Source organism: Cimex lectularius, unplaced genomic scaffold (genome assembly GCF_000648675.2).
Source record: "Cimex lectularius strain Harlan isolate CLEC.00 unplaced genomic scaffold, Clec_2.1 scaffold262, whole genome shotgun sequence".
NCBI lineage: Eukaryota > Metazoa > Arthropoda > Insecta > Hemiptera > Cimicidae > Cimex > Cimex lectularius.
In genome coordinates, this window is record NW_019392825.1 from 22,090 (window position 1) to 94,178 (window position 72,089).

General features: G+C 33.7%; 1 protein-coding gene across 1 annotated transcript; it reads left to right on the forward strand.

Annotated features, from left to right (window-relative positions):
• Positions 1 to 5,476: 5,476 nt before the first annotated feature.
• LOC106672076 (neprilysin-1-like) lies at positions 5,477 to 51,884 on the forward strand. The gene is made up of 14 exons (XM_014403210.2): positions 5,477 to 5,582; positions 23,311 to 23,580; positions 23,645 to 23,692; positions 26,205 to 26,366; positions 26,428 to 26,511; positions 26,703 to 26,911; positions 34,649 to 34,831; positions 34,888 to 35,099; positions 37,531 to 37,747; positions 43,345 to 43,527; positions 43,587 to 43,749; positions 43,820 to 43,939; positions 48,644 to 48,840; positions 48,910 to 51,884. Exons 2-14 carry the CDS (start codon positions 23,316 to 23,318, stop codon positions 49,183 to 49,185), a joined length of 2,319 nt encoding a protein of 772 aa, XP_014258696.1. The 5' UTR covers positions 5,477 to 5,582; positions 23,311 to 23,315; the 3' UTR covers positions 49,186 to 51,884.
• Positions 51,885 to 72,089: the final 20,205 nt, after the last annotated feature.

Consider the following 72,089-nt stretch of genomic DNA (forward strand, 5'->3'; position numbering starts at 1 on the left):
ATACGCACTTCCAAAATTATAACCCTGTTTAACCTGCCTTAAACCGTCTCTAAAACCTACGCGCACTTACAAACATATAATAATTATATATAAATGAATACTAGCTTTCTTTTCAATATTGTAACCCTAGCTCACCTAACCTAAACTTTCCCTAACATAACTCAACCCAGCCCATGTGCTCTTCAAACCTATAACCCTTGCTAACCTAAGCCTAACTTAATCCGTCTCCATCATTAACTAGCCGAAAAACATATCCATGTTAATGAATTGTAGTTGTATCTCTATTTTCTTCCTTAAGTTGTTGTCCATTCAATCGTTGGTTAGACTACTTAAACACGTAGAAACAATAAAAAAAGTTTATTGTTTCCACGTGTTTAACTAGTCTCACTATCCATGTTAAAATAAACAAAAAATAAATAATTAGAAACCATGATAATAAATTAAAATACAAGATTATTTATTAAATTTAAATTATTTTCTTTTTTTAATAAAATTTAACAAATACGAATAATTTCCAATTAATATATTTAAAGCGGTACAACTAACGCTTGTATCACTTTTCTAGTAATTCAAAGAAATTGTATAATGTACGAAATATATGTAATTATCTAGGTAAATGTAAGATGGTAGAAGGATATTTATTTCGGTGAACCAATATTACCACTATTATCCCTAAGTAAATGAAGTCTGGTGTGTCAATGTAATTTATTAGCGTGAATAATGGGAGGCATTATCCCCTATACCCAGAGGAATACTGTGTACTCTGGGGCAGTATGAATGCTAAACAAACTACTATATATATAAATGAGTATATTTTTTATTATATTTATCAAATATTTTGTGGTTGTAACAGCAAACCTGTGTTACTTATATACAATTATATATTATATGTATATTGACAAAGTTCTGAGGTAGAGATAGGCTGCCTGTCAATAGAATGGAAACAAGAGATTCGACTCGTTCGTTAATAGATGTTATCAGAAATATAAATCTATAGACATTCAAATATTAAAACCATGAGAATGAATGTAATAAAAAAATGTTCGAACACTTTAGAAGAATATAAACATTGAGAACCACGCGCATTTGTGACGTTAGCTGTTTTGGGGTTTGAATCCCGGCACAGCCTCTAAAATTTTAATCGATATTCATGTGAAAAAATATTATAACATAGTTCTGACCTCTGTCCACTGAACGGGTAATTGGAGGTTAGCCCTCCTGTTTGACAGGAATTACTAAAATGTGAACTTATTGTTAACAAACTAAACTATTTATATACTACTTTTCTAAACAAAATTGTACAAAATTTATTATTTAAAGTATTGGTTGTGATGAAAAAGCGCATGACACTTGCTTTTTCATCTCGACCAAGGCTTTTGATAAAAAGTACAATTAATTTAAATAATTAATACGGTCAATCATACCTAATAATATGTGGATTGAACAAAACTTAAAACTTGTTTAAAGCTGTCAGAAATGTAAGATTCAAATCAATGTAAATAATTTTTATTTGTAATTTTAACCATAATATAAAAATCCTATGGTCCGCAATATCTCGCTGCTTTGCAGTATGCGCTCTTTTTAAAAATGCACAGCCATAAGAAAAAGCCACATTTCTTATTCAACGTCCTGTTTTACGATTTAAACCTTTTATTTTTATTAATATTAAAAAATATGTATTTTTGAAATAAATATTGCAATAAAATACAATTTACGAGTTTATGATTGGCCCGATAAATTTTTGTATTCTATAGAAAGCAATCTTGTAGTGTCAGATCTGGAGATAGAAAGGCTGACCAAAGGGACTTCAAGTTCTAATCTATATTCCAGGATACACGCGATTCAATCGACCTTTCACTATCGCCCGTAATATGGGCTATGGTTCGGCCAGCCATGTAATTGGATATACACGAGCTGATAAACTTACAGAACTCTTTTCAGCATTGGACGGCTGAAAGTTGAGACAGCGTCATTAATTATTTATTATTTTTCCAAAGATATGAAACATTTCTAATAAATAACAAGCTATTATAAAAGTGTTTAAAAAAAAGTATATTTTTTTATATTTTAGCAATTTCATTTACTGACTATATTTATATGTCGCACAGAATCACAGGGTTTTTCTCGGGGTTAGAGAAAACTAGGTTTATCGAAGGGCTTAGGGGCTGTGTTCGTCGGAGCGAAACCGGATTGTCCAAACTGGCGAAAAACCCCGCTAGTGGGAAAAGTACGCGATCTGGAAACTGTCGAGATTTTCCTATTCCATATCTTTTACATGCTTTTTTTAACGTGTCGAAGTAAATATATATATGTAGTGTCGACTTTACAGCGGATCGCGCACCTTCTCCCCAGACAATAAGTGCAAAATTTATCAATATAAACTCTACCATAAATCAGAACACGTCACGTCCAGTAAGTTGCACCGTGAAATACCAAAGTGACTTAATATAATAAATTAACACAATATATATGTAGGGAATTAAAGGTCTCCCACAAATAAAAAGATAAAGATTTAAAGTTTATTGGTAAAGAACACATAAACAAAAGTAAAAGGATAACTAGTTAACATTAAAATACATTAGCGTAAAAAGAAACGTGTTCGTAGGACCGCGTGGTGGTAACAACTAAAACTGTCAGCTGGGGTCCAGNTATTTTGATTAAAGAACATTGCTTTAAAGTAACTAGTTTCTTTTTTTTTGTTTAATACCAAAATCCTGCATTATTTTCCGGACAACCCAATAAATGGGAAGTTTATGGGACGACAAACAGCTGAGGTCATCGCCGGCCCTCTCCGTGTTTTCCATCTTTTTTTTTTCTTTGGCGCATATTTTGTTTTAAACTGCAGCCATTTGAGGTCTCGATCTAGTTACTGACTCTCTGATTGTAGTGTAATAATAATTTGATTACTATTAACTAACTAATAGTAAACTTTAGGACAGCGGAGGCCAAGTGGTTACGCATATTATTACGTTATCCATTCTGGGTTCGAATCCGGCCAAAACTTTGGAATTTTGTTTTGTTTTCTTTGAGATTAATTAGAAAATGGTATTGTAAAACGATAATAATTGCGTTAAGCAACGTGTGGATGCAAGTTAAACCTTACTGTTTATAAATCTGTATAACAAGATTTACAAAAATATAAACTTTTTTAAAAGGTTACAGGTGTATAATATTTATCAAACAAAGACAGCTCGCCGGCATTATCTGCTTTTGTAATTTACAATAAATTACCAGCAGGCCGCGAGAATAATCAACCTCTGGGTTGCAGTCCCGTGTCAGACTGTTGTCATTATCAGTCCTCGGCGTTATGGAGTACTCAATATTCGATCATCGGCCCTATCACACTTCACACTCTCAAACCCAAATAAATTCACTTACACAAAAGGGAATACAAAACATTGACATCTATTAGTACTATATATATACAATAAAACAGCCTTGTTTCCTCTAAGAAGCAGGAGACTCAAATACTCGCTACGTGCTCAAGCAAAATGGTCATAAAGGATGATATTCCTACGCGCTTCCTAAATGGAGCCATGGAATGACAACCTTCAATTAATTGAGACACATCAGAAACTCTAAGTACACGTAGTAGAAGTAAGTGTCCGTGTGTCAACCTGGCATGGCCCATTCTTAATCTGGTAAGGATGATCCTACTTTTACGATTCAGATTCAGATCCTCTGGGTACCACTCGTCGACTGTGCTCATGATACCTACGAACTTCTCTGCCGATCCGACCCACTGTCGCTCCCATTTCATCTTGATACAATTTTTATTGCAATTTTACCGTCAGAAGGGTTTTTAATGAAAATTTTTAATAATTTAAATTGATTAATTGATTAAAATATGAAATAAATAATTAAGTTTTATAAAATAAATAATTAAATGGCCAACTTTGGAAATGCGTATTTTCTCTGGCTTTAACTCACAGACCTGCGCTATGTCTCATCTTTTAGAAAATTTTACGTTGAAGAAGAAAGGGTTTGTAAATGCTTTCCTAGCTTGTCATTCCTCAGTAAAATCAAAAATTTGGGAAACTGTTAATTTTAACTTTATAATATTTAGTGGTCTATTGATCAAATTACTTCTTTCAATTAATTAATCTTTTTATGTAAGGCTTTGGTTGAAATTGCAAAGTTAGTGTCACGAGCGGGATTCGAACCCATGACCTTCGGCTAAGTACGACGCTGCTCTACCACTTGAGCTATCAAGACTTCAATCCACTCGGAAACCAACTCTCCATCTCAACGTACAACCTTTCCAATTTTCCCTCCTTTTTGCCATTTTTCAAATGTCGTGCAATCAGGATTCGATTCTCAGCGACATGTGCAGTTGCCACGGGGAGGTGTAAATGAAGTTATACTTCGTTTTACTTATTAAATTAAATTATGTAAGGTTTTGGTTGAAATGAAAAATGACAAAAAGAAGGGAAAATTCGAAAGGTTGTACGTTGAGATGAGGAGTTGATGTCCGAGTGGGTCGATGTCACGATAGCTCAAGTGGTAAAGCAGCGGCGTATTTAGCCGAAGGTCGTGGGTTCGAATCCCGAGCGTGACAGTAACTTTGTCATTTCAACCAAAACCTTACATAAAAAGATTAGTTAATTTTAACACTTTTTACGAAAATACGTGTGGTGGTAGTTTGGCTTCGAATAACAATATGTTTTGTATGGTAAAATCGGGAGAGAGAGTGATCGGTTGGTGCCATGAGCGTGTAAAAAAACCACGTTCTTGCCCAAAAATCTTGAATAACTAGAAAACGGTTGAGAAATCCGGCAAAGTGGAAGGTGACAAATTGAAAGCTTATTTAAATTTCCTATCGATTGCTATAGAGCGCCTTTCCAAGACAAATTTTTGAATTTACTGATGATTACTGAATAGAGGAAAACATTTACAAAAACCCTCTTGTTCAGGAAAAATTTTCTAATAAATGAGACCTAGCGCAGGTCTGTGACTTAAAGACTCAGAAAATATGCATTTACAAAGTTGGCCATTTTATCGTGCAAAACCAAGGTGGTAGGTTTTTTTTATAATCAGTGTATATAAATATATATTAATATTTAAAAAAATAGACAGTATGTAATTAAAGAGAAAGTGTTCAGGGAGATAAAACATATTCATCGGTAACTTTTTATAGAAGTGTTCATCGACTTTCCGGTCCGCCTATTCTCGCTCTTTGTGTCCAAATCAACTCCTGAAGTTGGCCATATTGCTTAAAACACTCACACAACAGGCGGAAAAGCGAGGAGAACCGATTACAGTTGATAATTTACACAATTTTATTTTCTCTTCGCCGTTTACAAGACGTTCAAAGGTAACATTTCTAATTTCGTTGACATTTGTAAATAGACATCTGACGTATCGAACGTTTACTATTTCGTTTAAACTTAGATTCTAATTATAGACGTACGATTTCGATTCCCTTCCCTAACGTGATCCTTCTTGACAGTTCTTGCCGAACGGTGGTAGCGGCAGGATCAGCATTGGCTCGATCCTAATCTACATGTGCTCAGCAGAATCCGAAATCGGGCGGAAAGAGGGAAATTATTGTAGTACCATTCTCTACCTAACAAGGCCTGAAGGTACGATTACACAAACTCACTTTGTTGCTCCATCGACTTCGCTTAACATTGGACTTCTGTGTGATATGAATATCAATATTTCTGTGTTATTACTCCCTCTTGCTGCTGGTAGCAATAATTTTATTGTCGAAAGTCTCAAATTTTTATAATCTGGATGACTTTGCAACCGTAATTAAGTAAAAAAACACATAGAGAGAACAAGTTTAAAAAAAATATTAATTAAATCTTTTCATTCCCTCCTTCTTCATTTCATTTTTTTATAGTTATATTAATATATTAATTTATAAAGACTTTGGCTTTTAAAAGTTGTACCTTTTTTTAACAATAGTAATTACTATATGTTTACCTCCTAAAAACTTAAGAAATGCATAATCTTGAAAATTATCAAGAGAACTGTAAATTTTTCTAATGCTTTTTAAGTTTTATTTTTATTTTAATAACTTTAGGTAATTTTAAATGCAGCTTTATTAGGGATTGATGAAAATATAAACCAGAACTGTAAGTTGAGAATTTTAAATTTCCCATTCATGCGATAAAATGGTAAGTAAAAATTCACTGTGTTATTATGCCGGGAGTTTTCAAGGGTAGGAAACATAACACAGTTTATTTATTTTTTCAGAAGAGCCACCCTCTTAAGATTATCGTTACGTACATACCACCCGACCCAGCACCTCGCCTGTCCCGCGCTCCAATTTAGTCAATGCGATCTCAGAGATTGCGATCCTCAGAGAAATAAGGGTGATTTTTACCCCCTCGTCGTAATTCCGTCGGGAGACTCGGTTTATTTTCCTTCATTATTTCCAATTTGTACGTCGACGTGTCAATCTAGAAAGGTTTTTCGGGTAAACGGAAATTTATTTGTTTATATTTTTATAAACTTTGATATGTTATTTATTTATCGTTTTTTACATTAGGAATGTATACTTATCATGCCTGATTATTGGTTGTACAAAAATATTTCGGACTTAATGTTATTGTTACACTGAAGTATAAGTTTTTTACTTGGCTGATACATTACCATATAAACGTCAAAACCACACAGAAATAAAAAACAATCAGAAAATTTTGTGCTAGTCTTTTTTTTTGAAAATTTGTCTGCCTGAGAAGAGAGTAAATATGGAAACGTGTGCAGAGCGTGGAACTGAGGGAATCAAGCTCAAGGTGTAGGCTAGGTCCGGGGGGCCATTGGAATGATTTAATGATCTGGAATAATTCCAAAGTACTTAATCAAAAAGTACTTAGGAGTGGTGGTTGTACTTCGAATGTCTCTTAGCTGTTGACATATTTGATGGATATACAGATAGACATTTGGATGGAATTTCCATCACGAACTCTCTATAATGTGACACATGTTATATGTGTGTGAACTAAACTCAGTTAAAAAATTCGTTTTCTCTGTAGATGATATATTAAATTGTATAATATCGACATGTATTAAACGATGCTTAGTGACTTAAGCTTGTACGTTTGATGTGCTATATAAACACAAATTAACAAATATGAAAGTTGATTTTCGAGAAAAAATTATTACATTCAAATAGAATTTAATGTGTAGAGATTAGTGACCGTTAATCGATAGTTATTCAGATATCGTGAGATGCGGTCGGGTGTGATGTAGGTTTCAGAAAAACATTTTCTTTATCGTGTCAACGTTTCGATCTTTTATTGAGATCATCTTCAGGGCCTGGGATTTACAAACAATGTTTACATTTAACAAATACATTTAGGATGTGCAAAAGTGAATTTATACAATGCAAAATATATTCAAACAAAGTATTTCTACTCACTCAAAGTGTTTGACTTCTGTGTAATTGTGCCATTCTTGCGTGTCGTGTTGAGAGTGCCAGTGAGATTTTGCTGTTTTATGTTTATATATATAAGTTATAGTTTATATAACTATAGAATTTAATATTTAAAAAAGAAAAAAACAACAACAATAAATTTCAATGTAATCTCTTTATGAAGTTTTATTTATTATTTATTTATCATATATTATTTATTATACATATTTTTTCTTATCGCGTTGAAAAAACTAACTATGCTGTATGACATATAACTTGTAAGGTAGTAACGTGAAAATATTTTATATAAATGCTTCCCCACTAAAATTTGTAGCATTAGTGGGACATTTTAGGACTCTTTGACATGCCTCTGCCTCTTTGTTTGAGGTGTAATGTTAATTTGAGTTTCAGTTATCGTAAAAAGACACGAACAATATCTCTCTTTCTCCCTCTCCCCCTCTCATTCTCTTTCTTTCTCTCTCTCTCTCTCTCTCTCTCTCTCTCTCTCTTTTGTCTAACACAAGCCGACACACTACAAATTTAAATTCTTTTACAGAGGTTTTTTTAAATCTTAATCTCTTAATCTCTTTCTCTTTCTCTCTCTCTTTTCTCTAACAAAGGCCCACACACCAGACATTTAAATTCTTATACAAAGGGTTTCTTTAATCTTAATTTAATAATCTCTCTCTCTCTCTCTCTCTCTCTCTCTCTCTATCTATCTATCTATCTATCTATCTACCTACCTACCTATCTATCTATATCCATCCATCTATATCCATCCATCTATATCTCTTTATCTATACCTATCTATCTACATCTTTGTACCTATCTGCCTTTCTGTATTTATTAACGAAGTTTTATGTATTATGAATAGTATCAGAGCAAACAAATTCTATATTGTAAATAGAAAACTACTTCTTAGACCAGAGAAGAAAGTTAGAAAGAAAACCCTCATTTTGAATATTTGGTAACTTGGTAAGTATTTGGTAAAGCAAATCCTAGGAAAGAGGCACGAACTTAAAACAAGGTTTTCAAAAATAGTTTTGTTCTAGTCATTAGAGAGTGATTAAAAGTGAAACTTGGAAAGGCATAAATGAATAAATGCCGAAAAATTTGATTCCTGTTTTTTCTTTTACAATATTATAAATGCCAATAATATTCATTGTAATTTAATTTTTCCCTCAATATTTACGATTTACAAAAAAGTAAAATACATTATTTTATTTGGAATTATGGTGTATATTATTTTAGATACTTATTCTCACCCCTAAATTTTGAACTTCTGGGCTGGCCCTTATAAACAAAGGAAGAGTTGGTGTTTAAGAGGTTTTGCACACCAAAAATTTAAAGAGGTTTTTTAAATAGGTTCACAATTTTAAAACTTTTAAAAGCAATAAAGGCGTAGACAAAAATTAATATAAATTTATCAGATTTAATTATCACAATTGCCCGAGTTTTTGGGAGACATTAAAAATAACAATTGCAGGACTGAAAAATTGTTAAATTGGCACTTATCTTTAAGAATTGTCACGATTCAATTATTCCTAAAAAATATAAAGAAAAATAGCACATCAAATTGTGATGTGAACTACAAAAATGCCAAATCAAGCACTTGGAAAAAGAACCCCGGTTATGGATTGTAAAGAAAAAAATAAGTTCATCGAGTGGAGAAGATCGTGAAAAAATGTTTAAATAAATGCAAAAATCCCCAACCACAGCTTTCGACAGTTTATTAAAGCTTTAAGTTCAAACATTCCATAAAAATTAACAACAATTAATTAATTAATGAGATCTCACAATAATTAATTACTTCACATTTTTAAGGATGACATTTTTGTGGAACCGTTTTTATTGATCATATATGATTATTATTTTTTTTCTATGAAGTAATATGCAAATGGAAAACTTAAATTTACTTGGTTAGCATACTGAAAGTATATACCGTACTTCGGATAAAGATATAATCAGGGTATAAATATGGCGAGGAAAGCCGATGAATTTTGAAAAGCAAGACGTCCGTCTTGTTATTATTACCTCTTATTATAGGAATATGGTAAGTTCTGCTTTTTAAGAAGACAGTAGTTGTATGGTTTTGTCAGAAATTAGCATATTTAATTAGGTAATTTCGTATTATTGAAAAAAAAATCGGTATTTATTGGATAATAAAATAGCGAGACGTCTCGATTATAAGCAGGGTAGTCAAGCTGACATTCTAACATTCTATTTTTAAATTTCTGCGACAATATTTTTGATTGGATATGTGACAAATCCTGAGTAATATCTGCAAAAAATTACAAGGTTTGAGGTTTTTTAATTACAAGTACAATTACATTTGAAGTTGAGAGAGCCGAGTCAAAATTTATTTTCAAATTTGACGTTTCCAGTCTAGAAACATTCCAAAACCCGCCATTTTCTCCAAAGATTGATTCTTAAAATTAATCTTATTATTGTAATTATATAGAGCATAGTAAAATGGCCTAAATTGTTTATACAAAACGGACAAGTAATAAATAATCTTTGGTTAGACTTTATTATTTTCATTTACAAATACTTTTACGTTAATTAGTAGCTCAGTAGCTCAACTTTGAATAGTTGATAATGTTGCTCCGCGAGTCGGTGAACGTGATTAAGTTGAAAACCGTCACTGGGTGACTTACAACAAGTTCGGCGTGTTAGATTTTTGTAAATACCTTTTAACACGGAGTAACATGAAACTTGCGGGTCTAGGCTGACACAGGGACAATTCAACCTTAGCTAAAATAGCATTATTATAAAAATGCAAGTATTATCAGATTAATTAAGGTTTTTAGTTGAGATAAAAAGGTCGTTGTCACGAGCGGGATTCGAACCCACGATCTTCGGCTAGATACCCCGCTACTCTACCACTTGAGCTATTGCGACCTCGATCCACTGGGAAACCAACTTCCCATCTCAACCCCACCTTTTGAATTTTTCCTCCTTTTGCCATTTTTCAAATGTCGTGTAATCTATTTGATTCTCGGCGACAAATGAAATGGCCACGGAGAGCTTTAGTGAAGGTATACTTCATTTTCACTCATTAAATTCACTAGTTTTTTTGGTCCGATTAACCAATTAATATCTTTCAATTAATTGAGATTTTTAGTTGAGATAAAAAATTCAGTTTTACGAGCTGGATTCGAACCCACTATCTTCGGCTAGATACGTCCGAGAGGATCGCCGAGAATCAAATAAATTACACGACATTTGAAAAATGGCAAAAAGGAAGGATAATTCAAAAGGTGGGGTTGAGATGGGAAGTTGGTATCCGAGTGAATCGAGGTCACGATAGCTCAAGTAGTGCCCAGCGGCGTATCTAGCCGAAGATCGTGGGTTCGAATCCGGCTCGTGACACCGACTTTTTTATCTCAACTAAAAATCTAATTAATTGAAAGATTTTAATTGGTCAAGCGGACCACGAAAACTGGTGAATATTATTAAAAGTATGGTAAAAAATTATATTAACATATTAGAAGCAGTATGTAGTAGTATTAAATTTAATTTAAACATAAAAGTAGCACAATATAAAACCTAAAGTTAACACACTACTACAATTATAGTATGTTTTTGCAAGATTTTTTTTTAAGAAAATCAGTTAAACCTTCCTCTAACATTAATATTGATGGCTTGAGCAAACCCCTAGTGGATACCAAACTAAAGAGATTTATAACGGACAAAGGTCGAGGAAGAACCCCCTAATAAAGAAGGCTGCCACCTCTCAAACCATTAATCTCACGTGATTAATTGTTACATGTTTACCCCGTTTGGAATTGTATGTTGACACAAGAATGTTATTACTTGTTAAATTGTGGTAGGGGAAAAAAAATTGTAATAGCGGTTTTCCAATTATTAAAAAAATATATGAGTATTTCAATGTTATGTGGAATGATATTTACTTATTACTCTAGTATACATGGAAACTTTATTCACGCGGTTAACCGGAAAGAAAAGTTAGAAATCAATTTCAGGTATGTAAAGTAATTAAGCTTTATTTCTTTTCGAGAATTCGAAAGCTCTACTTCTGAATTCTGTTCAAGTATCTCGAGGACGAGGAGCCAAGCCTGAATGCTATTGGTTGTCAGCAGTTTCTTTAAACCTATCTTTTCAGCTAATTTTGCAAAACGAAGCACGTATCCAAAATTGTCTTATCTAAAATATGAGATGCTTGAACTGTCGGCAACGATTCTTCTTACATACAATTTCGAATTTATATTTTTACATCGTTAAAGGTCTCAAATCTCAATAGGACATGTTGGTATAAATACATATTTATTTTGATACTTTATTGTTTTCTACGGTTTAATAAATAAAAAATGGGTCCATAGATATCTGATTGAGTACATTTGTCATCAACTTTCGAAATATTTCAGGTTATTTTTAGGGTCTATTTATTTGAAAATCTTAAATTATTATTATTATCTATTTATATATATTTTTTAAGAGGGTTCGCAACAGCAGAGGTCATATAAACCCTCAGGGTGTCGGTGTTTTTAAAAAAAGCCCATTTGTAAGTATCTTCACCTTACAGTGATGAGTGCGTGTCAACGACTAAACCGTTGCGGCCACTGGTGACCCATCTTAAACTTTTAATTAATTTATAATTAGTAACGTCATAGTATATCATAAATTATAAACAAATCATATTTATAAATAAACAGACTCTGAGGATTACATTATATGTGTATGGAAAGCTTAGTGACAATTCTAATTTCTCGTGTTTTAACCCCAATATGATCCTTTATCATCATCATCATCATCATCTTTGTGCTGCGTGTCGATCATTCTTCATAAATACACACATTACTATTTTAGAACGTACCTAAAGTCTTTTTCTTTACCTCGGTCTCATACTATTTTCTCTCTTTCTCTTCCTCTCTTACATTCAGTTTTATTTTTTCTTGTTCTCTCTTCTCTCTACATGTTTGTGTTTTATCTTTTTTTTTTACTTTCTCTCCTTCTCTCTCTTTCTCACTTTATTTTCTCACTAACACTTGATCTTTTCTTTTTCTCTTTCAATTTATTATCTTTTTCTCCTTCTAATTGTTAATTTCACATTATTAGTCTCTCTCCACTGTTTTGCCTCTAATCTTTGTTTAACTTCATTTGCTCTCTCTCTCCTGTTTAACTCTCGCCTACTCTTTCACTCTCTCTCTTTCTCTTCTCTCACTTGATTTTTTTCACTCTCGCTTTCTTTTTTTTCTCTCTCAACCTTTTCCTGTTGTCTCTCCACTTTTTTGTCTCCTACCTTCCTTCTTGCTTACTTTCCCTCACGCCAACCACTGGCTCTAATAATAATAATAATAATAATGTTTTTTTGCATTATTTTATATACATTATAGACAAACATCTGCCAGATAATACTGGTGTATCTATAAGTATAAAAAGTTTATACATGACACAAAAAAATCACTTGCTCTGTTTTCTCCTCTCTCTCTCTCTCTCTCTCTCTCTCTCTCCCTCTCTCTCTCTCTCTCTCTCTCGTTTATCAATATAATGTAATTATAAAATTTATGTCAAATTTATTTAGAAGTATCATTATTACCTTATAGTTATTGTAAGTAGTATACCTGCAAAAACTTTTTTTCTATCTGTAAAGTATACCTCTTCGCCTTTTTCTCCTCTCTCTCTCTCTCTCTCTCTCTCTCTCTCTCTCTCTCTCTCTCTCTCTCACACACACACACACACACACACACACACACAAAATCACTTGCTCCTATATTTTTTCCCTCTCATTCTCATTCTGACTGTTTTTGGTTATCTTATTTTTATGGTACATAGGTCCTCAAAAAGCTACGTTCCTCTTCTTTCAAATGGTATGTTTAAAGTTAAAATCATTTTAGAAATTTTTGAATTAAAGCTAATTCAATCACATATACCGATAACGATTTCTTGAAAATCGGAAAACTTTTAGGTGTCAAAAAATCGATACACTTAAATTCAAATATAAATTCATATTTAGAATAATACAAATTCATATCTATAGGCGCTAAAACGAAGTTTCATATTAGTTTCAAGGAAAACAAATTATAACCCAGTTTACTTGAAAAAATGGGTTTTTGAAATTTTTTGGTTATTGATAAACTTTGATAGCTTTAACTATCACTACACAAAAAATTCTGTAAAATGATATATTCACATAGTTGATTTCAGCAAAATACCAAAAAACTTTGGTCCAAATCCTTGACGCACCAACCAGGTCGTCCCTCCTTGTTATTTTGAAATCTTGCTATCAACACACACTTCGAAATCTCATTCATTGTTGAAAACGGAAAAAATCTGTATACATTAGTTCACGAAACCCTGGACTCAATACTCATACCAACTGTACTCGCTTCGGCGGTACATGTACTATATATTTTTTTTGCTTTTTACATTTTTTACCAACCCTCATCTCCAATCATCCTGAACCCTTCCAATCCTCCAAGACGCTTGAACCACCAATGGCTTCGAAATTTCTTCCCTAATGAAGAAAGACTAGTTTTGTAACAGCAGTATAACCAATAGATTTACTTTTCAACCCCTGTATAATAAATTTTAGTAAAAAGCCAAAAGAATTGTTTGCATGATATAAAATAATAGAAATAAAATATTATTTATATTATAATATTGATAGCCTGTTCCGGGTAATTGTATTTCTGAAATGCGTATCATGAAATGCAGTTATCAATTGCGTAACATTATTTTGCGTAACTTTGACTCTGTTGAGTTGCGCGTCGGATGCGGAAAACCATATTTCCAACCTATATTGCCAGATAGGACTGATTAACACCTTGTAGGTAATGACTTGTCGTAAGGTGCAAACACTGAACCTGAGTATTGGTTTTAATTAGCGGGTTCGGTTGCGTTTCAGTGAGACGGTTTTAGTAATTATAGTTCCGCCACGTCAATCTTAAAGGACTAACCCTAAATATAAGACGGAGTCTTCGCACGGAATTCGTGTACCTGCTTGAGATCTCGTAGTTCCGTCATTAAGCGAAATATAGACACTTTGCTGGAATAAATTTTAATTCGCCATTTTCTGATTATTGGTCGACAGTGTCTATAGTCGCTTAGGCTTTGGCTTATCCTTATTCCCTTGAAGCTCCACTGGCAATATCTACTGTGTCATCTACGAGTTGAGCCGTCTTATTATCTGCAGTGTTAGTAATGTCAATCAACAAACCAGCCCAGTGATCAAAACCGCAGCCCCGACTTGTTGGATTTTTTCGTGACATCTAGTACAGGTTCTTTCTTTCCCTCCATCCAATCTTTACACGACCTGTCCTCAGACCACTCTCCTATGGTCCTCTCTCTTGACACAACTTCCATTCATACACCTTCCAGACCTTCTTTAACCAACAACCCAGTAAACTGGAAACACTTCAACATATCCTTAATAATACTTTAAACCTAAACATTCCACTTAAACTGGTAACCAAATCGAACAAGCTGTCAGTATTCTCACAAGTAAAATCCAACACGCCGCTCATCTATCAACCTACCCTCCACGCCATCACAAGTCTTCTCCGAATTCCTTCTTTCCCGAATATATCCGTACATTTATAACCTCTAAACGAAGAGCAAGGTTGCGATGGCAACGCCATCGTTACCCCTCTGATAAAGTAACATTTAACCGTCTCACTTATATTTTGAAACTCGAATTATCCAAATACCGTTCATCCCAGTTCCAGTCATACCTTGAATCCTTATCCACACAAGACAACACTCTTTGACTAACAACTAGGAAGGTTATCAAACACTACCAAGTCCCAACGGTACCTGGGCCAGGTCAAACGGGAAAAGTGTCAGCTACTTTCCGATCACTTTTCCACAGTTTTTACTACCCATCCCGATATGAATGTCACTTCACGCTCAGATCATATCAACTCTCCTCACCCTCTCGCTCTACCCCCAAGCCCATCCATCCCGCAGTCATGTATCAGATTCTCCGCCTTTCCTAAAGAAAATCCCCGGACCATGATTTTATTACGCCTAAAATCCCCCGAAATCTACCCAAAAAAAGCAATAGTGTACATTACATGTATTTACAATGCAATATTTCGCACAACCGTGATTCTGCTCTTGACACTGACTTTTTTATCTCAACTAAAAACCTTAATTAATTGTAATATATTAATTGGTCAAGCGGACTACGATATTATTGAATTTAATGATTTAAAATGAAGTACACTTCACTAAAGCTCTCCGTGGCCATTTCATTTGTCGTCGAGAATCCAATCCGATTACACGACATTTGAAAAATGGCAAAAAGGAGGGAAAATTCAAAAGTTGGGGTTGAGATGAGAAGTTAGTGTCCGAGTGGATCGAGGTCACAATAGCTCAAGTGGTAGACCAGCGGCGTATCTAGCCGAAGAACGTGGGTTCGAATCCCGCTCGTGACACTGACTTTTTATCTCAACTAAAAACCTTAATTATTTGAAAGATTTCAAAATAATGATAGTTTAATAATAGAAATGATAATTGCGAAAACTTGAAATATTTTTTGATGAAACAGCCAAATGTGTACACATTTTTTAATGAAAACTTACTACACATTTTTGCAGCGTCCTGAAAATTTATATCACAATGCATTGTATCCTAAAAACCTTGTAACAACCTTAATTAATCGGTCAAGCGGACCACGAAAACTAGTGAATTTCATTCCTAACCATCAATTTGGGTTTCGACCCCTCCATTCCACTGTTCAGCAGAGCTTCAGAGAATGCCTCGGCTTTAGAAGAGAAAAAATACTGCTCATTCGTATTTCTGGACGTTACGAAGCATTTGACCGAGTATGGCACCCCGGCCTCCTCTGTAAGTTAAAACGTATCTTCCCTCGTTCCTACTATCTTATCGTGAAATCGTTTTTCTCGGATCGATGGTTTAAAGTAAGAATCGGCATCGATTTTTCACCTATCACGCCAATCAATGCTAGCGTTCCACAAGGAGCCTCCTAGTCTGACAAGTCTGTCAGATTTGTTTATAACTAAACTATTTGCTAAATGTATATTTTGTACAGATAGCAATAAATAAAATAAAATACTTAAATAAGAATTTTTTAAAATCAATATTGACCTGGTCCAGAATATTTCCCCCACCTCTACAGCTCTTTTTCATTTAAACGGTTCATTCGTATGATAAACGCTCTTAGAGGAAAGGGGTGATGAAACTTGTGTGGAGGATATCTCAAGAAGCGTAGAAAGATTCGCAGATAGTTGGCGTAGTTTGTGATAACGAGGAAGATAGCCGGGTGAATTTTATTTGACTCGTCTTCCCATTATTCGCCGATATCAAAGATGGAAGAGGACTTCACACCCCTTAGAAGATAAGGGCAACCATAAATATTTGTGAACCCTCTACCGCCACCATCGTTTCCAAAATGGAGACATTTAATTAACCACATTTTAACGTTGTAATTCCAGTTGTTTCGTTTATGCTTAAAGGACAACTTGAAAGAAAAAGTTATTAAAGGCCGGACCGTTTGAAAACTTCTGCAATTCGAAACTCCCCTACATCCGGCCACAGCCGCCTCATAAAGTCTTTTTAAGGGTTGTCAGGTAGGCGAACACTTTGAAAACTTCACCTTTTAACCATTTCATTTTGTTTTTCTAATAAATTAAAATTTAATTAATAATTAAATATTGTACCAAGCTTTCAAATAAATTTACAAAAACATTTTTTTAAACGAGGGTTCGCAACAGCAGAGGCCATATGCCTCAAGGTGCCGGTGTTTGTGAAAAAAACACATCTGTAAGTATGTCGGGTTCGAATCCAGCGGCCCTGTATTCGAACCCACGATCTTCACCCTACAGTGATGAGTGCCGTGTCAACGCCTAAACCGTTGCGGCCACCGACGCCCCCGGAAAAACAAATTTTGTGATGCAATGGTTCCTATGTCCTGCTAATCAAAAATTAACGCAGTATTCAAATAATTATGATCTAATAATCAGAAATATTATAGAATAAATTGCTTAATTGCAATAAGCTTCATATCAACAATGATTATAATGAGCTGAGATCATCGCCGGGTCAATGTGTGTTTGTAATTCTTTTGTTGCTTTTACACGAAGACTAAGTGGATATCCTAAAATCCTGCCCTCTCGTTTGTATCAAAGGATTTCAACTACAGAATTGATATAAAACAAACATTACTTACACTGTCCATAAAAAAACCGACCACATGATTTTTGCACGAAAAAAGTCCAACTTTGGAAATTCATATTTTCTCAGCCTTCTAAGTAATACACTTGATCTCATTTTTTGTAACATTTTACACTGAACAAGACGGTTTTTTAAATGTTTTCCTAGATTCAGTCATTCATAAGTAAATTCAAAAATTCTGGAACATTTAATTTTTGCACATTTTACGAAAACTGAAAATTGAGCTGTGGAGCCAGGAAATCGTCCTGAAACGGCGGTCTGTAGCAATCAACAAGAACTTTTAATATGCTTTCAATTGGCCACCTTTCCACGTGGTGAAACGTGGTTATTTACACTCATCAATCACTCTCTCTTCCGTTTTTCAAGAATGCATAACTTTAGAAAGTTATGTTTTCGAAAATATTACTCTCTACAACTTTTGTTCTGAGGACTTTTTCAAAAAGTGAACAGGGAAGCGACAATTCTTACTTTCCCCTTTTGGGATGTTGAATGTTTCTGCTGCCGATAACCACTTGTTTACCTCATCGTGGAAATTCAACTTTTTTCCCATTTCACAGGTATTGTGGCTTTTAATAACTAAACAATAGGTTTATATAGGTAAAATGGGGAGAGAGAATGAATAAATTATAAAAGATGATCGGTTTTTTTTTCAAATGAATACATAAAAAATCAAGTTTTTGACTAAAAATTGCGAATAATTCGAAAACGGTTGAGAAATCGGGCAAAGTGGAAGGTGACAAATTGCAAGCTTATTAAAATTCTTTATCGATTGCTTCAGTGCGCCGCTCCAGGGCTATTTCCTGGCTCCAAATCTCTATTTGAACTTTCGTAAAAAGTTCAAAAATTCACATATTTCGAAGTTTTGAATTTACTGAGACCTAGCGCAGATCTGTGACTTAAAAGACTGAGAAAATATGCATTTTCAAAGTTGGCCATTTTTTGTGTTTTTTGGTCAGTTTTTGATGGGCAGTGTATATACATCACAAGTTTTGTCGCATGCACTCCTCAGTGTACTCGATCTTCGGGGTATAGTTGAACCATTCTCGCTAATAACTTACTTTCGCTCTCCAGTAATTATACACTCACCCCAGAGTACTCGATATTCCGTGGGGCTTGGTTAAAAAACCCTTTCCTTTCACGCTAATAAATTACATTCATTCCAGTAAATTAATACAAACAAAACCCAGACACGACACAAACACACATAAGCGGTCAAAAATTCCTAAACCCTAAGATAACTGAAGATCAATATGTGCCAGTGGCCGTGTCCCAAGATATCAAAATAATGCTTATAAACGTCAAGCCTTCTACAATAGTGCCTAATGACCGTGATATATGTAAATTAATTCATTGAAATTTTGCAATATATTTGGAAAATTTAATACTCTTATTATATATACGATACAACGTACTACTACTACTGCTACTGCTACTGCTACTGCTACTACTACTACTACTACTACTGCTACTGCTACTGCTACTGCTACTGCTACTGCTACTGCTACTGCTACTGCTACTGCTACTGCTACTGCTACTGCTGCTGCTACTGCTGCTGCTGCTGCTGCTGCTGCTGCTGCTGCTGCTACTGCTACTGCTGCTGCTGCTGCTGCTGCTGCTGCTACTCCTACTGCTACTGCTACTCCTACTGCTACTGCTACTGCTACTGCTACTGCTGCTGCTGCTGCTGCTGCTGCTGCTGCTGCTACTGCTACTGCTGCTGCTGCTGCTGCTGCTGCTGCTACTGCTACTGCTACTGCTACTGCTACTGCTACTGCTACTGCTACTGCTACTGCTACTGCTACTGCTACTGCTACTGCTACTACTACTAACTAGTACTATATATACTATACTAGAACTACTAATACTATAAATAAATATATTATTTCACAATAAATTTTATAAAAGAGTAATAAATTTGTAAATATACTTCACTGCTGTGTGTATCATTTCTAGGTGAAAGAATAACCTACCTGTGGGGCCTGACCGTCCCATGAGTGAAATCCTAAAGTTCAGATTTGAGAATAGTATTTATTCCGGGTATTGAGAAAAGACTATTAAAACCGATTTTACTTTGACTAAAACCGTCTATGGGCTAACCCTACATAGAAGATAATTACAAATATTTTATCAGATGTATTCAATGAGTTTGCTCATTTCATGTTACTGAATCAAACCTGCCTTGCATTTTTATACAAAAAAGTATTATCTACAGTTGATAGTATTTAATCTATTGAAAACATTCAAAATTCTGGCACAGCTTTAAAAAATGTACTTGCAAAAACATTTAGCAAAAAATGCAGTTCATTTCAACAATTGGAACGCTGTGCCAATAGAGTTTTTAAACTTTTTCAAAACGGCGGAACGGTACTCTCGTGGCTCGTATTATGGATACACTCCTGGTTTGCAAAATTAATGGCCTTTAATGTGACTTTTTCACGTTTAATACCCTTGACAATAGACGACGGGTTTGCCGTAGAGTAATAAACTTAAGACCGTAAATACTAACTTTCCTTCATAACTCGCCCTTATGAGTTTTTGGTTTAAACGACGCCGCATCAGGACAGTGAAAATTTGTTTAAATTATACTACGGCGATGGCGGACTTTTTTGACAAAAATATGAAAATCGTGCTTGTATTATTTAAAACTAGGCAAGAACAGAATGTGCGAAATTAATTAATTTCAATAAATGTAACAAAATATATTGGAAATTACAGATATGTCATTTAATAGACAATTTTTTATGTAAGGATAAGACCTAATTACAACGTATTGTATTAAAAACATACAAGAAAGTTACCCTATGTTATATAGGTATAGCACTCAAGTTCAACAGGTTTACTTAAAATAAAACTCCAATGGTACAGGAAAAAAACCAAAGTTGTACTTTAATAACAGGTTCCAATGTAATTTTACTACTTAAATCACCAAATGCCACTTCTTTACAAAAAATTATAGGATAGGTGTTGACAGTCACTATGGAAGCCTAAGTATTGTATAAGTTGTTGATTTGTTCAACTAAAACAGCAATTTTTTAAAACTATATTTTATCTTAGACAAAATTATACATAGCCACTAGAACTATCAAGAAATTAAGTTATTTAGTATTCGGGCGCAACTTTGGATTGTTTCGTTTTTACAATAATTACACTATAAAACGATAAAAAAGACTGAATTTAAACCCAACATACTTGGAAATATTTTTTTTAACGCAAGCGCCGTCGGGGTTAAAAATCGACGCGAATCCCCATAAACTAGTAATGAAAACGACTGGAGAAAGTATCTGTTGGCAGTACATCTTTCTAATCATCATAGATCGAGAAGTGGGTGTGAAGGTTTTGGTTGACAAGAGGAATGTTGAATATTTTTAAAAAGATAGTTCCTACTTGCAGTTTGTTGTTTTCAACGATCTGGATTTCGAGCTTATAGCTCATCATCAGTTTGAAGGAGTTCTACAATCACGTCTCTCGATATGAATTGTATCACTGTTTATTTAAGAGTCTTGCAATCCATGTCGAGAGACTCCTAGAACTCCTTCAACCTGATGATGAGCTATAAGCCCGAAATACGGATCGTTGAAAACAGCTAACTGTGAGCAGGAACTATCTTTTTTAAAAGATTGAACAGCACACTCACTCCATCATTTATCATTTCTACTAGAGGAATGTTGAGTTCGTTGTGAATTGTAAGGTTGGCGACATAGTAAGGAGTTGTAACGATTGTCTGGAGACTTTTGATTGGAAGGATTGGATGCGCTGGACGTTAGATGGCATGTTGTCTCAGTTCCACGCCAAAGTAGTCGCAGTAAAGTCTTGAACAAGGTTAATTTAGTTTTAACGGTCAAGTCAAATTGTGGCTTGTACTTTTTTGGTTTTTGCCTATAAAAATGTATCTGAGTGAATGGAAGTCGGTATCGCTTTGGTTTTGAGGTACAGTGGAAAATAAATAAAAATTAAGAGAATAATATGTACAGACATAAGAATATTTTTCATTTTAGAGATATTTTCGTTAAAATTTTTGAGCGTTTGTTTTCGTTTAAAATCAGGCAAACAATTCTAACACATTGTGCTGGGTATTGGTCTGGGAGTCGGTGAACCGTTGAACGGGCATGAGTCACTTATTGGGTCCGTTTTAACTCGCGGGTAAACTCGGTAATACGGAACCAATAAATGACAAGATGTCGGTTTAACATGACTAAGACAGTTGTAGTAACTGTAAATTACACATATTGTTTTTCTTGTTTTTAATAATCCATTTGTTGTTTGTTTTAGCTTGTAAAATTGGGTTTTAAGCTAACCAGTTTGACGAGATTTTTACCACTTAGACTGAATATTTCGCCTTTTTTAAATATTATTTTGCAATTGCAACATCTCTAAACAATACTTATTTTTTGGAATTGAATCTGTTAATAATTTGAAAATATATTATTACATACTATTTTTTTGTGATTTTCGTTATTTGTTTCATTGATTTTTTCTTGTAAAATGGTTAATTAGTTGTTCCTAAAAATATTTTAACTTACTTTAGAAAAATATAGAAAGAATTATTATTAATAGATGAATAATTAAGAATTAGCGGGCGAATACAATTGAATTACGTATTGAAACGACTTAATTTGTGACCAAACATCGTAACAGAAATATTTTAATGATTTTTACAGAAAGAAACAATCCTGTCTTTTTTGCACCAAAACTCAAAAACTCCCAAGATTCAGTTTTATAAAAAATAGTTTTTAGAAATGATAAAAGTGGGGTGAGTATGTTGTTTAATATTTTTAAAAGATAGTTACTCCCAGTATATTACAAATACTGTGAATAGGAAATATCTTTTAACGTTATTAAAAATTTCAATTAATTAAGGTTTTTAATTGAGATAAACAGTCAGTGTCACGAGCAGGATTCGAACCCACGGTCTTCGGCTAGATACGCCGCTGCTCTACCACTTGAGCTATCGTGACCTTGTCCAACTTCCCATCTCAACACCACATTTTAATTTTTCCTCCTTTTTGCCATTTTTGACACTGACTTTTTTATCTCAACTAAAAACCTTAATTAATTGAAATATATTAATTGGTCAAGGGGACCACGAAAACTAGTGAAGTTATTAACAATATTTTTTTTTAAATATCTCTGCCTTTCAATTTTCTACTTTTTTTTTAAATAAGAAAAACAGTGATAACTGTGAAACCATTACATTGACCCATGAAAACTAAACAGAAATCTAGAAGCACATCAACCACTCATCATGGCACAAACCTGACTTCCGTATATGAATTAAAACCGACGATGAAATTAAACTCACGTATTTTCTCCACATGACGGAAAAACATTGAATCATAGATTTGTAACCTAATTCGTACTTTACCCTCACTCCACCTAACCACAATCCTGATGATATGATTATAACATTATCCTTTAATCATAATTCAACCTAACCTAACTCTTACACTACGTAACGGGTGGAGTAACGAGTCCTACCAAACATAATCCTGACCATAATCAGTCTCTAATCTTAACCCTAACGTTAACCTATCCTAAGCCCACTCATTAGCACTAACAGGAAAATGAGTTTTGAGAAAAGTGCATTAGGTTAGAGTCTGCCCTTAACAGCCTGTCTACTTTTTGGATTTTTACTCTTTTTGATATTAGAAAACTCTCTATAAGTTCAATTGTCGTCTGAATACTGCACGATAACATGCCAATAGTGTTAACAACAGTTATTATTTTTACTGATGTTAATTTGTTTGTGTCGATGTCCTCAGGTGTATCATACATCTTTTTCTGCATTTCAGTTTAGATGAAGAAGTTGAGTGAAAATTGCTCTGAGGTGCCAAGCGGGGGTTACAAGGGATGTCTAGCGAACGGCGGTCTGAAGAAGGATATTTTCGAAATAGTGGAGAACCCTCTGGATCCTGGCACAACATCACAGAGAGTCGTCCTCCTCAGGACGGAGCATGGCACCCACAACGTCACCGTCATCCTTGTCACCGTCGTGTGCGTCTTAGTCATAGCTCTCGCCGTTGTCGGAATTATCTTGTATTCAGTTAGAAAATGCAACGCTGGTAAGAAATAAATAATAAAGAATTTTTATTGTTTCAATCTTTAATATGTTTGTTTATTTTTTAGGCACTAGCGATCCTGGAGTGTGCATTAGTGAGCACTGCGTAAAAACTGGTAATATGGTTTTTCTTGATTGTAATCGAATTCTCTGATAGTTTTGTGTATTTAAAGTGCAAACAAATCGTAAATGCTCTTTGCAAGGGAAACGTTAACAGAGTTGGTTTCATTGGTCGCTGTCCCTTGTAGAAACTAGACCTGTCCTTGGAAAAACAGGATTAATCCCCGAACTCCTTCTCAGATAATTTAAACCAATTGTCTCGTTTACTCTTGCCCTACCAGCGCCCTGCCCGGACCCCTAAAGCAATTGGCGGATTACCGAGGCCTCGACGGGATTGCATAATAAATTAACGAGAAGGTAATCGAGTTGCGACCGGGAATGACATATTTCTCGGCACTGTAAGAATCCCATTAACCGAGAGGCCAGAATCCAACCTCCTCAAAATTGTTTTTTAAATGAACTCCGAAAATTGGATCGGCGGTCGTCCGTTGTGTGTTAAATACGGAATTTAATATAACGTAAAATTCATGTTGAGGCACATTTAAAGAATATTGAGTTTTTAATCTGAAACGTTGATAATAATTATCAAAGATAGATATTTTAAATTATTGTCAAAAATAGATAATTATTTTCTACGATATAATATTCGTGCAACAACAGTTTGGGGTGGTTAGGGCAGGCCAAAAAGCATATGTTCTCAGCCTGTTAAGACACAGACCTGCTCAAGGTCTCATTTTTTAGACAATTTTACGAAAATTTCAAATTGAACTGTGAAGCCAGGAAATCGTCCTGGAACGGCGGCCTGTAGCAATAAATAAGAAATTTTAATATGTTTTTGCTTTTAATTTGCTTTGGTCACCTTCCACTGGGTGAAACGCAGTTATTTATTCAAAAAAGTGAATAGGGAAGCGACAATTCTTACTTTCAACTTTTGGGATGTGGAATGCTTCTGCTGAAAAAGAGGCAGATTTTAACTGAACCGCTTCTTGTTTTGGACAGCTAAATATACTTACGATAATAATTATATATTCCGGGCTGATGAAGAGAGTTACAAGAGCTTTACGATGAGCCGCGATAACCCAGTTAGCGTCGAGTTGAGATTGATGGGGTTTACATTATTGAACACTACGTCAATAATTTCCAGGGGTTGTGCGACGTAACTGTCAAATTTGCACACGTCCATAACTCAGCATTTAGTCGTTTATGTATATAACAATTTTCTGCATGGTGGTTTTAAATGTTTTTTTTCAATGGGGGATCAAAATGTGATGGAGAAAACGATTTGTCCTAAAATTGAAGAATAGCCGCACAACTCACCCCTAATGTAAAAAGGTTTTTTTACCTTTTTTTAAATATATTAGCAATTACATATATGCTTATGTATAGAAGAAAAATTTGATGAACGTGGTTGCATGGCGAGAATGAGGTTCTCAGCCTCCACCGCTGTCTGGAAGTTTCTGTGTCAGAAAGTGACCTCGATGGTCATCTCCGGGTTAGCTTATCAGGTGTTAACAAAGCCACCGCCGTTTTAGCGGTTAGGTCATGGGTTGTAACAAGAATAAACTGTAGTATAATGCATTAGGCCGAAGGTTTTCAAGTTATCTAGGACGTGGAAATGTTTAGGTTTTAGGTTATGAGGATAGATGGTGTGATCCCTTAGATAGAAGGGACATTTATTGTCCGAAGATTTTGTATTAAAAAACTAGATATAAGAAAAATAAAGATGAATCCCAAAAAGTTCTCAAAAAGTGCTACAGCATGCTTGGCACTTTTCAAGGTTTGAAAATAAAGAAAGGACAATTCCGAAAATCATATAAGTTCAGAAAAAAAAAGAGTGACATTGGTCTTCGGACAGAAGCTGAACTGGTAGACAGGAATAACGATTATGGGTGTTATTTTTGGCTGTTTTATAAGAAGAAGCTTCTTGAGCACTTTTCCAACGATCGGAAGTAATATAACATGAAACTTGAGAAAGCAAAATGATGAATGGTGGAGTGAGTGTAGTGTTCAATCCTTCAAAAAGAAAGTTTCTACTCATAGTAAGTAGTTTTCAACGATCCGGATTTCGAGCTAATAGCTCATCATCAGGTTTTAGAACTCCTTCAACCTGGTGATGAGCTGTAAGCTCGAAATCCGGAGCGTTAAAAAACATACTATTAGTAAGAACTATCTTTTTGAAAGGATTTATGAGTGTTTCCGCAGCCGACCTTGTTGATACGGCAAAGAACCTGATTCTGAGTACTCGTTTCTGATTTTAATAAAAATTAATCAGATTTTAGTCCAGTGTGTGTGCTATTTCGAGTAAATCTTTCTGTTTTGGTTTTTAATGATAACAGGAATATTTTTGAGGTAAACGGGATTAAGAGGGAATGAAAACCTTGGCTTGTCAAGTACTAACTAGATTCTAAACAGGTGTTGAACTGAATAGGTGGATTTGACAGGATTATTGTTTGGAAAGAGAATTGCTGTGTCATTGGTAGTTACAAAATTAATTTAAGCTTCTTAGATGTCTACATTTTTGTTCTTCATCGAAGTTTTGGTGTTTTTATAATTAAACATTCCTTACAGCTGCGTCGTTGCTGAACGCCATGGACAAGACTGTCGACCCGTGCGAAGACTTCTTTCAATTTGCTTGCGGTTCGTGGAACAAAAGACATCAGATTCCGGAAGATAGAAGCAGCATAAGCGTCTTCGAGGTGCTCTCGGATCAACTCCAGGTCATTTTAAAAGGTACATCTTTTTTAAAATTAATATTATGCAAGCTACATATCGACTGAACTAAACTTTCCAGGCGTTCTGGAAGAGCCCTACAACACCGAGGACATTGCAGCGACAAGAAAGGCAAAATTATTTTACAAGACGTGCATGGATATAAGTAAGAAATTGTATTTATTTATTTTTATTTAAAGCAATCGGAATAGATTAGTTTAATAATTAATTTTTTATAGCAAACAAAGATCATTCATAATTAATTGCTTTAAAATTTTAAAAATTTAAACACGCAACTTGTCGGTTTTTGAAAAACTTCAGAAACTAAAAATTTAAAAGTGTCTTTGTTTAAAACAGAACAGATAAGAGCTGTTGGTGATAAACCGCTTCGACAGGCGCTTAACAAGCTCGGAGGATGGCCTGTCGTGGTCGGTAAGGACTGGAGGCCCCCGGGCACCTCGATCGAGCACCTTCTTGGTACCTTGAGAGGTATCTACAACGAGGGGGTGCTCATCGAACAGTGGATCGGACCAGACGACAAGAATTCTTCGGTCAACATCGTCCAGGTGGGCCAAAGTAAGATTTTTTATCTTACGTTACCTAAAAGAATTCTATCAGGTGATTATTAAACTAAAAAGCTAGAAAACGTTTACGGCTGATAATTTTATAGATTTATTAAGTTTAATTTTCTCTGTGATTAGGCAATTGAAATCATATTTAGTGATTTATTAAAGAAAGGAATAAGTTGTACTTTTTATAAAGGCTGTCAAGAAGACTATCATAGAAAACATAAAAATAGGGCTTGCCACATGTACAAATAAAAAGAAAAATCTCCAATTATCCAAATTTTGTTACTGAACATTAGTACACTGAATAATTAATGACTCTTATATTAAATTTTAAAATATTAAAACTCCAATCTACTGTGAAAGTAAATTTTAAATCTGGCATATAACTGGAAGTATTTAAATAGTCAAATGCTGTGAAACTTTATTGAAATTTTATAAGCCTAACATGAAAGAAGTATAGGAACAGAAAAGCTGAAACTATAATAATAATATACCTACCTTTTAAAGCCCACATTTACGCTTTTTTGTGCTGAACAGGTGGTACTATGTAGGACAAACTTCAGATTGTTAGAAATATTATCGTAATATTGATCTTAAATAAAGACAGAAGATATAGAATAAGCCAATTATACAAAAATTTACGAGTTGTTCAAATTAAGCTGCTATTTCTAAAATTTTCATGTAAATATTGTTCAAAAATAAAATTGTACCACAATCTCTATATGCATATTCCACTAGGAATAATTACACTTAGAATTTTAATTTATGTAACGACACATTTATGAAAGTTTCTTCTTATGCTTTATGCTTTTGTATTATAATTAAACCAACTTCAATCGTGTAAACACATGTCTCTTTTTGAAAATTAATATTGGATACACTCGGAAAATGTTAAGTTGTATAAGGCATGACTTATCTTTATTTACACTCTTATGTTTATGTGTTTTTAAAATATTTAAATAAATAATAAATTAAAAATAACAGAAATGTGTTAATAATAAATAAAACTTAGTTTTTAAATAAATTATTTTACTGAGCGACTCTCGCCCACATGCAAGAAATTTTTCTTACTGAGAGCAGACTGAATTTTGTTTTCTATTTTAAGTGTACTTGTTATTACAGATATTTATTTTGTTATAATAAAAAATAAACTGCAATTCTTCTTCCATGCAGTACTTTAATAAATTGATTTGTTGTCTCTATGCTTCTTTTATGACGAAGTGATTATATTCTTTAGTAACTTGTTACAAGTGAGAAAAATTCCGTTCTTTGTCACTATAAAAATATTTTTTTGTCCCACTATAGTTTTATCTGTGTACCCAATATGGTTTATTTAAATCAAAATTTTATAGTTTTCATTGACCAATGTGTATCAGCTCAGCAGTGGAAACTACCAAAACAACTTCGTTAAACGATGAATTTATTATATGTCGTAAGTTTGTTCAGTTTGATTATTTTGATTTTAATTCGATTACGATTAAGGTTCACACCAAAACAGACATTTAAAAACTGTTGGTATATTTTTCCGTCATGAACAGAATTATCGGGAAAGTTCTTTTATACGTCTTTTTTTCTTGTCTAAAACAGTTATCTACTGTACAAAATGCACCTTTTCTTCTTCTCATATTTGACTAACTTACTTGCAAAATATTAGTATATATCAGTGTATGTGAACACAGCACAAATATATGTTGAAATACAAAAATATAGAAAAAGCAAAATAGGTCTAGCCTTTCAAAAACACTCAATTTTACAACAATAACAACTAATCGCAGGTGGTAAAAAAAAAAAAAAAACAGTTAAAACGAAAAGAGAATAAATAATGTTGAATGTTTTTATAACAAAAATAACGCAGTAAAAACTTTATGAACCAAGAAAAATTTACTTAAACTTTAGGATGTACATTTGAAACACGTAAGAGTTTATTTTCTAAGTGATTATGTATTTTGTTTGGAAAAGTTTGCAATAAAAAATGAATCTCATAGGGTTTTTAATTGGTGTAGTCAAATTTAGCGGGATTAACATTTTATGAGAAATGTGTGAGATATATATTATGGATTTAAGTCGGGAAAAATTGAAGTAACCTAAAAAGTGATATATCTAGGATAAAATGAAGAATAATACTTTGGATAATAGAGACTTTTTAGTTCAATTTGGTGGATTCAATTGTTGGAGGATAACCTTATGAAACCGTCTGTCACGGGATACCCTGTGCCACATTTTTATGTACGTACGTTTGTAACCCCATTTTTCTTTCTTACGGGTCATTTGTCTGTACGTTATCATAGTCATAAGGTTCTAAATTCCGCATAGAAAAACGGATGACAAGACGTACAACGTAATCCTCGGCAATATTTAAACATTCTTCAAGAACTGAAAAAAAAATTTCACTTATCTTAATCGAAAAGCGAAATGTGAAAAACTAAACAACAAAATGAACGAACACCAAAAACGACATCCTTCTAAAATGAAAGAAGATAACAAAATATAACAAGAATTTTTTTATTTTAAATTTTTGAAATTTTTGATGATTTATCAGAACTTAAATTTCTAAACGGTTTCATCTGTTGATATATTTTATATGATATATACATATATAATATTTATATTTATATGATATATTTTATTAGCATATAATATAAATAAATAAAATTAAATATATGAAGTAATTATAATTGAATTTTTTATTGCTTTTGTAGTTAGATAAACGACTAAGTTCGACAAAGTCTTACTTTTTCGATTTATTTGACTTTAAAAAATTAATAAAATTAAGTTTGTAAAGTTTTTTTACAACATCAATGTGCATGTAAAACGTACTTGGATTGAATATTTTCTCTGATGCTTTTAGGAGTAAATGCTAAACCAGTGCATCAAAACCTCGGTTACGGTTTAGCAGGCTCGCCCCTGTTAATTCAACTGCTTTCTCATCTCTCATTCTTAAACATAAATTACGCGTACACACACACACACACACACACACACACACACACACACACACACACACACACACACACACACACACAAACTGTTAGTACGTTTCTCCCTTAATCTATTCTTCAGTTGGATTAGACATCCCAAGCCATCTGCCGGTGACAAGTCTTGCAAAGGGAATTTATAGCTCTTACAAAACTGGGGGGGGGGTTGCTGGCAAATCTTGAAGCGTTGGCTTATAATGCGTTGTTTAAAAAAAAACTTACCAAGTTATAAAAAGATAAATATGAATTTTAGATTTAACCATTTTTTCTTAAATTTGTTGTTTATGTAATTATTGGTTTGTTAAAATCATAATTCGTCAGCTCCCTGCAATCAAAAAATCAATATAGTCGCAAATATTAACAATATTTTTTTACATTAATGATATCTTGTATCATAAAATAAATCTCGAAGAGTTGTGTACTTTATCCAGATAATTTGGTCAAAACTATCATTATAAAAATTTTTTTTAAAATAATGTAAAGGTAAGGTATGTACAATAAGGACATTAAAGATAAGGAAATAGAAGATGGTTGTAGATATTTGGGTTTCATAAATGTACGGTTTTACCGAAAACATAATAAAAAGAACAAAAAACAAAAAAAATGTGTTCAAAATCAATAAATATTATTGCATGGGCAAAAATGTTAAAAAGTTGATGCAATAAATCATGTTTGTAAGACCACACAGTTTGTAAAGAACAGAATTAAACAGCATGTTGACAGTTTTAGCCAATAGTTATTCAGATAACGTGAGATGCGGTCGGGTGTGATGTAGGTTTCAGAAAAACATTTTCTTTATCGTGCCAACGTTTCGATCTTTATTGAGATCATCTTCAGAGCCTGGGATTTACAAACATTGTTTACATATTACAATTACATTTTGGATGTGGAAAAGTGAATTTATACAATGCAAAATATATTTTTTTATATCTTAAATCAAAGTATTTCTAATCACTCAAAGTGTTGGTCTTCTCTTGTCCGATAACTTCAAAATCAAAAGACAAGGGACTTCAAAATAGCTTTCAAATATTATAAAACAATTCAAACAGTTTTTTCCCAAATTAAAGATCCCAAAATTAATATCTGAATAACTATCGATTAACGGTCATTAATCTCTACACAGTTTAAACAGTTGATCTTTTAGATTACGTCAGATTTATTTGTTATTGGTGTGGGATATAATAATATCTTGAATTTGTATATAAAAAAGAAAGGGAAAAAATAAACTGTGGTTAGTGACGTATGAGAAAATGGATAATGAAAAGCAGTTAAGACCTTCTAAGATAGTGATAGGGACCCTCTCAATGCACCATGACGCATGTTTGGAGCACATCCTTTCAGCCTGGCAAAAGGTTAACATCCAATTTCATATATAAATTTTAACTTTTTGCTAACTTTTTTTACAATTTTTAAATGTTAATTTTTAGTTATCGATGACGAAGTGATGTGTGAATCCCGAATAAATTTGGTATAGGAGGAAACGCAGACATAAACCTAAACGCTCATTTTATGCGAGGTCAACATACTAAATCTTTTTTTTATGTCTTTAGCATAAAATAATCGATAAAGACGTTAAAGAATGTATGAAAATAATAAGGTCAAAAATAGTGTGGTATATCGTTGCTGAAACCGTATCGCGTTAAAATTGCTTATTCGACTAGTAAAACGATTCATGTGAAAACAGAATTAATTAAACGTAGCTAAGTTTGAAATTGACTTCCCTTCAACGGAAGTTTTTATCCAATATACTTGATTGATGTACTGCGGAGAGAGAGAGAGAGAGAGAGAGAGAGAGAGAGAGAGAGAGAGAGAGAGAGAGAGAGAAAGAGAGACTGAGGGGGATATATTTAAATTTAACTAGAAGTGTTATTTAAGATANAGAAAAAGGCGAAGAGGTATACTTTACAGATAGAAAAAAAGTTTTTCCAGGTATACTACTTACAATAACTATAAGGTAATAATGATACTTCTAAATAAATTTGACATAAATTTTATAATTACATTATATTGATAAACGTGATGTTACGTTATAGGTAATGTTACTTATATTAATTACATGAGCGCAAGACCTCTAGAGCAATTTTAATGTTTTTATGAAATTTATATTACAGTATTATAAAAGTAGAGATGTAATCCAAAATCATTCTCCTGGCACAACGTTATTTCCATTCCTTACTAGGGAGGAAATAGAGAAGCGATTTGCGCTTTCTGCCTCTTGGAGGAGTCAGGAAGGATTAGGAATGAGAGGTGTGGACTAGGGGGTTGAGATGACTATCTAGGGTTTTATAGAGTCGTCTGTGTCGATTATTTGCTGTTTCCAGAACAAATGAGATTTGAGGTCTATATGGATCGTAAGGTTCGATGCAAGTAGGGAACTTCGGCAAGGTTTTTGGGCTGGTGGGAATGGATTTTTTAAATATTGGTCTGGTTAAACTCGTACGTACAAATTTGTTGTAGCAATATTGTGCACATGAGGGGTTTGTCTTGATCTGTTGTCAACTTGTCATTTGAATACTTTATATCGTCTGTTCGGTTCTATATTTTCAGATGAGTGCGGGGATTCCAAGAAAGTGTGTTGTCGACGTAAAGTCCCATAGAGCGTACAAAATTGTGTGCTGGGAGAGGAACAAAAATGTAGTAGACTGGAGATATAGTGAATGTTTTTTCAAACAAGGTATATCGTTCAGAAGGTTTCTGAAGACCTGAAGGTTTACTAAAACTTATTAAATTCACTAATTTCGTAGTCCGCTTGACTAATTAATATCTTACAATTAATTAAGGTTTTTAGTTGAAGTAAAAAAATCAATGGCACGAGCGGGATTCGAACCCACGATCTTCGGCTAGATACGCCGCTGCTCCACCACTTGAGCAAGATGTGACCTCGATCCACTCGGACACCAACTTCCCATCTCAACCGCACCTTTTGAATTTTCCCTCCTTTTTGCCATTTTTCAAATGTCGTGTAATCTATTTGATTCTCAGCGACAAATGAAATGGCAACGGAGAGCTTTAATGAAGGTATACTTCATTTTAAACTGATTAAATTAATTAATTTCGTGGTCCGCTTAACCAATTAATATCTTACGATTAATGAAGGTTTTTAGTTGAGATAAAACAATGTGCAGTTTAAATATGTGAGAAGTACATTTTCGGGATCTGCACTGCATACTGAATAAAGAATGAAACCTCCATTTTGGCCTTTTCGGTAGAGAGAACATAACTTAAACAACATTAAAACAATTTCAAAGAAATAGTATAATATCAATGAATTCTTATCCTTTTTTTATTTAAAAAAGTATGTACAAAAATACACAAAAACACACTTTTTATTTATTTTTATTATGTTTCACACGTATATTTAACCATGATCATATTTAAAAATAGATTATCTCAAGTCCTTAAATCCACAAAGTATTTGCCTAATTTTGTAAAGGGAATGTAATTTTCTCATTCCTAAGTAGGTCCATCCATAATTCACTTTTATATACAGAAACAAGCATACGTTATACCTGATTAATGTTTGTATGTAAGTTCTTGGTTGAAATGATAAAGTCAGTGTCACGAGCGGAATTCGAACCGAAAACGAAGTATATCTTCACTAACAGCTGTCCGTGGCCACTTCAGTCACCGAGAGTCGAATCCTGATTATACGACATTTGAAAAATGCCAAAAAGGAGGGAAAAATTCGAAAGGTTGTAGGTTGAGATGGGGAGTCGGTGTCCGAGTGGCTCGAAGTCACGATAGCTCAAGTGGTTAAAGCAGATGCGTATTTCGCAGAAGGTCGTGGGTTCGAATCCCGCTCGTGACACTAATTTTTTTCAATTCAACCAATACCTTACATAAAGATTAATTAATTGAAAAAATATTTTTATTTGAAAAGTAAAATATTTGTATTGGTCTAGAAACCTACTTAATCTTCAATGAAAAATAATTAGAAAAGAGTAAAGAAAATAAAACAATTATATTATATTTTTTCAATTTATCCATTGTAAATTAGATTGAAATTAGGGTCTCCTATTGATTAAACACATTTTTAAATCATTCATTTCAACCAAGACCTTATATAAAATCATTAATTAATTGAAAGAAGTAATTTGGTCAATCAGACCACTAAATATAAATGGTTATATTTTATAATTCGAAAAACATTAAATAATTGAAAATTGGTATTTTTAATATCGGCAACGAACTTATAGTAAATGTATGAATGTTTTCATAAATAGTTATGGTTTGGTTATAGTGTACTTAAAATTCTAGCCGATTTTGAAAAATGTAAGAAATATATTTGACAGAACAAAACCTAATATTTAAAGAAAACCCAGCGTTTTTTTTCTGTTTAGTTTTTAATAATTATATTTATTGAATTCTGTTCAAATTGTTAATGTCTCGCTTTTTTTTGTGTAAGTTAATAAAATATTTCACGCTAAAATTGCTCTGCGAAATCACCTTGTGAATAATCGCATTTTTTCCTGTGTAATGTTTTCTGCGCAAAGCGATGCGACAAAAGCTGGAGAAAATTTATCATCAATGGTGCTAATATGAATTGACGTGGAGACAATTATACATGTTAATCGTATAAACGGGCAGTGATCGTAACTTGTTTAATAATAGATCTATAACGGTAAATTCCACGCTCTGTTTCTGCCAGTGATCGTTTACTCAGTACTGGTTCATTATCATAAACAAACGTAAATTGGCCGGTTGGCGTAACATATAAACCGTTTTTAGCATTTATGTTAATGCTTTATTATTGTTCCAGCTGGATCAAATGAGCCTCGCTCTTCCTTCCAAGGACTATTACGTGAAGCCGACTTCGGATTCTGACTACCTGGAAGCGTATCACAAGTACATGACGGAGGTCGCCATCCTTCTCGGGGCGAACGCCACCACCGCCGGGCCGGAGCTTTTAGAAGTCATTCAGTTTGAAAAAAGGCTCGCCAATGTAAATATTGTTGATCTTCACTTGATTTGTTATCTAGACGTGTGTTGTTTTGCTAGGTTTCTTTACCCGAAGCGGACAGACACGACACGAGCGCTATTTACAGAAAGATGACCATCAGGGAGCTGAAAAGGCTTGTGCCGCAGGTCGACTGGCTCGAGTATCTTAAGACATTTCTCCACAAACCGATCGACGATACTGAAACCGTCGTGACATACGGTCTGCCATATTTTTCTTACATGGGACAAGCTCTGGCAGAAACGGATAAAAGGTCCGTATTTTAACTGTATTTATGGAAACTACATATAATTCACTGTTTTCACTATTCACAAAATAACTGATTGACAGGTAACCAGTCATCAACTGTTATTAGCATATTTAGGGGACCTAACCATCCCTAGCATATTTAAATTGCTAAATATTTATTAGTCTCTTGATTTTTCACGTTTCATGGTAATTTTTATATTTTTTTACGTACCTATCTAAATTAACAACATTAAGCTTAAAATAGAAAATTGCCTTCCCTATAGATTCTCTAAAATAAAATAAATATTCAGTAGAATAATGAAGTGTTTTAAAAATAAGTCTATGTGGACATTTGAAGTTCCAAAAATTCATTGATTACATAATATCATTTTAACTTTTTACCAAAAGTGAAATGTTAATAATCTCTCTTTTATCTCAACCAAAACCATAATTAATGATTAATTAATTGAAAAGAATTTATTTGGTCAATCGGACCACGAAACCTAATAAATGTTAAAAATGTCGATTCCTTTTTTGTTTCATGCTAAATCTTAAGGTTAATAAAGATAGTTATTTTTTGTTTTTTATCAATGCATGTACTGTTACGGTCTTGGTTGAAATGAAAAAGTTAGTGTCATGAGCGGGATTCGAACCCACGACCTTCCGCTGAATACGCCGTTGCTCAAACCAGTTGAGCTATTTTTTCATTTCAACCAAGATCTTACATAAAAAGATTAATTAATTGAAAAAAGTAATTTGGTCAATCAGACTACTAAATATAATTTACAACAGTTATTTAAAGAAATGCAAAGTTGCAATTTTTCAATACTGTTTGCTCAATAAATATTTAATCTATTACAACCAGTCATTTTTGTTAATTTCTCTAGGGTCTTCTAAAAATAATAAATCACTAATTTTTGACGAGGACCTGAATTTGTGACATTTTACGAAACGATTTTCAAATTGTCCCGTTTACACTCGATTAACCCTTTAACGTTTTATAAGTATTAAAAGTACTTAAGCACAACAGTGATTATGAACGGAAGGTCATTCATTACCTAAAATTAATCAATGTATATAGCTATATATAACCCACCACACGTGGTATATCCCTCCTATTTGTATGAATGTATTTATTTGCGTGAATGTCGAAGTATGCATGCGTGTGGCTGTGTCGGAATAACAAGTACCCACAGGCCCACCAAATTAGTATAGATATGTTATATATTTGTAGTATGATGTGAGGGACGGGTCATTGGCATTTCGTTGGTACTATACTTCCGAAGTGTAGTGGCTTGTCCAGAATGAATGTATTTATTAGCGTGAGAGGTGATGCGTGAAAGGACGTGNTATATATATAGGCAATTTTTTAGTTCGTAAGGTTGTTTTTCAAACAGACAAGAGTATTGTAAGAATTTACGAGAAAGCAGTTGTAAGTTCATACAGGCAAAAACATTTTGTTCGGAAATTATTGGAAGAACTTAAGCTTGAAATATCATAAGACCAGTTTCATTCTGGCAAAAAAAAGTGTATTTCCATATAAATTAAATTATTCTGTAAAACACGGTTGCTACTAATTAAAGAATTTTAAAGTTAATTTCTTTCATCATTTTATTTAAAGGTAAAAATTAAAACTGCTCGTTTTCCTCATTCAAAGTGAGGTGTTACTTTTCATCTGAATGGAGTACAATCTAATCAGATCGAAGTACAGAAGGCACCCCTTTAATCCCTGTTTTTTCTCTGAATGGCTTACATTTTAATATTTTTGGAAAACTAGATACGAAAGACTTTATGCAAAACTAGCTGTTAATAACAAAAATATGTATATATAATAAAAAAATAAAAAACGCCCATATTTTATTGAAAGCATCGTAAATAATTTTTAATGTATTTAGTTATAAAAGTATTTATACATTGTTAGATTTCATCATAACAAACATGAACATTTTACTAAAAGGATTGAAAATTACCGATTAAAAACAGTGCTAAAGCACATGTCATCTTTTAGGGATAAATGACTCAATTTTGGTAAGTTATGAACAGGAGACATTGCATTTGGGGAACTGATAGAGGGTTGAACTAATTATGAGTTATGTTTAATGCATTATTTAAAACTGTCTTATTGGATTAATAATAATATTTAAAGATTCGTAATATTTAAGGAACCATATTTTATTTACACTTTATTTATTCTCTTTGACTATAGAGGGAATGTAAGAGAATATTTAGGGCCTTCTTTCAAAAAATATTTTTACATGTGAGGAAATACATACTTCATTAGGTTCTTTAATTTTTAATTTAAAGTCTTGTGTTTATCAGTCCTATCTCTTTGCTAAATAAAATCCTTTTAGAAATCATACATGTAGAAATGTACTGTAGTGGGATATTGCTGCTGTAGTCTCTTTTGTTGTGCTCAATTAAATATATAATAATGTGGTTTTTTTTGTTTTTTATAGGGTGATATACAACTACATTCTTTGGCGGCTTGTGATGACTGTAACTCCTCACATGATAGACGCTTACCAGGCGAAACACACGGAATTCAAGAGGATACTCCAGGGAATCCAGTCGGAACGAAACAGGTGGAGCCAGTGTGTAGAATGGACCAACAAGAAAATGGGCATGGCAGTCGGGGCGCTGTACATCAAAAACAACTTCGACCAGAACAGCAAGGTGGGTTTGGATCGGAGCGGGAAATGGATTCAAAGTTTAGTTCCGAGTATTTCCTGGAAAAAGCAGCACCTTTCTGGCTCCAGGAGCATGTTATAAAAATCAAAATTACCAATGCTATTAAATGATCCTTGCAAATTGTAACTATACATTAGAAAACCGATCAGCAATAATACCATTAAAACAGGATTCAGTTCCTTACCAAAACTAAAAAAATATCCCCTTCATCAGGACTTTGAAATATTAATATCATAATTGAGAAATCTATAGTTTCAAGTATAATGAAAGTAAATATCGAGATGATACAGCTCCACATCAAAGATGACCATGCATTTTACATGAAGCATGTATCATATTTAGGGTTTTTCATGTCGATATTAATGAAAAAACGAAGACTATTTTCGAAAGTATTAAATCCTGGAAAAAATGAAATTACATATATACAAATAAATGTCTTAAATTAATTATTAATTCAGCTTATTATCTAACTTTTGACTTATTCTTATTAATAACACGTTTTACAAGGATGAACTAATAATGTGTAATATATATTCCAAATTTATTGAATTTGATGGATTTGTAGTTGAGCACATACGTTCACATACATACACGCACGCATCGTACATTCTAACTATTTTTAAAAACATGTATGTAAAAGGTATACACATTGCATTATAAACAAAAATGTGCTTGGGGTTACTCAATTTTTGGATTTTTTTTAATAGAAAAGCTCCTTTAAAAAAAATATTCCAATTCTAAATATCGAAATATAATTAATGTCAAAACACAATTTGGATTTCGTAACTCCCACTCAATTTTCAATCGAAAGATAGTTGTAATATAGTCATGATTATTCAGAAATCGTGAGATGCGGTCTGGTGTGTTGTAGATTTCAGAAAAACATTTTCTTTATCGTGTCAACGTTTCGATCTTTATTGAGATCATCTTCAGGGCCTGGGATGTACAGACAATGTTTAAATTTAACAAAAACATGTAGGAAGTGGAAAAACTTTGTAATAGTGCATACCGTGTCTCCACCTACTGCCTAAAACACCATTCTCGCCGATAAACTCAGTTTCCACTAATATACATACTACTTACTATTGAAAACTTATAGGGGCCTCCGGGTACTCAACAGTAAATCCGTGATAAAACATGAAATATGTGAAGAGGCAGATTGAATTAGTTATATAGATTTACCACTCTCAAATTTTCAAAGCAGTGCTCTAATGATGCTAAAATGTTGTCTGTTTAATTAATATACTTGTGTCATTATCACTTTCACTGTCACTACGTTGGAGATCTTTGGCTATCCTGAACCCTCTCTTCAGATGGGCGAGCAGGGTTTGAGAGTATACGCCGGGATTTTTTTTTTGATGTGGTGATTAAGTTTTGTGAAATTCATAAGATTACGGATTGGGCAGTTTGGACGCGGTGGATGTTGGAATGTTCGACTGAAACTCACACTTCCAGTCCGTGAGTCCATATCGGTTTAATTGTGCTATACTAAAACAGCCTCTTTTGCTGATGGGTAAACCATTTGTCAAGAAGTCTTTCAAGAGCATCAACAAGACTACAAGCGTACTCATCGTCAACAAGACAAGATGATCTTTAACGTCCGCACCTAGCCTATTCGGCCTTATCGGCCGTTTTGATTCTCAAGATGAGAGCTGACGCACTTCTGCATACGACGGAATGGTGTTACCGCCGCAGCATTGGTGTAGTGGTGTCCCGGCCCCTAAGGGCCGGTAACCCACGCTCTCCGCTTGTCCACTCCGAATGGCCGGGCCCGCATTGTGCGTCGGGTCGTACGCCGCACGCGAGGGGCTAACGGGCCGAAATACATCAGCCCCCCCCGCATACTCCCTAGATAGAGAAGGCCACTCTATCTCTCTGAGTATAGAGGCTCCCCCAGCGTAGAAACTTCTGGGAACGCACCGGCAGCGGTTTTAGTTTAAAGTGGAATTGCTACCTACCCCCTAGATGAGCACTGTCTACGGTAAAAGTCTCTTATCGAGCTCAGCCTACACCTGCTGCACGCATTCGAGGGACGCCATAGGTCTAGCCTAGATGGTCCGATCCTTCGCTTCCCCAAGGGTACCACGCCGGTCATACGCACAACAATGCAAAGCATACTCGAGTCAAAGACGCCGACTCACTACCCGCTTCTATTCGCTTACTTACGCATTCGAGAGACTGTAGCATGATCATGACGTCCTCAGCGCTTACATGCTGTCGTCCGGTCGCAACGTCTCCCGTGAGGACCAGGGGGTACTACGTTGGCCATACGCAAGCTTCACGAAAGGTCACATATAGAAGACAGCCTCTGTGTGTCACATAGCACTGTGTCGTATAATAACTTCTTGATGTTTCGGTCGTATGTGAGGATTCCACATCAAGCGCCTGTCGACGTACAGTTCGCGGTACCGCCATTGGTAGGGGAATATCATTTAAGTAGACTGAAGGGGAAATCTTTTTATGGAGAGTGAAGATAATGTGGGTGGTTTTATCTGTTAAATTTAACTTTTTTTTTTTACACTCAGACTACTAGGGTGAGGTGTTGTTGAAGGTGTCGAGAAGAAATAACAAGATCTTATTTGCTAGAGAGTATCATCAGAAAAATGTGAATGGTGGTTTGAAGATGGATGGAATGCCAGGTGTGTAAATGGGGTAGCGTGGGGGCCAGAACGATAGCCTGAGGTACACCTGGATAAGGAAATATGGACTGGTATATGGTAAATGTGCAATATGAGATATTAAGCGGAGGGAGTGATGCTATTGAGCACGAACAGCAAGCCCTAGTGGCCGATTAAATCGTTGGCTTACGTCAAGAAAGACCTCAGAACAGTACTGCCTCTTCTGAAGGGAGGAGGAGATACACAATAAGTCAAGATTGGTTTAAAAAGCTGATGATAAATAAATATTTTTCCAGAAATGTTTCCCTTTTTTCCAAGTGTTTTTCATTTCGTTTAGAATCGAGTGTCATACTTAGACACTTCGCTGAGCTTTTTTCAAAAAGTTTTTCCATTTTTAATGATTGTACTGCTGTGAATTTTCTCGTTGTAAAATTGATGTGTACTGATATACTTCCATTTATATTATTGTTTATTATTATCCATTTATACAATACGTTGTTAATGTTGTGTCCATCTGTCAATCTTGTGTCCATCATGGGTGATCACATTTTAGAGTAGTTTTACTATCACTGCTCCGATACTACTTTCTACTAACAAAGCTGCTGTCGACCTCTTGCTTAACACACTTAATAGTCTCTGTAAAGGGTAGAAGAGAAGTTGTACATACTGAGAGGAGGTTTTTTTAATTGATGCTTTAAACCTTCATGCCAGACTATATTAAAGGCTTGAAATACGTGCAGGAAAACAGTAGAACAGAATTGTATGAGGTATGAGGCTCATTTTTTATCAGAGGCCTTAAACTTCTGTGCAATAATTTCTCTAAGAACTGGTATATAACGATAAAAAACCACATCGAATATGTTCAGAATTTTATCTTTATTCCAATCATCACAAGCCATTTCACGTTTAAAAATATATTTATTTAATTTTTTGTCAAAAAACTAATTCAAACCACGAATTATTAAAATTTGGTCGGAGCTTACATCAAAATTAAAATAAATAGAAAAAACGATTTGTTCTAATAATTTAATTAATTTTATCTTTTTTCACGAAAGTTTTCTATAGCCGCGTCGGTGGCAAAATACCCCAGCATGATTTTCCCATGGTTTTTATTAATACCTAAACCCCTTTTAACCGCGAATTATGCAAATGTATTATATCTAATCATTCCCGGTTTGAAACAATTATTAATCCAGAAATCCTATTATAATTTTTGTTTTACTCGACCTTTTGGAAATTCATGATTTCGACATTAATGAAAACGTTACTTAAGGAGGAAAAACATTTTTTTTAAACAAGCGCTTCCGGGAGTTGCCATACAAAATATATGTGAACACACATCCAAGATTTAAACCTGATCGCGGCCCAAGAAATTTTCTTGATAAATAGGTAATAAGTATTATTATTTGGATTTTGGACAATTTGTTGAAAGTCAATCAAAATTATTAAAGAACAATTTAACTACATCGAATATTTCGAGGAGAAAAAATTTAAAGTTCCAAAAACAAATCTACAATTCAATTTCTTCACTTGTCAAATAAACTTTTTTTACCAAATAGTAACCTACATTTTCATTTTCAATATCATTGAGTTCAGGAGATTTTATGACAAATGGATACAACCATTTGAAATTCGGTCCGGAAAAGTGTTAGATATAGTAAAACGCCTAAAAACACTTCGCCAATGAATCAATCAGTCAAAAAATATTTTTTTATATATTTTATTTTTTATATATTTATTTTTATTTTTGGTTTTTACCACTTAAACCCGCTGGACTACTTTGTTGTGGGTGACTTAAGAAATAAACTTAATAAAAAATTTATTGCCTGTAATGTAAATTTGGTAAATAATTAGCACAGTTATTATAAATAAAGATAATACATTTCCTGATGTTTTTTCTATTAGTTATGTAAATTTACATTGCCCATTTAAATCAACACATTTTTCAATTTAAAAGAAACTTTTATGACATTGTGTTTAGCAAAATAGAAAAGCTTAAAAAACATTTTGATTTAAGCAGTACAGAAGTTTTTAGCAATAGGTGTCTGATTAATTGTGTTATTTTTGGAAACCTCTAATTTTTTTGAACCTATTTTAAAATGGCTTTTGCCAATTTTTATAAAATCTATTGAACGTGATTTATATATGTTCGGTGACTAAAAAGTTTACGGTAAAATAGTTACCATTTGAAAAACAAGTACATTTTTAAATGGTTTAAGAAATGAACAAAAATTATGATTAGAGCTATGTTTGACAACAGAGATCATGTTAATTTTTTTTGTTGGTTCTGCAGTTTTTTGTAGAAAACAAGGTGAACTTTGTTCGTTTACCCCTTAAATATAAAACAAGATCTATCATTGATTATCGTACGCAATGTTTCAGTATTCATTCCACTGATTTGAAAAGGTGTTATTCTTTAGTTTATTGAATGCCAATTATCACTCCAAGACAAGTTTGGTGGGATTATTTGTTCTTTGCAATTTTTAAAATTTCCGGCATAAGTTTTAAACCGGAATACTTCGGAAATTTAAACGGAAAATTTGAGTAATGCATAGTTTAAAATATCTCTTCTAATATCTCACGACCGGTGAAAATATTCGAAAAGTTCATATGCACAAAAATCGGAAGAGAAACAGATAATTATTGAACTCGCTTTAGAATTGGAAATAAAAAGAGTCAATCAATTCTAAACTTCAGCATTTTGTGACTTTTAATCAGATTTAAACTTGTAGCTCTTAGCAAACTGAAAACTCGTTTAATAAGGAGCATTATTAGAGATTTCAGCCCGACGATCCTTTGATCTTTTCCACTCTTCCATTGCAAATTTGAACTTCCACGATATTAGACCCTGTTGAGAGACTGGGATCGTCTTACGCGTGGATTTTGTTTGTTGAAACACTGTTTATAGAATGAAAAATTAAAATACTTAAAAGACCGTTTTTCGTATGGTCGTTTTTGTTGCAGAAAGTCGCCTTGGAGATGATTCACACAATCAGGGATGCTTTCAACGAACTTCTCGAGGAGAACCACTGGATGGACAACGAGACGAGAGCAGTGGCGAAAGAAAAAGCGAACGCGATGAACGAGAGGATCGGATACCCCGAACTACTGACCAGCCCTCAGGAACTCAACAAAGAATACACATTGGTAAGTAATCCATCGGTACTTTATCGTTCGGCACTACAGTTACGTTCTTTTCTCATCAGCTGAACGTGACCGACAAGCAGTTTTTGGAAAATATATTCAACATATTTCACTACGATGCTCTTCACAATCTTGAAAAGTTTCGTCTGCCCGTCGATAAAGACAAGTGGTCCACAGAGCCGGCAATAGTGAACGCTTTTTACAATCCGAACAAAAACGATATCGGTAACGGATAAAAATTACAATGAGATGCATTAGGAAGAATTATTTTGATAATTTAGCTTTTCTTTTAAAGTTTTTCCAGCTGGGATTCTACAGCCTTTGTTCTACAGCCGACAGTCTCCGAAATCACTCAACTACGGCGGGATCGGCGTTGTCATCGGACACGAAATCACCCATGGATTCGACGACAAAGGTGAATTTGCCAAAATCTAATTATCTTCATATGACAATATGCCGTTCCTTTATTCGCTGGTTATTGGCAAATTCAGAACGGCTGGGAACGTTGCGTACGTCAATTGATCCCGTTTGAAATAGGTTTGACTCTCTTAAGCTATAAACCTCAACCGTTGTGATCACTTGCGAAACGTTTGGACCCGTTTTTACGTAAGAGAGTGAATGATCTCTATTATTAGACTTTGTTGGCTCGTTATGCTTCATTTTGATCTGATGGAGATCAAAGCGTTTCCTAAATGGACAGTATCAATCAAATCATTGAACAATCCGTAAAACCATTTAGAATATCAGTAAGTTTTTATTATTACATTTAGTATATGTTAATTACGATTAATTTGAACTGGCAATAGATCAGTTCTGTAACGATTTAATTTGATTAACACAAGAAAATGTTAGGTGCTGATAAAAAATTTAATTTCTTCAAAATTTGTAAACGACTACAATGAAATAATGATAGAAATAGGAGTAATTAATTAGTGGGTGTCGGTCGCCGCAACGGTTTAGGCGTTGACACGGAGCTCATCGCTGGAAGGTAAAGGTCCCGGGTTCGAATCCAGCGGCCCTACATTCGAATGCGACATGCAAATGGGCTTTTATTTCAAAAACATCGGCACTCTTAGGGTTTATACAACCACTGCTGTTGCACTCTCGGGAAAAAAATTAATCAGTATTATTTTAAAATATCGTATTAATAAACCCATTATAATAAAATAATAAATGANGCTCACCAAAAGAGAATTAGTAAACAGAATCGTGCAGACAACTGAAGGTGTCAAAAAGCCGAAACCGCATCTTACCAACCCACCGAGGATAGACTAAAGCTGGAAAAGTTGAGTTTTATTGAGATATGCTATTCGACAAAAAATTAACTTTTTCAGAAATTATTAATTTTGTTTATAAATTTCTCAAAAATGAATAGATATATTTATAATTTGTTAATCTTCTCAATGAACCCGTCGGTCCTCGACCAAACAACTCGAGATTTGCCAAAAGAATCTCGAGAAGAACCGGGTAAAAGAAATATAAAACAACACACATACATGTAAAATACAAAATGTAATTTGGCCTTATGAACTCAGATAAAATAAAAATATGTTATTACAATAAATGTCATGTAAGAAACAAACCAAAAAAATGTCTTTTTAAAAAAAATAAAGAATTCCTCTTTACAGAAAAACAACAAAATGTTAACTTAGATAAACCAAATCAATTCAATACAAACACTATTGCAAATACACTTAATTGAACGAGGAGCGGGCACACTCCAGAAAGAAACAAGGATCCAGGAATTAACGGAATAAAGGAGTAGGCTCACCGTTGTTGACTGCAGCGTCTCCGAGCACTTAATGCATTTCTCCCCGCTTTTCTTACCACTCCTCGAGGAAGAAGTTCCCCACCAGGGTTTTTGTATACCAAACAAGCAAAATATATGCAATAATTAATTTTGCAACCTTACAAATTATTACAATTAATTAAGGTTTTTAGTTGAGATAAAAAAGTCAATGGCACGAGCGGGATTCGAACCCACGATCTTCGGCTTGATACGCCGCTGCTCTACCACTTCAGCTATCGTGACCTCGATCCACTCGGACACCAACTTCTCATCTTAACCGCACCTTTTGAATTTTCTCTCCTTTTTGCCATTTTTCAAATGTCGTGTAATCAATTTGATTCTTGGCGACAAATGAAATGGCCACAGAGAGCTTTAGTGAAGTGTACTTCATTTTTAAATCATTAATTCACTACTTTGGTGGTCCGTTTGACCAATTAATACATGACAATTAATTAAGGTTTTTAGTTGAGATAAAAATGCCAATGGCACGAGCGGGATGGAGCTTTTTATCTCAACTAAAAACCTTAATTAATTGTAATATATTAATTGGTCAAGCGGACCACGAAATTAGTGAACTTAGAAATTATTCTTATTCTGTTAATTTTAATTACATTAATAGATATATTTTTGTCAGTTGTATAAAACAAGATAGAAAATACAAACCATAAATGAACAAATGTTAATTCTCATTTTTTATAAGGGATTTACATAAGAATAGTGAACATGAAGATTACTCATTTTGTAACCAAACACCTTTTCTCTATTTTAATCTAGATGTATTCTCTTTAACACTGGAAAGACATCATCCTGAACTAGAAGTTATTGTGAGAATGAGTCATGGAGGTCACCGGCAAGTGGATATCGCAGAGGCAGTTGGCGTTTCTCAGAGCGTGGTCTCCCGTGCTTTAGTCCGATTCTGAGAGACTGGAAGTGCCAATAGAAGGTCTGCTAGTGGATCTCTGGCTAGGACGCTAAGCAAGGACAGAAATATTGCCATTGCTGCAAGACGGAACTCTTTCCATAGTTCCTCCATCCACGCCGGATCCTAAATGAAGTACAAGATGTTTTGGCAAGGCCTTTATCGACACAAACGATTCGTAATCGTTTTGTGGAAAGTTGGCTTCGCATTGTCTGCCCCTTGAAGACGACCTGAGGCAACAGCCGGCCACCAGCAACTCAGGAGAATATCGTGCAGCGAGCGCCTAGAAGAGAACACGAATTGGAATGCTGTTATGCTTACTGATGAGTCACGTCATAGCGGGTGCCGAAGAGCCTACCAAGAATATGGGATCCGTTCAGTGCCCAGTTCGTGCTCCCTTCAATTTGGAGGAGGCGGTGTAATGGTCTGTGCTGGGATTTACACTGGAGGACGAATTGGAATCCATATTGTTGAAGGCAACGTCCTCGCATTCGTTATGTCCATGAAATTATCAAGTAATACATCCCTCAAACCAGGGGCTCATTAAAGGGATTTTAGATTTCTGAAGGACATGGCCAGACTTCTAGAGGCAGAATTGTTCATCAATGTTTAGTGAACCTGGGAATTTCTCACTTGCCCCTTCCCCCATAGTCTCAGGACCTCATTCCCATTGAATTCATATGGGATGCGTTGCAGAGAAGGCTTTTCGCTCACCATCCGCAGCCAGTTGATCTGCAACAACTGACTGCAGGGTTGCAACATCTATGGAATAAAATTTCTTATGAAATTAGTGACTACCTTATTAACAGCATGCATAACAGGTGCCCAGAGGTTTTAGCTAACATAGGACATTATATATGGTATTAATTGCTTAAAAAATGATTGTGGCCCATAAACAAAATTATGAAACCTTTTATTTTGTTATTTTTCAAAATCCCATAATTAATTTTCCTCCCGGAAAAACATAATATTTTATAATAAATTTTAATACAATTTATAATAAAAATAAAATAAAAATGCTAGGGGAAGTAAATATTACAAAATTGGCAATAACCCTATCCATTTTTTGCAGTTTATAAATTTTGGGTTTAATGGTTAAACGAATTTTAAATAATTTCATGAAGATTTGTTTTGAGCAAGAAACAAACAAGCAAGGACCTTTCATAATTTTAAACACTTTTCATTTTTCGGTAGTTGATCAAACAGAATTTAATGAAAGTTGGATAATTGAATAATATGGGTACTTTTATGTACCTGTAGAAAGCATTTCATCCTTTCCACTGAATTTATGATATTAAAATATTTGTCTATTACGATAAATAAAAAATGTGATCATTTTATGGGTCAAAATTAAAGTTATTTAATTATATTTCTAACAAAATATTTTCAATTGTGGAAGTCAAGTGTACACGATGCTTATTAATAATTTTGAGGCAGGTTTTCCATTTTCCTAGAGATGTAAAAATTGTGTTCTACCTAGAATGGACCACCATTCCAACCATATATAAACGTTTTTCGTTTTTCTATTGAAACTTGATAATTGGAACGTTGCAACAATTTTTTAAAATTAAAGGTTCTTCACTTGATTTTGAATATTTGTAAGTTCTGTTGCTTTAAGGTAAAATATGTGTTGGTCTTACACTTTCCCTGAAAAATAAAGGTAGTAACACTTGACTGTGACAAAAATTACCTTTTCTACTATCATAAAATAGGAAATTAAGTACTTTAATGGCGTTAATGCATAAGATAGCTTTGAAACTTCCTTTGCCGGTTTGTGTTCGCTAGTTTTGAAGTTTTCAAACCTCTCTGCATTGTTTATTCTGTGAATGTCGTTTTCATTTAACATTCTCAACTTTGTTTAGTTGGTTGTTTAACCTTTTCTAGAATGCCACAAATATACAAGAATGTCTAATCTTAATGTTATTTTCATCAAAATTGTGCCAGAGAAAAGAAAGGAAATTTGCAAAAACTGTGAATTATGTTTAGAAATGATTTATAAAAATATATTTGGTTGATAGCTGTGAAACAATTGGAATATTTGAAATTGACATATTTTTACAATTAAAATTGTTAATCTTAATCTTCTCTTCTGAATATTTGCCACTGTTATTGTTCTAAGCATATTAACTACAAACGTTTTTAAACAAAACTAGTATGGTTTGGATGTTTTTAATTGGATTTTTTTATTCTGATGGATGTTGATATTACGAAGTTAAGTGCCAAGTTTACTGGGGGTGCACATGATTGGTGGTATGTTCTTCCACCACCCGACAGAATGCGCATAAGTGCACTGGTAAAGGTAGTACAAACTTGTAGGGAAGATTTTTAATAAAGTTTTTTACCAAAGGCTTTTCTCTTGTACTTTTTTTCTTTTTTATGGTTTAACGTTTTTTGCTTTTCACGATTCTCAGGGCGTCAGTTTGACAAGGACGGAAATATGATGCAATGGTGGAACAACGCGACTATAAACAAATTCCGCGAGAGGGCAAAATGCTTCATCGACCAATACAGCCAATACAAACTGCCTTTGGTCGACCAGTTCATAAACGGAAGGATGACACAGGGGGAGAACATCGCCGATAACGGAGGACTTAAGCAATCCTTCAGGGTATTTAAAAGTTTATTTGATAAAATTTTTCCCTTTGAATGCTTTGTTTGCATCAGACATTTATTCCAGGCGTACAAGAAATGGGTGGCGCAGAACGGCGAAGAAAAAAGGCTGCCTGGAATGGAAGATCTTTCGCACGATCAGCTCTTCTTCCTAAATTACGCGCAGATCTGGTGCGGGACGATGAGGCCTGAGGACGCCCTGACGAAAATTAGATCCGCGGTCCATTCTCCGGGGCCAATCAGGGTCATCGGACCTCTCAGCAACCTGAAGGAGTTCTCAAAGGCGTTTTCCTGCCCGCTCGGATCTCCGATGAACCCCCCGAACAAGTGTTCTGTCTGGTAAAACGGAGTCGCCGGCTTTATTCACCGCCGGGGTTGAGCCTTTATCGCTCTTTGATTTGCACGACGAGGCCTCGCGGCGCCAAACTCACTTTGGGCGAATAACGGCGAATGTTGAATAGTAAGTTGTCTTTGTCAGGTGTTCAAAGTTTTTGAACAAAAAATTAAATTTCTTAAAAACAATTACATTTAATATAAATTATACGTAACACATTCCAAAATCGTATAGCACTACACGGAAAAGTCATTAATTTCTAAATAATAATTTCGTTTATTTATTTTCCTGTATAATAATTATAATTTAACTATAATTAAAGACCAAATACTCAGACAGTAGAGATTTACATTAGAAATATATATCGATCAATCTGCTATGAAAATAGCAAAAACTTTTGAATTACTGAATTTACAGCCTTTCTTAGTACATAAAAATAAACTTTAAAAACTACTTTTTAAATAGCATTAAAAATCAGTTATTAATTTTTTTTGTAAAATTGTAATTTTTTCCTGTATTGATTAAAGAGATTAATAAATGTTCTGAAATTTTGCCTGAAGGGTAATTTTGATATTGATAATTTGTTCCTACCATGTCCATCTGGTCAGTTATCCGTTCATCCGCGAGGTATATCTTCTTTTATGTTAATATCATTATAAAATGAACATCTACCACGACGGCACTGTTAGCCGAAACGGGAAATCTCGAAGTAGGCGATAAACTTTTCCAATTTTCCTTATGTTGATTTACGTTAGAAATGGTTTGAAGAATGTGTCGATATAAGAGATATTTTTACACCTGACAATGAATAACTGCTGGACTGTATTTGTCCCGAATTCCTCATAGACGTAAAGATTTCATACAATGCAATCCAGTGAGGACTGGAAGAAATATCCAGTGTGGGTTATATCTGATATCATATCAAAACAAATTAATTGCGATGTTGAAACATTAGAGTTTAGCTTAAAAAAGATGAAAATTATTTAAAAAAATAACAAAAAAACAAAAAAAAGCAACAACAAAATTGATGCTTAGACTATTCAAACATTTCCAAAATTTTGTTTACAAAAAAATTCATTTGTTTGAGAATATTGTAAAAAACCTTTAATTATAGCTTCGTGCGGTAGAGGGAATGTACATATCTTTCATTGTTACAATTAAAAACAAAATTGTAAGGTCAAATTTATTATTGCGACTGGTCGTTTGTGCATTTTGTTTTACACGACGAATAGTTCCCTCAAGTACCTGAAAAGACTGTTAAACAGGGATGGATGCACGATAATTGTATTTTATTATATGTACCTGACGCACTAAATTTTAATTTTTCACTTCTTGTATTTACGACTGCATAGGACAGTCATGGTTTGACCTTACAAATATATATATATAAATATATATATAGTTATTTGAATAATCGTGAACAATTTGATTTTATGTGTGGGTTGGTTTATTTTTGCCTTTTTTTAATCTTTTTACTTTTATATGTGTTTTATTTTGAATGCACACAAATAATTCCTTTAGACTTGTAGCCATTTAATAAATTAAAAACCAATTAAGGGACTCATTTTTTACGATTAATTATGTAATATTTCTAAGCTAAAGCCTTTCCATTTTGTATTTGAATTGTGTAAAGAAGTTCAATTTTTCAGAAATTATTTCATCACCTCCCACATATCTTGTAAATATTTATTGACAAGAATTTAATAGTTAACATTGAATTAGATTAGTGAAAATAAATTTTAAGAACAAAATGTAAATGTATTTCAAAGCTTAAGCAAAATGTTTTATCTTCAAAGCTTATTTAAACCAAAAGGCGACTTTTGATCATGACTTTTCATCATCTATGGCATATAAAACAATCAAATAACTAATTGAAAAAAAATGTTTCTTTGAACAAATCTCCAACTTGCTTATGAAACAAAAATTTAACAATGTTTATAGAAATATTTTTAAATAACATACGCACATTAATTATAAGGTTTACACCATGCGTAAATATTTGCAAATAAGCCTTTTCAAATTAAATTTGTATCGGTATATTGATTTCAACTAATAAACTGCAAACGCTTTTCAGTTGTTCAGTGGCATTTGACATTTTAGCCTTATTTTATTGGATATTAAAAACATTAATAAACACAGAAGAGCGTGAAACTCAAGGTTTTTCAGACGAGTTTTATTTTGTAAACACCTGACAAAATATTACATGTTGTATGGTTAATTTCTGTCGATATTTCCTCCCGAGAAACAGGAACGCTGAATTGCAAGAGAAGATGCCGGGTCAATACATTTTTGATTGACTGCCCCATTCATTATTGATAGATTATGTTTTTAGGCAAATTCCAACATGCATAGTACTTTAAGTCACCTTGACCAATAAACAAGTTGAAAAACTAATAAATCTTTTGGAAGGAAAAGTTCTTTCAGTCCAGGGTAGACATATAAAAAAATGTTTATTTGCATAAAAACAATGGGCTCACATATTAAAATATCGACAAGTTTAATGTTACACTTAGCAACATTTTAGATTATTAACATATGTGAAATAAATTACAAGAGACAATGGATTGTGCCTTTGAACAGTCGGCAATTTTTTTTATAATTCTACTTTTATCGCTTTTAAAAAATCTTTTTGTAACAATTGATAAATAGTGTTTATTAATTTAATACAAACTGTTTAGGTCATAAGGATAATATACTGTGCTCTTCTGCTGAATTGTTTTATTTTCACCCCTATATCTATTTAATTGTTTATAAAGGAAATAATTTGAATATGTAAAAAAAAGATTAAATGTTTCTTTCTAATCCCTCGTTTTCTTAACTAGGCTCTACAGGGTGATTCACTCACTAATCTACGATAATGTCGGTCAAGTGTTTTTGCACTGAATCGTTTTATTTTCACACCTCTTTCTATTTAATTGTTCATAAAGGAAATAAGTTGAATATCTAACAATAAAGATTAAAAGTTTATTTCTAAGGCCTAGTTTTTTTAATTAACCTCTACAGGGTGGTACACTCATTAATGTACGATAAAGTTGGTCAGGTGTTTCTACACCACCTAGAATAGAATAAAAAAGTACGTATCACGATGGTCCGACACACAACTTTTTCGTAGATATCGTATGTTGTTTTTGAAATAATCTACTATTTTCATCATAAATCTACATTATCTCGTTAAATATTCAATATTGGGCAAATACAAAAAAGGTATTGGAAAAAGCGTTATATTTCCTCTTAGAAGTCACTGATCTATAACTTTCAATTTAGTTTGAGGTAAAGAAAAACAATGTTCGCAGTTATCGTGTTTGTTGTCAAGATTATTATTATTATTCAGAAATCCTGGCATGCGGTCTGGTGTGATGTAGGCTTCAGAAAAAAGGCACTCTCAACACGACACGCAAGAATGGCACAACTACAGAGACAAACACTTTGAGCCCTGAAGATGATCTCAATAAAGATCGAAACGTTGGCACGATAAAGAAAATATTTTTCTGAAACCTACATCACACCAGACCGCATCTCACGATTTCTCAATAATTGTCGATTAACGGTCACTAACTACCACACTTAAACAGCAATGTTTTGTTTTCGTGCCATACTTTCGACTGTATAGTTAGTCATTCTCAAGGCGCAACAATTCAAATACAATTAACAATACACTAATTCAAGAAGAACTACACATTTCTTTTGTTTCGGACTTGAAAAACAATGTTCTGAACTTATAAATAGTTACGAACATACAAAAATCACGTTACAAGTAACAAAATAAATGCATTCCTTTCTTTATACAATATCGCTCGAAGAAGATAACAGGCCAGTTCTATATTCTTCTAATATCGAACGCACTAATGTAAAATTTCTCTTTGTTGGAAGGTTTTTAGAAATGTCAGAACTAATACATAAATAAGCACATTAGTAAATACATAAATATATAAAAAAATACTAAGTACATGCATTGTCAAGATTAAATCTACTTTCTAAAAATATGTTTTTTCGTAAATAAATTTGTATAAATTGTACTAATGTTATTGTATTCAGTTTTCAAGGTGCAATCATTGGGATCTTTATGTACCGTTCTAATTTAATATCCAACGCACTAATGGAAAATTTCTCTCTGTTGGAAGGTTTTTTACAAATATCGGAACTGATATCAATAGGTATCCAATTTTGGTAAATCTAATAATATAAAACTAAAAATATGTCCCATTAACGTTTTAAAAAAAATTCAACTAAATTAAATAAATTGCTTAAAAGAAAAATAGAAAATGTCAAAGTTATTCAGAGGTTTGAAAACAAGATAGGAAAAGAAGTTACAAGATAAGTAAAAAAGAAAAATATCAAATGTTGTATAGTGTGTAACGATTGCTCCACCGTGACCATGGTCGATTAAACGTTTTTTGGGCCCAGCGCATTAAGGCCCATACATATGATTCGCAAAAACCATAGTAGAGCCGGAACGAGACTTTCGAAGCATTCAATAGAACACAACTTTAAGTTAAATATTGTCGACATAAAAATTGTATACGTTGAAAAAATTCTAGAGCGTAGATTACTCAAATAATCTACGTATTTACCAATCTATGTAAAACATCCCAATGCTTACAATATGAAAACTGATTGCAATAATACTACGAAAATTTATTCCAATTTACTTACAAAAATAATTTTTTTTTTAGAAAGTAGATTGTAATCTAGACAATGCATGTACATGGGATTTACTTATATATTTATGTATGTATTTATTTATATAGTTATGTACTTATTTATTTATATATTTATGTATGTATTTATTTATATATTTATGTATGTATTTATTTATATATTTATGTAAGTATTTATTAATATATTAATGTATGTATTTATTTATATATTAATGTATGTATTTATTTATATATTGATGTATGTATTTACTTATATATTAATGTATGTATTTATTTATATAGTTATGTATTTATTTATTTATATATTTATGTATGTATTTATTTATATATTTATAATTTTTGGGAAATTTTGCATAAGTGCGTTGAATATTATGAAGAACGGCATCTAACTGGCCTGTTATCTACTTCGAGCAATATTCTATCGTGATAAAGAAAGGCATGCTTTTATTTTGTTTCGTGTAACGTGATTATTGTATGTTCGTAAATATTTATAAACTTAGGACAATGTTTCGAAAAGAAAAATGTGTATTTCTTGACTAAATAATAGTCAAAAGGTTGGCAATAAAACAAAACCTTGCTGTTTGTCTTGACCACAAACCTGATAACTAAGTGCACTGAATAAGCTGGTTGTTAATCTATATCGCTATGAAAAACATCTTTCAAAAACTGCTAATTTCAAAATTCATAAAAAATCTAAATTTGCCACCTCGTTGAAAAATTCGCGGAAGAGCTGGCAAATTTCATAAAATTTTTTTCATTAATACTTTTTCTAGTACCTAGTTATACCTCTTTCTTTATTTACATCGAACCAAAATGCAAAATTTATGCGCTAAATGGGAAAAGAGTGGTTCAAAATGGGGTAGTGAGATTAATCTTATAATTTAACTTTTTGTTTGCCAACTTTAATTTAATAAACAAAAACGCGCAAAAATCAAAAATAAAACAAACACATAGAAACGAGACAATAAACATAGCGAACAACCAAAGCAGCAGCAAAATCGAACACAATATCTCCACGAAACACAGACAAAACAAAAAATAGCAATAATAGAGAAGCTGTTAAACTCAACTTTAACCTAAGAAAAGTACAAACAAATTCAGGGTAAAAATCAAACAGAATACATAAAAAAGGCAATAAACACAGTGAATTTTCCTTTTTTATCCATGGAAACTTTCCGAACCAATCAATAAATTCAACAAACCACACCTCCTTCCGAATTTCTACCATCCAATCATTTTATCTCCAATTCTTGTTATACTGCTTGAAAAACTGAAATATTTCTCATCTTAGGAACCCTGCTAATATAATACTCGACCATCAATTTGGATTTAGGAGTCACCGTGCAACTGTATGTGTTCAATAGTGCCATCGTGTTATCGAGATCACTCTATCTTCGTCGATGCCTAACGCACTTTCTGTCGCGTCTGGCACCTGAGTTTGCTCAAGGAAATCCTTTTAGGATACACTCCTCTTATTCTCAAGTTTTACTTACAGGTATTAAAGACGGTGTCCCTCAGCCCGTGACTTATTTAGTAAATACTGCTCATCAGAACCTTCCCTTCCCGACACCACTTACAACAACCTACGTGTAGGGTTCTAAGGCCGTTCCGTTGAGCCTTCATCTTGCAGTCCTGATGTAAATGAAAAACTTTCCGGCTTGCTTTATAATCTCATTTTCATTTAAACTAGGATTTCGTTCTTTGTTGGATGTGATTTTAAGGAATAAAGGAAGGAAACCTTGTTTCCCTATTTTGTGAAAAATCCTGCTCATAATTATGAGATGTATACCTAGTCTTCTCTGCGTTGGCTGTTAATTAATGTTACATCTCTTACACCGTTGTGCACATTTGAATGTCCAATTGATGCCATTATAAAGAAATTAAATGAAATCAACGAAAGATAGAAAAAAAACGCAATTCAGTGAAAATCAGTTTTTATTATAGTAGGTTGTTTGTATAGGTGTGATGTATATACATGTATTGTGGTCTATTCTGTAGTTAAAACCTGAGGTACAAATGAGAGGCTAGCAATTTAGGATATCGACGTAGTATACATATAAAAGCAGAGAGTCAGTAACCAGTTCAGACCCAAATGTCTGCTGTTTAGAACAAAATACGTGTGAAAGGCCAGAAAAAGAAGTAAAACACGCAGGGTGACCTCAGCTGTTTCTCCGCCATAAACCACCAACATTATATAGTGTAGTTGGATGGGGAAGCAAATTGTTACTATTTAACGAAAAAGGAGTTAATAAAGATTAAAGAAATAAAGCAAATATTTTCAGTTTAATTATCAAATATTATAAAACGCAAAAATGAAAGATCATTTATTTCATTAAGAAGAAAAAAACAATAAAAACAAAGCGATAAATTTGTCCATTAGTGTGTTAATTTCGAGTAATTTTAAAATCAAACTAAAACGTCTCAAATTTGTTAATGTAAGTGAGCTGTTTTTGTAATAAACATTCTAACAAGCTCGAAGATCTGTCTTCAATTTTCTTTTGAGGAATTTCTTCAGACCGGGAATCATCTTTGCCGGATGACGCGAGGTAAATCTAAGAATAATTAAGCATAGTTCAGCGTCACGAAGAAACTCTCGTTAACACTAAAAGGAATACGGAAGTATAAACAAACGAAAAATAACTTTTTCGCACCATTTTCCTTGCTTCGCGAACCCATAAACAGCAAACTTTTCTATGCTTCAAACATTTACCGCCGGCGGGAGGTAATCATTTAACCCGTTGGCCTTCATTTTCATTACTAAGGCCCCACTTTTCCCCCCAGTCATTCTGAATATTTTGTTTTCACTTTTAATTTTATTATTTTCTACCTCATCCGAGATCCGTTTTTCCTTTTAAAGATTTTCATCCATGTAAAGTAAAATAAATAAAAACAAATATGAAACTAAAAAATTACACACATTTAAACATAGAAAATGAACATGTTAAAAAAATGAAAACCCAAAACTAATTAAATTCGTGAGATTGTCTGTTGGGATCTGAGGCTTGTGGATTGATGAACCTGTATTTCGGCCTCGCGTGATCGTTTTGATCTGCCTATCTGGATTGATCTGTCTGTCACGTTTCGGATTCTCATCATATTTAGTAGTGCCAAATCAAATTTGGGAGGATAGGCAGACCGAATCGATCAGAAACGACCGTCTGCATTTTGAACTATAATGGAGAGGTTTAAAGTTAAGACATTCCAGTATTGACAAAAATTTTGTAACAAAGATTTTATTAAATTATCGTTTATATCTATGTATTACTGGTCAGACCAAGGAAGAATATAATAGTTGTTTTATAATTTTATAATTATATGAATATTTTAACCGTCAATTCTCACTTAGAACTGTTGTTACCTTTTATACCACTAAAATTTGTTTTACTGGCGTCTTCGTACAACAAAAAACTGCCCGAAGCTCGTTCAACTGAGCAAAAAATCAAAACCTACAATGATTTTGAAGAAAGCGACAAATTAGAAAATATGAAATCTTTGATGTCAATTTGACCGGCCTACCAACAAGTTCTTTTCTTAATCCACCAAGATATGCCTACTGAAATGAATAGTTAATCAAATATTTTGACCTACCTCGCAACATTGATTTGTGGAAAATGTTTCCTTTTGTTTCATCTCACATTCCCTTTCGTTTTTTTTTCTTATTCATTCTCTGCCTTTCCCACTTATTCTCTGCATACCCTTTTCCTTTTGCCTTCCTCTCTCAAAATTATCATCTTTTAATATTATTATTAAACCTATAGTTTTCTCTTTTTTCCTCTGCGTGTATGACTTTCGGTTTCTCTCTTCTTCCATCACCCTTTCCCACCCTATTTATCTACCTATATCTTCTACCTTCCCCTTCCTCAATCTCACTCCCACTCCTTTTCACTCTTTCTTTCTCCTTATCTGTATCTCTATTTATCTTTCTATCTCTATCATTTCATATTTCTATCTCTGTCTAAATGCCCCTACGACTATATCTTTCACCCTCTACCTATATTTTTCTTTCAGTCTCTCCAGTAAATATGAACGTGTACTAGACTTAATTGTTATTGTTTCTGTATCTATGTACGTATCTCACCCTGTTATAACTAATATTGTTATTTATGATTGTTCGAAAATCGTGAGATGCGGTCTGGTGTGATGTAGGTTTCAGAAAAACATTTTTTTTTATCGTGCCAACGTTTCGATCTTTTTTGAGATCATCTTCAGGGCCTCAGATTTTCAAACATTGTTTAAATTTAACAAACATCGAAGATGTGGAAAAAGTGAATTTATACAATGCAAAAAATAGTTTTTTTATATTCAATCAAAGAATTTCCACTCACTTAAAGTATTTGTTTTCTGTGTAATTGTGCCATTCTTGCGTGCGTGTTGAGAGTGCCAGTGAGATATTGCTGTTTTATGTTTATGCAATATCTCATGCATTGTATAAATTCACTTTTTTCACATCCTACATGTACTTGCATAATTTAAACAATGTTTGTAAATCTCAGGCCCTGAAGATGATCTCAATTAAGATGGAAACGTTGGCACGACAAGGAAAATGTTTTGCTAAAACCTACGCCCACCAGACCGCATCTCACATCTTCAAATAATCATTGTTAAATTTTATGAATTAGATACGAAATTCATAGAATTACAAGCATACACTACTATATTAAATGGTTATAGTTGTTATATCTAGGATTCTAAATTTAAACAGCTCTATTACTATTTATTGAGCTATATAACTTTAAATCAATTTTATATTATTAATTGTAGTACAATGCTAAGGGTATTTCATGCATGCTACTCTATTTTTTTATACGTTAATACCTAAGCATTGTATATTAGTCACCAGTGGCCTTGCAAGTCTTTACCTTTGTTAATAGTTTAAACCAATATTCTGTAAATAAATAAGAAATAATAAAAACATTTACCTATCTACCTACTATATTAAGTTGTTAAAGGTAAAAAGAGATAAATTGACTTTCAAAATTGGGGAGTTTGCAGGATGAAGCTGCTGCCGTTGCTGTACACCTGTTAAATAAAAACATTAAACATCAAAAATCTCTCTACCTTCCTTTCTCTCTCTCTCTCTCCTCTCTCTCTCTCTCTCTCTCTCTCTCTCTCTCTCTCTCTCTCTCTCTCTCTCTCTCTCTCTCTCTCTTGGTTAACCACATCCTGTCACACTTTTTTTATCTCACTCTATTTATCATTCTATCTATATTTCTAACCCTCAATTGCTCTGTTTACCCTCCTCCTCCCTCACATAATAGTGTTTAGAAATAAATTATTTTGAGTCGATAAAGTATTTTCCTGTCTTTCTCCGGTAAAATATAATGCCGACTTCCTAATTCGAAGTAGCATTATAAGTGAGAATCTTCAGACTTAATCGACCATACTAGCTAGAAGTTACACCTGTTTTTAAATTCAAATGATATGTATTCAAATTATTATATTAATTTTTTAAAATAAATTAATATAATAACATAATTATTTTTCATAATATAATAAAAATTGTCATAATAGTAAAAAAATGGTCTATTTAAATATTATAGAGTTTACAACAATTATGGTATGGTAAAAAAGTTGGGTAATAGGTAAAACCAAAATACCATTTTAGTCATGCGGAAATGTGGTACCCTATGTCATTCGATATCTGCAAACAGGCTCGGAACAAACAAATACCTCTGGATGCAAAGCACATATAAAAAATATATATAGTAAATTCAAAAATAATGTAAAACATAAAAAACAATGTGTCACATAAATAAGATCTGTTTATCTTTAACCGGGACGTTCTTTAAATATGGCCACAAAATTTCCAATTTCTTTGGCGTTGAAGTCTGTGAATTATTTCGAACTAAGTCGATTTTCTGTCGATGAATGAAATGCTAGCTTTATTTTATAGCCCGTCTCTCCGCCATCATTCGATTGGGCGTTTTCCAAATTTTATAAATCATTTGGGTGTAGACGAAGGATCTTGCCAAAAGGGTAATAACCAAGAACGAATGCTCGGTGTAAATAAACATTTTGACAAGACATAACATTTCCCTTGTCCACAACACTGTTGATACATCTAATTAATATTCAAATAGTCAATACTTTCTTGTCTATTAAAACATTTTTGCAATAATTTTACTACGTTTACGCCTAAGTTGAGTTTAATGATCAAAATTATATGTCCAACTAGGAAAATTGCGGCTCTTTGTCTTAGTTGTAATTTCATTTTATATGTTAATTCAAAATGTGATAATTAAAAATAATATATATATGACAAAAATTAAGTATAAGCAACGTCCCTACAAACGAAAAAACACATTATATTTTCTGGATTTAGTTGGAAATTGATTTCTACTTGCTCCCATCATTGAGCATTTCTCTTACTTAACATATTTTAAGGAAGTTGATCCATAAAAATGAAATTTGACGCACAAAAGTTAGCAAGAATTTTTAAAACCACTGAATTATTAACCTACCTCTCGAATTTTCCTCCTTTTTGCCATTTTTCAAACGTCATGTCATCAAGACGATTTTCGGCGACAAATGAAATGGCCACGGAGAGCTTTAGTGAAGATATACTTCATTTTTACTTATTAAATTCACTAGGTTCGTGGTCCGCTTGACCAATTAATATCTTTCAATTAATTAAGGCTTTTAGTTGAGATAAAAAAAGTCAGTGTCACGAGCGGGATCCCGGTTGTGCGAAATATTGCATTGTAAATACATGTAATGTACACTATTGATTTTTTTTGGGTAGATTTCGGAGGATTTTAGGCGTAATAAGATCATGGTCCGGGGATTTTCTTTCGGAAAGGCGGAGAATCTGATACATGTTGTCTGCGGGATGGATGGGCTTGGTGGTAGAGCGAGAGGGAGAGGAGAGTGAAGGAATTCATTGATATGATCTGAGCGTGAAGTGACATTCATATCGGGATGGGAAGTAAAAACTGTGGAAAAGTGATCGGAAAATAGCTGACACTTTTCTGCGTTTGACCTGGCCCAGGTACCGTTGGGACTTCTAATTGGAGAAGGCACTTGGTAACCTCCAAAGCTCCAAAGGGAATTGTCTTGTGTGGGTAAGGATTCAAGGTATGACTGCAACTGGGATAAACGGTATTTGGATAATTCGAGTTTTAAAACATAAGTGAGACGGTTAAATGTTACTTTATCAGAGGGGTAACGAGCCATCGCAACCTTGCTCTTCGTTTGGAGGTTATAAATGTACGGATATATTCGGGAAAGTGGGAATTCGGAGAGGACTTTTGATGGCGTAGAGCAGGGGTGCTCAAACGGTCGATCGCGATCGACCAGTCGATCGCGAGTGCTTTTTGAGTAGATCTCGAGAAGAAAAAAATTTTTAATAAGTAGGTAGGTAACTAAACTACAAAAATGTATTACGTAATAAAATAACACTGCTTGCGGCAAAAGGTGGCTTTATCAAAGGAACGCGCGGCACTTGTCAAAGAAAAGCCNCTCAGAGTCGATCGTAAGTAGTCTAAAAATATTGAGGTAGATCGCCAGCAGTTCAAGTTTGAGCACCCCTGGCGTAGAGGGTAGGTTGATAGATGAGCGGCGTGTTGGATTTTACTTGTGAGAATACTGACAGCTTGTTCTATTTGGTTACCAGTTGAAGCGGAATGTTTAGTTTTAGGGTATTATTAAGGATATATTGAAATAATTTCCAGTTTACTGGGTTGTTGGTTAAAGAAGGTCTGGAAGGTGTATGAATGGAAGTTGTGTCGAGAGGAGGAGCACAGGAGAGTGGTCTAAGGACAGGTCGTGTAAAGATTGGATGGAGGGAAAGAAAGAACCTGTACTAGATGTCACGAAAAAATCCAACAAGTCGGGGCTGCGGTTTTGATCACTGGGCTGGTTTGGTGATTGACATTACTAACACTGCAGATAATAAGACGGCTCAACTCGTAGATGACACAGTAGATATTGCCAGTGGAGCTTCAAGGGAATAAGGATAAGCCAAAGCCTAAGCGACTATAGACACTGTCGACCAATAACCAGAAAATGGCGAATTAAAATTTATTCCAGCAAATTGTCTATATTTCGCTTAATGACGGACTACGAGATCTCATCTTGATCGGTTTGTGGGTATGAATATTTCAGTAACACGACCACCAATTTTATAAAAGCACTAATTTACCTCGACATGAACGTACTTTATTTAATACAGGTCTAGAATAAATCGTTTTATGTTTGCTCTCTTAGCTTCGTACCCTTGGGTCGGTCATAAATCATAACGTCAGACGTAATTCAATTTACGGTCAACCTTAGTACTTGTAGCTTGCTCGAGAGCGTTCCAATACGAGGGAGAACTTAAAACGTCCATATGTCAATTCATCTTGCTTTTCATGGTGCTCGCTGCCTTTCTAACATTTCAGCACTTCTCTATTATTTTTCTGTAAAATGTACCGAGGGTACATAAGCTTTTATTATCGAAACCTTTTTAAAATGAAATGTGGAAGGTTATATCAAACGAATTTCAGTAGCATTTGCGTTACAATCATATATAGGGTAAAAATATAGTATTTTAAAAAATATCTAGGAATATTATTATTATAAGTGGGAAGTTTATGGGCCGACAAACAGCTGAGGTCATCGCCGGCACTCTGCGTGTTTTCCATCTTTTTCTTTTCTTTCGCGCATATTTTGTTTTAAACTGCAGCCATTTGAGTGTCTCGATCTGGTTACTGACTCTCTGATTTCAGATATATACTACGTTGATATTCTAGAATGCTAGTCCCTCGTTTGTACCTCAGGTTGTCAAATACAGAATAAAAACAAAACATACAATACACATATATAAATCACCACAAACATAGATGTCTGGTCACATTCATTCCCCCAGAGTACTCGATATTCCTCGGGGCGGGGTTATAAGCAGCCCCTTCCTTTCACGCTAATAAATTACATTCATTCCGATAAATTAACAAAAACACAACACTCGATAGAAACATAGAGGCCTGGTCACTTTCACTCCCACAGAGTACTCGATATTCCTCGGGGCGGGGTTGAACCCTCTCCACTCTCGCTAATAATTTACTTTTACTCTCCAGACGTCACACACTCACTCCAGAGTACTCGATATTCCTCGGCGCGGGGTTTAATCACCCCTTCCTTTCATGCTAATAAATTACATTCATATACAGGAATATTTGAGTAAATTATAAAATTTAAATAATATATGTTGACTTTGAATATTTGAACACTTATTACATTCGGAAACAAAATTAAACAATTCACAATTTGATAAAGATAAAAAGATCTTTTTTTATAAGAAATGTCCTGTTTGTAGAATTCAGCCTGGTTCCACATAATTTCAGCTCGATGAAAGCAATTTTCCGATAAAATCGCACTAGAGAATTGAAAACCTCTTTATGCTGGGGAGTCAATGGAAGGAAGTGCGAGAAAATAAGCCAAAAATAGACTCTTTGAAAAGAAGAGGGAGACGTTTCTAAGGTTTCCCTGTCACCGCATTTATTTTTCCTATTATCTTGAAACGATCTTTTTTTGTCTGAGATTAAACAAATTTTTAAAAGTTGCATTTTTAAGTAATTGATATATTCAATTTTAACAAGTGATTGAGTGTGAAATCGAACATATTTTGGCTTTATTCTAATTTATAATTATATATATTATGCAGGGTGGGCGACCAAGACCCGAGGGGTTAAATGCCTGGGTAGACTCGTACCTTAAATCTATAATTAACAAAATTGAAAGTTCAATATCAAAGAAAAAATTGTTATAATGTTTAAACTTGAAATTGAATTTATAACAATATTTTCAACACTGAGGATTATCTCAAAGAGAGATTATCCCAACCACAGGCCCGGCAGTGCGAACTGAGGCACAAAAGGACGAAGAAGGACTCTCTTTCAAATTGTTGAAGCACCTGCTGTTTTTTGTAAATGGCAAAGAGTTGTGTATGTCACAGATCACTTATTTTAATTTTATTGTTTTAATCTGAATACATTTATTTTTTAGAAGGTTATTGTTGTAATTTATTTGGGTCAGGTCCCGATTTTTGTCCTCTCACGATTAATTTGTTTGAGTTTGTGGCACAGATATTTTTTTTTCATTTTTATTTTACACTCGTGAGTGAAACGAGTGTAAGGTGAAGGTGATCCCCGCAAAGATCGTAATAAATTAAATATTTGGTGCGTGAATAAGTTCTTTCCTTTTTTAAAAATTTCGACATTCACCCTTACAATGTCAATCTTTTATTGCTGCTATTACTCTTAGGTCTAGAGTGGGAAAACCTCGATTGAAAGGATCATTAAGAAAGGAGAAATTCATTCAAAAAGTCAGTTCAGAATAAACGGCGACGAGTACGATACGGAAGAAAAAAAAATCGTTTGAGATATCGCTTACCATACGAGTTCGGTCATGGGCATAGAGCGGCATATGGCTGTCGAAATTAACGTGGAATTTACGGCGAAGTGAATGACCTTGTGAGTTTGTTGTATGGGTGGTATGGTTCAGACGTTTTCCATTCGGAGAGAGACCAATCAAAGACTAGCTTCGTTAATCTTAACGAACTGAAAAGCGATGAGGATGTGGACAAATTAACTGTATCACAACCATCAGCAAAATTTGAAAAACATCCAACAATAATTCAAAGAAGAATACAATCTTTGGGTTTCCTTGTGAAACTCGATTCATGGGTTCACGAAGAACTGTCCCTCAGGAACAAGGACAACCGAATGTCTTATTGCGTTTCACATATAAATAAATTGAAAGCGTTTAATTCCTGTTTGGCTACTGGGGAGAAGAGGGTGTTTTACAAAAATGTTCAACGCCGAAGGACCGAAGAAGAGTGAAGACATCAAGAGCAGGATGGCCTCTTGGATAATGTCCTATTTTCTGTTTGGTGGAAAATTCGAGGAAGAATGTATTGGGTTCTTTTATCACGTAATCAAACCCGTACAGGTGTGCGCATCTAAAGCCTGTTGGTTCAGGGTTTGAAGGATAAACGTCCATGTCTAGTGACTGGATAGATGTGCACACCCCACCAAAACGTGGCAAGGCGTCGGGTAGCATCGGGTAGCGTCGCATGGCGAAGCATCGGTTAAGTGTGTTCCCGGCTTAAGGTTCGTCAAGTATAATTTCTATACGATTGGAAAACTGTCAATTTGTGTTAATTTAAGGGTGAATTACATTTGTCTCACTTTCTCTCCAATCACGCTAATAAATTACATCCACCACAGACCAGGCTCATACCTCTAAGCTACCTCTTTCGATCATAAATTTTATAATGTCTGCGGACCGAATAACTATACTTATGTGCTAATGTGAAATACAATTTTAACGTAGTGAGTAAACGATGTTGCAAAGATGATTCAAAATATTTTATTAAGCTAGAAAAGAAATAAAAAAGTAAATATAAATTATTCAAATTTTTAAAACTGAGTCTAGAAGGAAGACTCATGCCAAGATCACGTACGAACACCTTGCAATGGCGGTGAGACTATAGAGTTACCCATTGTGTGGAGAAATTATCTTGGTAGAACACATATTAACAGACTGCAAATAAAGAACTACGATAACTATGGTCTTGCCGCACGGCAATTTTTCCAGGCAAATACTTTTAGCTGTACATCAATTTTTATACCTTTATCTATGTGATATGTATTATTTATTGGAACGAGTTTATCTATTTAACGTGAATGGAGAGGCATATCCTCAATTACCCCGAGAAATATCAAATACTCGAAGGTAATATGAGCCTGGTCTGTGGTGGATGTAATTTATTAGCGTAATTGGAGAGGCTTATTCCCCAATATCTAGAGGAATATCTAGTACTCTGAAGTAGTGTGAATGCTAAATTGACTATCATGTTTTACCTTGTTTTTGTTTTATGTGTATTTCTGTTCTTTATCCGTAATTGTCGAGGCCCTGAGGTAAAGAACGGCTAGCAATAAGATAAAGAATAGACGGTGTCAACGTCCAAATGGGTCACATCATAACTTAACTGGAGAAACAGCCAAAAATATAGTAGGATTGAAACGCAAGTAAGACGGGAAAAGGAAAACAAAGAAAGTGAGACAAATGTAATTCACCCTTAAATTAACAAAAATTGACAGTTTTCCAATCGTATAGGAATTATACTTGACGAACCTTAAGCCGGGAACACACTTACCCGATGCTACGCCATGCGACGCTACCCGATGCTACCCGACGCCTTGCTACGTTTTGGTGGGGTGTGAACATCTATCCGACGCAAGCACACGTCGCGTACAGTCCACAGCGTTTATCACAATATTCACGATCACAATCGCAACGCATCTTTTATCCTTAATGCACTATTTTGAGCAAAACCTTGTAAGAAATTGTTAGTTAAATTTTATGAGCACAACCATCTAATAAATTGTTTGTTAAACTTAATTGTTTTAAATAAAGTTACTCCTAACCATCATAATTAAATATCGTTTATAAAATCTTATGCATTTTTGATCTCGTTTAATTTGGTTCACATTAAAATAACATGTTGTAATTAATATAACGACAAAATTACATGTATTTGGTTTGAAATAAACTACAAAAAATATGAGTGTCCTGCTCTGATGCTACCCGGCATTACAAAATTGTGTATTTTTACGAGCAAAACTATGAAATAAATTGTTAAATAAATTGTATGAGCAAACCCGTGTAATAAATTGTTCCAATTTTAGAATATTACGCCAATAAATTGTTAGTTAAATTCATTATATTAAAAAATCGTATTCCGGTGTTTTGATTAATTTTCTACCAAACCATTAAAATTAAATTTTTAAATAAAAACTAATTAATTTTTTATCACAGTTAATTTGGTTTCTATTAAAATAAGTATGTTGTAATTAATAATAATACTTGCGACAATAATACTTGCAGTTTGAATAAAAATATGAGTGTCCGGTTTTTTTGTCTTCGATTGTACTCGATGCGACCCGACGAAAATCTAGACAGTGGGGATCTCAGAGCGTTGGGTAGTTTAGCGTGGCAGAGCATCGGGTAGATGTGCACGGGTAATGCAACCTTATGGAAAATTGGAGTTTGGATTTGCGTCGGGTAGCATCGGGTAGCGTCACATGGCGTATCATCGGGTAAGTGTGTTTCTGGCTTTATCCTTCTTACAAAAAACACAGCCGACACTCCAAACTCTCCAACCACATGAGTCCTCCACCTTTGACGACGACCCGTCTTTTTTCTAACTACAATAATACAAATAACAGTACTCAGTCTGTAAAAACAGAAATACGTCATCCTGAATGATCTATGGGTGCACAGATAGATCTTCGAAACATTGTATATGTAATGTGTTATTTATTTCAACGAATGTGTTTATTAGCGTGAATAGAGGGTCTTATGTGAACGACGTCTGGTGTATGGATGTAAATTATTACCGTGAACAGAGTGCTTACCGGCAATTATGCATAACGATATCGAGTTTTCTGGGATAGTGCACATGCTTACCAGACAATCATGTTTTATCTGTATTTTTTTATTATTTGCGTTGTTTTATACACAATTGATTAGGTCTTGAATTAAAAAGAGTCTAGTAATAGGCTCAATAATAGAGCCAGTGACAGTTCTAATTTGACTGGCCACTCCTTGGCTGGAGAAACAGGAAAATAAATTAATAGAATCAAAACGCGAGAAAGACCAAAAAAGAAAAGTAAAGAAAGCAAGCTAGCGATATGCAATAGTTTTGCGGCCTTAAAATTAAAAAGCATCTAGAAACTACATTGATATTATTTTTTCCTGCTTTCCTCACATATTTCCTTTCCAAATGCCTTTGATTTTTTTTCGAACGTCAGAACAAGAGTAATCCCATATCCTTAGCCTTGCCTTGTTAGTATGAGGCATGCAATACCCTGTAAACTCATTTTTCAAACTTTTTGTGTAAAGAAAACTACCATTAGATGCGATGATTTTTGTTTAACAAAAGCAAATTATCATCTCGATTTCAATTTATTCACTATTTATAAGTAGACATACATGAAAAATACACGTTTTAAAATAACGCTATACGAAGGTTTATTTTTTATTTATACTTTTATATTATAGGATATAACCAAGTCGACGATCTCGGAATAAATTTACGAGATCGCATTAACGTCAGCGATTCGCTTTTATTTCTTATAAGAAAGCATATCAGAGTGGTTTATTTCAACAATTCTATCCTGCAGATGCTATTTGTAAAATCAAAACCTTTCTTTATTTTGTATGAGGTTTGAAAGACTTTCATTTTTTATAAACTGTTTTTTCTAACATTAACATGCCGATTTTGTGTAATATATCTTTTAAAGACCGAACAGGAGATTAAAAAAAGGGATTTCAGGAATAATGAGAAAGTAGTTTGCATATAATGTAATTTATTATTGTAGATACCAACTATTACTACAGTAGAACATTAAAAATTATTTCGATTAATTTATCTTTATGTAAGGTATTGGTTGAAATGAAAAAGTTAGTGTCACGCGCGGGATTCGAACCCACGACCTTCGGCTAAATACGCCTCTGCTCTACCACCTGAGATGTCGTGTCTTTGATCTACTAGGACACCAACTTCCTATCTCAATCTACCTTTCGAATTTTTTCCCCTTTTTGCCATTTTTCATCCCGCTCGTGATACTAACTTTTTTATTTCAACCAATACCTAACATAAAGATTATTTCATGGAAAGAAGTCACTCGGACCACGAAATATAATGGATTAAAAATTATTTACACTTTATAAGATTTGGTTTTAAATCTAATTTCCTGAGTGTATTGGATCAACAGTTTATAATAAAGGTGCGTAAATGAGTTAAAAACAGAACAAAAATTTTTAAAAGAATAATTGTATATTGACCTCAGCGTATAATGATATTTATTACAAATAAAGTTTTCGCTTCACTTTTTATATAGTTTAAATGAGGTCATGAATCTTTCTCAAAAGAGGCTAATTGCATTTCCAAACTTTGTATAAATCCTAGGGAAATCGAGGATCGACTTATTTCCCGAGGGTCGGCCCTTGTCATCCATCCATCATTTTAAGCAAATTAGGAAACTTGTAAGGAAAATAAGGGATCGACTCAATTCTAAATAACGGCGACTTTTGTCACTGTTTCACCCCGTCTTTATTTTTGATTAGTACAACGTTATCCCGAACGTTTTCTTTCCAGCTTGAAACTCGTAATTGCTGTAAGTTTGAAAAGGCCGTAAGAACGATCTCCGTGGAATTCACATCGGCCGTGTTTGTAGAACGAGAGTTTGAACCTTTCAGCTAACATATGAACCTCTTGTACTCGTTCCCCTTGGAAATACTTTTTCCCACTCGTCCACTTCCATCCTCATATCTGTATTTCATAGTCAGCTCCCGCTTTCGGAAAGGGCGGACTAAGTTTCCCTTATAAAAAGTTATTCAGGGGACCATCAAAAGTTCAGGAGGACAGTATTTGAAACTTTGCGACCGGCCTTATCCACCTGAAGCTATGCCACTCGCTACAACGAAAGTATGACATAAAAGGTTAACTACTTCGGTAAGCATTTTTCTTCAAACAATTTTACCAATAGTTTACTATACTTCGTCTAATTATCAAATTGATGAATGGGAAAAGGTATGTGGTAGAAAATGAAGTGATAGTATCTGTTTTGTCAAGCTTTCGGCTTTTCATTAAACCTTCCTCAGGGCTCTGCAGAAATAAAAACAATGATTATAACGGCATAGGCACAATAAAACATGTTTGCCATGAACTTATGGATGCCTTGTTAAAAAGCATATATAAAAATATAAGCGGCACCTTCAGGTACTTCGGTTGTTTGTATTCTTCTGGTTTTATATACAATATTAAGTTTTTACTTACAAATAAATAATTTAACAATTAACTTAATAAATAAATAATTTTTAAAAATTAGCGCCAAACATGGTTATATGTATATATAAATTTATAGTTTATTCAATACCAAATAATAAGAAAAATAAAAAATACTTGGAAAATTCCAAATAATTGGAGTATGTGGTCTGTTGGTACCGCGGTGGCCGTGTCGTATTTGCCACTCGAGCGACTCTGGGTTCGAATCTCGGCATACCCTATGCCTCCCCCCCAAATTTCGTAAAACAATTCTACTTTACTCAGATAAAGTGGAATTGCAATCATATTAATGACGGAACAAGAAAAAAATTATCACTTGTATTTAATTATTTTATTTAACTCTTGTGTACATACACAAATATTTATTGATTTATTAATAAACCGACTGCTAATTTCTTAAAGCATAAACATTGGAAAATTTTTATTATACTTTTATGGCACACATAATACCACATTTCAAAAGAGATTTTTTGACGTGGCTTCGCAACAGCAGAGGGCTGCCGGTGTTTTTGAAAAAAAAAAAAGTTGTTTGTAAGTATGTCGGATAAGAATTGAGTGCAGCAGGATTCGAACCCTGGACCTTTATCTTACAGTTAAGAGCGCCGTGTTAAAGCTACCGTTCTACCGTTAAGGTCACCGTCGCCCAAAACGAGATTGACGAAGGGAAAAATAAGCTATTTTAACGCCACGGTTATACAATTTTTTTTTATTATTGAATTTATGAGAGTTTTCTAAAAATGAAGCCGAAAATAAATTGTTTAAAAAATACATTTACATAATTTACTGTACGTAATTTACATACATCTACATAATTGATTGCATATCTCTTTTATGTATGCTTTGATTTAAAAAAAACTTGTTAAAAGCTATTAACGTTATGATTACAAACCATTATATTTAGTGGTCTATTGACCTAATTACTTTTTTCAATTAATTAATCTGTTTCTGGTTTTGGGTGAAATGAAAAAGTTAGTGCCATGAGCGGGATTCGAACCCACGACCTTCGGCTCAATACGCCGCTGCTTTAACCACTTGAGCTTTGTTTCCGAGTGGATCAGAGTCCCGATAGCTCAGGTGATAGAGCAGCGGCGTATTCAGCCGAAGGTCATAGGTTCGAATCCCGCTCGTTACACTGACTTTTTCATTTCATCCAAAATCTTACATAAATAGATTAGTTATTAATACATTTATCGAATTCAATGTCGACTAATGTACGCGCTTTTACAACCTGGGAGAGATGATCCGCAAATGTTTTGGACTTTAATAATTGTTGTTTTAATACTTTGAGCATCTTACGTATTAAAATCAATGTAAAACCCAATAGAATGTATCATATGTTTATCAGTAATGTTTTTTGGTTTTCGGGGCTATCCTTGGTCCTTTCGGCCGTATTAGCCAAGTCGTCTTCTCCGCCATTCCTTTACCGAGCTAAGTTCTTGCAACTTAGATCGAAGTAGGACGGCCTCACTTCACCGACGGGTCTTGCTCTCGGACTCACGGCGATGCGGCCCTCGGACGCCAAAAAACAAAAAAAAAACATCTAAGAATAACAAGAGGGTTTTGCCATTTTAAGTAATTGCCAATAATCTTTTTAACTAATAATTTTACATCAGTTTACTTAATTTTATGAAAAGTAAATTTTTGAACAAAAGTAATTATTTCAGAAACTACTTCAATACAAAAGATTGTATATTAAGGGATTCAAGAAATTCTACTCAAACTAAAGTGAAGGAACCACCATGGTTTAATTAAAACTCATTCGTTTTCTTTGGAGCCTAATTTTATTGGGTTTGGCATCACAGAACAACTAAGCATCTGATTCTTTTCTCAATTTAAGTAGACCACATTCAAACTAAAACGAAAACAATTTCTTAATTATATTATCAATTCAGAAATGTTTAATCATTCTGTTGTATTTATAAACGCTGATTGACAATATTCTTGTTGTTGAATATTCACCAATTTTTTTTTGCTTTGGTCTTTTTCGCCAATTGTAACAAAGTCCTGTTTTCAGTTATTTGTCGAAAACGGCCTCCAAATGAATGGAATACCGGCGTAGAATGTAACAAGTGGTCAGTACTGATGTCAATTATAGCTCGCAAATTAAATAACACGGACAATTTTGTTATTTCATCGGCTTTTTAGGCCGTCCTTTTGAAAAACACGGCTTGAAAACTAAACGGGATAAATAAAAAAATAGGCTTCAAACTCACAAAGCGAAAACTGAAATGAAAGTAGATTAATATTTAATTGATTATATCGATAATTATGTCAATACCATTTTTAATACTATAAAATTATTAATATTCAATAAAAACATTTACTGTCTCACTATCATTCTAATTGAATTCTCGACCATGGTCTAAAGTTAGATAAAACGTTCTAGATTATTAATTATTGTGTAATGTATTGGTTGAGATAAA

Excerpts from the sequence above, each read along its gene's own strand:
- LOC106672076 (XM_014403210.2), top strand. The coding sequence starts at position 23,316 with ATGAAGAAGTTGAGTGAAAATTGCTCTGAGGTGCCAAGCGGGGGTTAC. Across the intron at positions 26,912-34,648 it reads CTTCGGTCAACATCGTCCAG|CTGGATCAAATGAGCCTCGC; the intron begins GTGGGCCAAAGT and ends TTATTGTTCCAG. Across the intron at positions 35,100-37,530 it reads CTGGCAGAAACGGATAAAAG|GGTGATATACAACTACATTC; the intron begins GTCCGTATTTTA and ends TGTTTTTTATAG.